The following is a 72,089-nucleotide window of genomic DNA, read 5'->3' on the forward strand; positions in this document are numbered from 1 at the left end:
AATGGGAAGCCGGGGGAATGGGAAGCCGAGGGAATGGGAAGCCGAGGGAATAGGAAGCCGAGGGAATAGGAAGCCGGGGCAGAATAGGAAGCCGGATAATAGGAAGCAGAGGGAATGGGAAGCTGGGGGAATGGGAAGCCGGGGGAATGGGAAGCCGAGGGAATAGGAAGCCGAGGGAATGGGAAGCCGGGGGAATGGGAAGCAGGGGGAATAGGAAGCAGGGGGAATAGGAAGCTGAGGGAATAGGAAGCTGGGGAATAGGAAGCTGAGGGAATAGGAAGCTGAGGGAATAGGAAGCTTAGCGAATAGAAAGCCGGGGGAATAGGAAGCTGAGGGAATGGGAAGCCGGGGGAATGGGAAGCCGGGGGAATGGGAAGCCGAGGGAATAGGAAGCCGGGGCAGAATAGGAAGCCGGATAATAGGAAGCTGAGGGAATGGGAAGCTGGGGGAATGGGAAGCCGAGGGAATAGGAAGCCGAGGGAATGGGAAGCCGGGGGAATGGGAAGCAGGGGGAATAGGAAGCTGAGGGAATAGGAAGCCGAGGGAATGGGAAGCCGGGGAATAGGAACTGAGGGCCACAGGGAGACGCACAGGGGCCCCAATTATAGAGACAGAGGCCACAGGAAGAATAGGAGGCCGGGGGATAGGAAGCGGTTGATTGCTCCAGGCTGGGCCGCTCGGTTCGCTCGGCGGTTGATTTGTTTTGGCTGGGCTCTGTGCGCTCATTGGCCGCTCGGTTCGCTCGGCGGTTGATTTGTTTTGGCTGGGATATCTGCGCGCTAATTGGCCGCTCGGTTTGCTCTGCGGTTGATTGATCCAGGCTGGGCTCTGTGCGCTCATTGGCCGCTCGGTTCGCTCGGCGGTTGATTGGTGATGTCGCTCGGGCCCTGGCTCGGTTCGGCCCGGATGCCGTGAGATGGCCGCCGCCGGTCCAACGGAAACCTGGAGCCTGAGGAGGAGAGGGGGGACCCAGGAGAGACTGACACTGCCCGAGGGGGAGGAGGTGAGAGAGCTGGGCCCCCAGGAGCCACAGGGAGAGAGACAGGGGGCCACAGGGAGAGAGGCAGGGGGCCACAGGGAGAGAGGCAGGGGGCCACAGGGAGAGAGGCAGGGGGCCACAGGGAGAGAGGCAGGGGGCCACAGGGAGAGAGGCAGGGGGCCACAGGGAGAGAGACAGGGGGCCACAGGGAGAGAGACAGGGGGCCACAGGGAGAGAGACAGGGGGCCACAGGGAGAGAGATAGGGGGCCACAGGGAGACAGGCAGGGGGCCACAGGGAGACAGGCAGGGGGCCACAGGGAGACAGGCAGGGGGCCACAGGGAGAGAGGCAGGGGGCCACAGGGAGAGAGGCAGGGTGCCACAGGGAGAGAGACAGGGGGCCACAGGGAGAGAGACAGGGGGGGGGGGCACAGGGAGAGAGATAGGGGGCCACAGGGAGACAGGCAGGGGGCCACAGGGAGACAGGCAGGGGGCCACAGGGAGACAGGCAGGGGGCCACAGGGAGACAGGCAGGGGGCCACAGGGAGACAGGCAGGGGGCCACAGGGAGACAGGCAGGGGGCCACAGGGAGACAGGCAGGGGGCCACAGGGAGACAGGCAGGGGGCCACAGGGAGACAGGCAGGGGGCCACAGGGAGACAGGCAGGGGGCCACAGGGAGACAGGCAGGGGGCCACAGGGAGACAGGCAGGGGGCCACAGGGAGACAGGCAGGGGGCCACAGGGAGACAGGCAGGGGGCCACAGGGAGACAGGCAGGGGGCCACAGGGAGACAGGCAGGGGGCCACAGGGAGACAGGCAGGGGGCCACAGGGAGACAGGCAGGGGGCCACAGGGAGACAGGCAGGGGGCCACAGGGAGACAGGCAGGGGGCCACAGGGAGACAGGCAGGGGGCCACAGGGAGACAGGCAGGGGGCCACAGGCAGACAGGCAGGGGGCCACAGGCAGACAGGCAGGGGGCCACAGGCAGACAGGCAGGGGGCCACAGGCAGACAGGCAGGGGGCCACAGGCAGACAGGCAGGGGGCCACAGGCAGACAGGCAGGGGGCCACAGGCAGACAGGCAGGGGGCCACAGGCAGACAGGGGGCCACAGGCAGACAGGGGTCCACAGGCAGACAGGGGTCCACAGGCAGACAGGGGGCCACAGGCAGACAGGGGGCCACAGGCAGACAGGGGGCCACAGGGAGAGAGACAGACAGACAGACAGGGGGGCCACAGGGAGACAGACAGGGGGGCCACAGGGAGACAGACAGGGGGGCCACAGGGAGACAGACAGGCAGGGGGGCCACAGGGAGACAGACAGGCAGGGGGGCCACAGGGAGACAGACAGGCAGGGGGGCCACAGGGAGACAGACAGGCAGGGGGGCCACAGGGAGACAGACAGGCAGGGGGGCCACAGGGAGACAGACAGGCAGGGGGGCCACAGGGAGACAGACAGGCAGGGGGGCCACAGGGAGACAGACAGGCAGGGGGGCCACAGGGAGACAGACAGGCAGGGGGGCCACAGGGAGACAGACAGGCAGGGGGGCCACAGGGAGACAGACAGGCAGGGGGGCCACAGGGAGACAGACAGGCAGGGGGGCCACAGGGAGACAGACAGGCAGGGGGGCCACAGGGAGACAGACAGGCAGGGGGGCCACAGGGAGACAGACAGGCAGGGGCCCTAAATATAGAGACAGGGGCCACAGGGAGAGAGACAGGCAGGGGCCCTAAATATAGAGACAGGGGCCCTAAATATAGAGACAGGGGCCACAGGGAGACAGGCAGGGGCCCTAATTATAAAGACAGGGGCCACAGGGAGACAGGCAGGAGCCACAGGGAGACAGGCAGGAGCCACAGGGAGACAGGCAGGGGCCACAGTGAGACAGACAGGGACCCTAATTATAGATACTATGGCCACAGTCAGACAGACAGGGACCCTAATTATAGAGACATGTAGAGAGATATGACTGACTGACAGAGGGATAGAGCGAGAGAATGTCGACTGACACACGGAGAGAGAGAGAGAATGATGACACGGAGAGAGAGAGAGAATGATGACACGGAGAGAGAGAGAGAATGATGACACGGAGAGAGAGGGAGAATGATGACACGGAGAGAGAGAGAGAATGATGACACGGAGAGAGAGAGAGAATGATGACACGGAGAGAGAGAGAGAATGATGACACGGAGAGAGAGAGAGAATGATGACACGGAGAGAGAGAGAGAATGATGACTGACAGAGAGAGAGAGAGAATGATGACTGACAGAGAGAGGATGATATGTGGGTCTAGGTAGAGAGGGGATTAGGGGTTTGTGCAGGGGGCATAGAGGCTGAGAAAAGTGCAAAGAATTTGTGTTGTGAGGAGGTAGGGGTTGTATGGGGTTTCTCCTGGGGAAAATAGTGCAGGGAGTGGAATAAGAGGATTGAGGATCTTGGCATAAGAGTAGTGGGGGGGCTTGTCTGGGGTGGGATTGTTATGGTTGGATGAGTCGCTCATTACGGGTGTTTCCTTGATAATGGTCAACCCAGCCTGGGTAGGACTAGTCAGAATTCAGTTTGTGAGTGCATTTGATCGCTGTCTGGAATTGTCTGATTTGCTTTGAGTTCTTGCTAAACGTTCCTGCGCCTTCAATTTTTGCAGCCCTAGAGCATTGTTTTTATTTTTTTCAGGTCACCATAGGCCGAGGCCTAGGCGTCAACTACCAGCTGACCTCCACCGTCTGCCCACTTATGATTTCACGAGTACACTGCATTTTGAAACAGAATGCGGATGGTCTGTGGACCATCACTGACAACAGGGTAACGTCTAAATAATTCTACTTTAATAACTTTTATTGTTAGGTTAGAGCATAGCGAGTCTGACAGAAATACTATTCAGTGTTAGTTTGGTGATATTGCCTGGATTATACAGAATTTTTCTATGACATTTCTTGTGAGCCTGAGCGTGTAATCCGTAAAGGAACATTCAGGAAACATTTGCTAAATGTGTTGTGTTAGACGTTCTCCACCCTCAGAGCCTCTAATCGCCTGAACACACGATAGAAACATATGCATGGTCAATAAGATACAGTCCCCATTAACATGTCACAGCTGGTAAGCCAATATGTTGATTTCTTAGTCAATATCTGATCACTATATCTGCGTTCTACTGTCATCCTGTGTATTCCTGCACCAAGACACTGTTCTGGCGTATCAACAATCTTTAAGTGTTAACCATTATCTCTGAAAGTTACCGACTCCTGATAAAGTAACACTCCGAGCACTATAACCACTACAGCCCACTGAGCTAAGCAGAGCTGTGCAGGTCTGCTCTCATTGGCTAAGACCATCTGCTCTGTGCTCTCAGCCAATGAGCGGGGTCCTGTATCAAGGTGTGCTTAACTCAGGAAGACACAGTTTAACTACTGGCACTACTTATCTATTCTACTTCATTGTATTTGTTCAAAATTAGATTTTGCCACTTTTTTTTCTGTTTATCAAATGCAAAATATAGTCTTTTTTACCACCAGATTTTTTAAGACTTGCAATCTGAGTACAATTACATTATTCTAAAGAGTTCTTTTCCAATGAGATTCAGAAAACATTATAGAAACCATGTATCTCTGTGTTCATTTAAGCAAACATTCTTTCTACTTTACCTAATTTATTTATTTTTCACTTAAACAATATTTAATTTAATTTAATTTAATAAATGTATATTGTCAGAATGCTGGTAAATATTCATCAAGTGACTGTTAAATAGCATACTGTTTTGACATACAAGAGTATTTCTTAAAGTGATCTAAAAAGCGATGGTTTTCTGAAACGTAATTTTTGCAAAGAAATGGAAGTGAAACAGAACACTTTTCTAGCAGAAAAATGTATGAATCTGTTGCGTCTACGATAAAATGGTGCATATTATAAAATGATATTTAGAGCACAAAAAAAACCAGGTTAAAACAAGTCATATTTTAGAAATTGCGCCAAAACTCCAGTGAAAATTAGACGCAAAGACATTAGACCCATCCGATAATCTGGGGTTCATATATGTTATTCTGTGGGTCGTCCCAGCCATTTTACTTCTACCAGGTTACAGTATTAACAGAGGCTTTAAATTAGAAAATTATTTCTTTGTTTCTGTGTAGGTATTTTACAAGTGTAACAATACTTAGACTGCAAAACTTGTTATTTTTTTAGTTTGTTGAATTATTATGTAACAAAACATGGAGTCAGGTCTGCTATGCCCTACATATTTGACATCGGCTAGCTGTTCCATCATTCTCTATTTGCTGTGGGGGTTAGAAACTGTAATTCCCACCTTAAATTTCTGTATGCTCCAGGGACTCTATGCCAGTCAGATATGTATTATTGCACCGAAAATAAAACTATTTTGCAGAGGTTTACGTTCTAATGAAATATAGTACGTGTGTGTTTACATATTTTTTTTCCGTATGTTTTAACATTACCACATTTTTTAACACCCAACCTTGTTTTTCTCTCTGTTTAATTGCATTTCGCTTTAGTTTACATGTTTAAATCTTTTAATCCCTATTTTAGAGGGTAACTTTTCAGAGAGTGACCTAATGAAGGGTCATTCTAAACACAAAACACTTCATTTTAATAAGGTGGTGCTGCATAGATGCTCTCCTTTTTGCCTGTCCCTCTAACATTGACATTTCAGAGAAAACGTGTTTACGTCTTGCCTGAATCATGTCTCTATTGGCTATCAGACCGACACTGGCCACTAGAGGCGCTTTCTCATAGAAGACTTTCCTTTTTCAAAGGTCTTCATGCTGAATGTGTCCAATACTTCCCATAGAGGAGGATTGAATGTCATGCTTCTCTGTGAGAGGCACTGGATTGGCAGAGTGTGGCGATTGCCTCTCAGGCACCAGATGCTTTTCTGTGAGAAACAATGTTTTGGTCAATAGTCCTCAAACAGGTGACTTTACTGGAAGCTGGGCGGTGTTTCATGAATAAATTCCATTGTTCAACATGTTATGTAGAAACAGAAAAATACCAAAACATATGTACATTGTAGCGATTTCAAAACTGAATTGTGAGATTTAGACAGTTTTTTAGCTATTTAAGCCACTTTCACTTCAGAAATGTGATGTTTAAGAAAGGGAAGTGTTAATGCTAACAAGTTAATCGGCAACTTTTCAAATTCCAGTAAGTCTGTACAGAGGGACCCCAGGTTACTATCTTCCAATTAAAGTGACAGGATATAAATAATCTGCTGCGTTGTGTAATCGATAAATAATCCACAAAAGATTGGAATCTGAAGCAGTGTCAGTAACTAGTTTAAAAGATAAATTCCATTCTGTTACTTTCATTACAAAGCCTCAATGTCTTTGTTCCATTTGATGATGATACAATAATATGTGACTGTCTATCTTTCCGTAGAGTTTGAATGGGGTATGGCTGAATAAGACCAAGCTGGAACCGCGTAAAGCATATGTATTGAGTGAGGGGACCTGCGTCCAGTTAGGGGTTCCACTGCCAAACACAAATAACATTGAATTTGAATATGATGTGGTTAAGGAATCGCTGGGACAGGCATGCTCAGACCTGGAAATCCCAGGAAAGTCCATGGGACCACGGGTAAAGCGGAAATTTAATCCTGAGGAATCCGAGGACCCTGGAACTGAAGGTTCATCAAATCCTTTTAAAGTGAAGATTTACCGGATCAGTAGGGGTGTTGGTGAGTCAGAAATATCACCCTGTAGGATGGACCTGGCCAGACAGTGTACTGGGAAAGTTGGGGCCATGGAGCAACCTGATATAGAAGATCTCTCCCCCACTCAGCAGCAGTGTCGCAGCACCTTACAGCTCAGCAAAGTGAGGCAAACCATGGAGGAGATACGGAGACTCAATGTGCAAATGCAGGTGAAGCAGCAGGAGATGCAGGAAAAGATGAATGCCCCCGGGCACAGCAAACGGGCAGATTCCAAGGATCTTCTCCTGGTACAGAAAGAACTTCACGATCTCCAGAACCAGCTGAGTAATGAAAGAGTGGAACATCTCCACCGGGTGCAGGAACTGAAACAGATTTTTGCGGAACAGCAGCAGAAGCAGGTGAGCAGAGAATGCCAGGCCTGTAGTCCGTGTGGATTTGCCCACTTGCTCCCCAAGTCTCCCGTCCACATGGCAAGGTAAATTTGAAAGAACAGGGCTAGTGACTTGTCCCTTTTCCTCTGTCTGTTTTTGTCTGTAAATTCTGAAGCCTGTCCTGTTCTCTTATCATTGCTGAGTGCATACAGCTGGGCTTATACTGATACACACAGCTCCCCTGATTCTTGTGCTGTAATAATGTAGACTGTCAGGTATGATGTCACACATCCCTGCAGCATGAGCCTCTGGGAAGCTGGCTCTGTGTAAGAGAGAGACAAACCGTGTGAGGAGCATCTGTCACAGTGCTACATGCGAAATTACTCAATGTGTAGTGTGCAGCGAATGCTTAGTATTGTGGGGGCAGCAGCCATGTTCAGTGGTGCCTATTGGTACATAACTAACCGAACACACACTCTCTTTACAGACTGTCTGCTACAACATGTTGAGTAATATATACATTGCGTCTGTTTAGTGTACTTCACACATGAGGTTTATCAATGATTTGCAGGTGATTTTGTTTTCATAGGGAGAACGGAAGCAGGCTGAAGAGGAACAATTAAAGGAACAACTGGCCCAAGCGCTACAAGAGGTATTACAGTTTGGTACAAACCTTGAGGGGAAGGGGACAATTACTACAGGAGGTACTGTAGGACATTCTGTGTGTGTGGAGGAGGGGTCATTGCTACAGGATGTATTGTAGTTTGTTACATTCTGTGTGTGGGGGTCATTGCTATAGGAGGTATTGTAGGACATTCTGTGTGGGGGGGGTCATTGCTACAGGAGGTATTGTAGGACATTCTGTGTGGGGGGTCATTGCTACAGGAGGTATTGTAGTACATTCTGTGTGTGGGGGGTCATTGCTACAGGAGGTATTGTAGGACATTCTGTGTGGGGGGTCATTGCTATAGGAGGTATTGTAGGACATTCTGTGTGGGGGTCATTGCTACAGAAGGTATTGTAGTACATTCTGTGTGGGGGGGTCATTGCTATAGGAGGTATTGTAGGACATTATGTGTGGGGGGTCATTGCTACAGGAGGTATTGTAGTACATTCTGTGTGGGGGGGGGGGTCATTGCTATAGGAGGTATTGTAGTACATTCTGTGTGGGGGGGGGGTCATTGCTATAGGAGGTATTGTAGTACATTCTGTGTGTGGGGGTCATTGCTATAGGAGGTATTGTAGGACATTCTGTGGGGGGGGGTCATTGCTACAGGAGGTATTGTAGTACATTCTGTGTGGGGGGTCATTGCTACAGGAGGTATTGTAGGACATTCTGTGTGGGGGGGTCATTGCTATAGGAGGTATTGTAGTACATTCTGTGTGGGGGGGTCATTGCTACAGGAGGTATTGTAGTACATTCTGTGTGGGGGGTCATTGCTACAGGAGGATTGTAGTACATTCTGTGTGGGGGGAGTCATTGCTATAGGAGGTATTGTAGGACATTCTGTGTGCGGGGGGTCATTGCTATAGGAGGTATTGTAGTACATTCTGTGTGGGGGGGTCATTGCTATACGAGGTATTGTAGGACATTCTGTGTGGGGGGGTCATTGCTATAGGAGGTATTGTAGTACATTCTGTGTGGGGGGGTCATTGCTATAGGAGGTATTGTAGGACATTCTGTGTGGGGAGGTCATTGCTATAGGAGGTATTGTAGTACATTCTGTGTGGGGGGGGTCATTGCTACAGGAGGTATTGTAGTACATTCTCTGTGTGGAGGGGGGGTCATTGCTACAAGAGGTATTGTGGTACATTCTGTGTGGGGTGTGGGGGGGTCATTGCTACAGGAGGTATTGTAGGACATTCTGTGTGGGGGGGTCATTGCTACAGGAGGTATTGTAGGACATTCTGTGTGGGGGCAGTAATTGCTACAGGAGGTATTGTAGTACATTCTGTGTGGGGGGGTCATTGCTATAGGAGGTATTGTAGGACATTCTGTGTGGGGGCAGTAATTGCTACAGGAGGTATTGTAGTACATTCTGTGTGGGGGGGTCATTGCTATAGGAGGTATTGTAGTACATTCTGTGTGGGGGGGTCATTGCTATAGGAGGTATTGTAGGACATTCTGTGTGGGGGCAGTAATTGCTATAGGAGGTATTGTAGTACATTCTGTGTGGGGGGGGGGGTCATTGCTATAGGAGGTATTGTAGTACATTCTGTGTGTGGGGGTCATTGCTATAGGAGGTATTGTAGGACATTCTGTGGGGGGGGGGTCATTGCTACAGGAGGTATTGTAGTACATTCTGTGTGGGGGGTCATTGCTACAGGAGGTATTGTAGGACATTCTGTGTGGGGGGGTCATTGCTATAGGAGGTATTGTAGTACATTCTGTGTGGGGGGGTCATTGCTACAGGAGGTATTGTAGTACATTCTGTGTGGGGGGTCATTGCTACAGGAGGATTGTAGTACATTCTGTGTGGGGGGAGTCATTGCTATAGGAGGTATTGTAGGACATTCTGTGTGCGGGGGGTCATTGCTATAGGAGGTATTGTAGTACATTCTGTGTGGGGGGGTCATTGCTATACGAGGTATTGTAGGACATTCTGTGTGGGGGGGTCATTGCTATAGGAGGTATTGTAGTACATTCTGTGTGGGGGGGTCATTGCTATAGGAGGTATTGTAGGACATTCTGTGTGGGGAGGTCATTGCTATAGGAGGTATTGTAGTACATTCTGTGTGGGGGGGGTCATTGCTACAGGAGGTATTGTAGTACATTCTCTGTGTGGAGGGGGGGTCATTGCTACAAGAGGTATTGTGGTACATTCTGTGTGGGGTGTGGGGGGGTCATTGCTACAGGAGGTATTGTAGGACATTCTGTGTGGGGGGGTCATTGCTACAGGAGGTATTGTAGGACATTCTGTGTGGGGGGTCATTGCTATAGGAGGTATTGTAGGACATTCTGTGTGGGGGCAGTAATTGCTACAGGAGGTATTGTAGTACATTCTGTGTGGGGGGGTCATTGCTATAGGAGGTATTGTAGTACATTCTGTGTGGGGGGGTCATTGCTATAGGAGGTATTGTAGGACATTCTGTGTGGGGGCAGTAATTGCTACAGGAGGTATTGTAGTACATTCTGTGTGGGGGGTCATTGCTACAGGAGGTATTGTAGGACATTCTGTGTGGGGGGGTCATTGCTATAGGAGGTATTGTAGTACATTCTGTGTGGGGGGGTCATTGCTACAGGAGGTATTGTAGTACATTCTGTGTGGGGGGTCATTGCTATAGGAGGTATTGCAGGACATTCTGTGTGGGGGCAGTAATTGCTACAGGAGGTATTGTAGTACATTATGTGTGGGGGGGTCATTGCTATAGGAGGTATTGTAGTACATTCTGTGTGGGGGGGTCATTGCTATAGGAGGTATTGTAGGACATTCTGTGTGGGGGCAGTAATTGCTACAGGAGGTATTGTAGTACATTCTGTGTGGGGGGTCATTGCTACAGGAGGTATTGTAGGACATTCTGTGTGGGGGGGTCATTGCTATAGGAGGTATTGTAGTACATTCTGTGTGGGGGGGGTCATTGCTACAGGAGGTATTGTAGTACATTCTCTGTGTGGAGGGGGGGTCATTGCTACAAGAGGTATTGTGGTACATTCTGTGTGGGGTGTGGGGGGGTCATTGCTACAGGAGGTATTGTAGGACATTCTGTGTGGGGGGGTCATTGCTACAGGAGGTATTGTAGGACATTCTGTGTGGGGGCAGTAATTGCTACAGGAGGTATTGTAGTACATTCTGTGTGGGGGGGTCATTGCTATAGGAGGTATTGTAGGACATTCTGTGTGGGGGCAGTAATTGCTACAGGAGGTATTGTAGTACATTCTGTGTGGGGGGGTCATTGCTATAGGAGGTATTGTAGTACATTCTGTGTGGGGGGGTCATTGCTATAGGAGGTATTGTAGGACATTCTGTGTGGGGGCAGTAATTGCTACAGGAGGTATTGTAGTACATTCTGTGTGGGGGGTCATTGCTACAGGAGGTATTGTAGGACATTCTGTGTGGGGGGGTCATTGCTATAGGAGGTATTGTAGTACATTCTGTGTGGGGGGGTCATTGCTACAGGAGGTATTGTAGTACATTCTGTGTGGGGGGTCATTGCTACAGGAGGATTGTAGTACATTCTGTGTGGGGGGAGTCATTGCTATAGGAGGTATTGTAGGACATTCTGTGTGGGGGGGGTCATTGCTATAGGAGGTATTGTAGTACATTCTGTGTGGGGGGGTCATTGCTATAGGAGGTATTGTAGGACATTCTGTGTGGGGGGGTCATTGCTATAGGAGGTATTGTAGTACATTCTGTGTGGGGGGGTCATTGCTATAGGAGGTATTGTAGGACATTCTGTGTGGGGAGGTCATTGCTATAGGAGGTATTGTAGTACATTCTGTGTGGGGGGGTCATTGCTACAGGAGGTATTGTAGTACATTCTCTGTGTGGAGGGGGGGTCATTGCTACAAGAGGTATTGTAGTACATTCTGTGTGGGGTGTGGGGGGGTCATTGCTACAGGAGGTATTGTAGGACATTCTGTGTGGGGGGGTCATTGCTACAGGAGGTATTGTAGGACATTCTGTGTGGGGGCAGTAATTGCTACAGGAGGTATTGTAGTACATTCTGTGTGGGGGGGTCATTGCTATAGGAGGTATTGTAGTACATTCTGTGTGGGGGGGTCATTGCTATAGGAGGTATTGTAGGACATTCTGTGTGGGGGCAGTAATTGCTACAGGAGGTATTGTAGTACATTCTGTGTGGGGGGGTCATTGCTACAGGAGGTATTGTAGTACTTTCTGTGTGGGGGGGGTCATTGCTACAGGAGGTATTGTAGGACATTCTGCGTGGGGGAGGTCATTGCTACAAGAGGTATTGTAGTACATTCTGTGTGGGGTGGGGGGGGGGTTATTGCTACAGGAGGTATTGTAGGACATTCTGTGTGGGGGGGGTCATTGCTATAGGAGGTATTGTAGGACATTCGGTGTGGGGGGGGTCATTGCTATAGGAGGTATTGTAGTACATTCTGTGTGGGGGGTCATTGCTACAGGATGTATTGTAGTACATTCTGTGTGGGGGAGTCATTGCTATAGGAGGTATTGTAGTACATTCTGTGTGGGGGGAGTCATTGCTATAGGAGGTATTGTAGTACATTCTGTGTGGGTTTCATTGCTACAGGATGTATTGTAGTACATTCTGTGTGGGGGGAGTCATTGCTATAGGAGGTATTGTAGTACATTCTGTGTGGGGGGAGTCATTGCTATAGGAGGTATTGTAGTACATTCTGTGTGGGGGGGTCATTGCTATAGGAGGTATTGTAGTACATTCTGTGTGGGGGGGGTCATTGCTATAGGATGTATTGTAGTACATTCTGTGTGGGGGGGTCATTGCTATAGGAGGTATTGTAGTACATTCTGTGTGTGGGGGTCATTGCTACAGGAGGTATTGTAGTACATTCTGTGTGGGGGGGTCATTGCTACAGGAGGTATTGTAGGACATTCTGTGTGGGGGGTCATTGCTACAGGAGGTATTGTAGGACATTCTGTGTGGGGGGGTCATTGCTACAGGAGGTATTGTAGTACATTCTGTGTGTGGGGGGTCATTGCTACAGGAGGTATTGTAGTACATTCTGTGTGGGGGGTCATTGCTATAGGAGGTATTGTAGGACATTCTGTGTGGGGGGGGTCATTGCTACAGGAGGTATTGTAGGACATTCTGCGTGGGGGAGGTCATTGCTACAAGAGGTATTGTAGTACATTCTGTGTAGGGTGGGGGGGGTCATTGCTACAGGAGGTATTGTAGGACATTCTGTGTGGGGGGGTCATTGCTATAGGAGGTATTGTAGGACATTCTGTGTGGGGGGGGTCATTGCTATAGGAGGTATTGTAGTACATTCTGTGTGGGGGGTCATTGCTATAGGAGGTATTGTAGGACATTCTGTGTGGGGGGGGTCATTGCTATAGGAGGTATTGTAGTACATTCTGTGTGGGGGGTCATTGCTATAGGAGGTATTGTAGGACATTCTGTGTGGGGGGGTCATTGCTACAGGAGGTATTGTAGTACATTCTGTGTGGGGGGGGTCATTGCTACAGGAGGTATTGTAGTACATTCTCTGTGTGGAGGGGGGGTCATTGCTACAAGAGGTATTGTAGTACATTCTGTGTGGGGTGGGGGGGGTCATTGCTACAGGAGGTATTGTAGTACATTCTGTGTGGGGGGGGGTCATTGCTACAGGAGGTATTGTAGTACATTCTGTGTGGGGGTCATTGCTACAGGAGGTATTGTAGTACATTCTGTGTGGGGTGGGGGGTGTCATTGCTACAGGAGGTATTGTAGTACATTCTGTGTGGGGTGGGGGGGTCATTGCTACAGGAGGTATTGTAGTACATTCTGTGTGTGGGGGGGTCATTGCTACAGGAGGTATTGTAGTACATTCTGTGTGGGAAGTCATTGCTACAGGAGGTATTGTAGTACATTCTGTGTGGGTGGGTCATTGCTACAGGAGGTATTGTAGTACATTCTGTGTGGGGGGGTCATTGCTACAGGAGGTATTGTAGTACATTCTGTGTGGGGGGGTCATTGCTACAGGAGGTATTGTAGTACATTCTGTGTGGGGGGGTCATTGCTACAGGAGGTATTGTAGTACATTCTGTGTGGGGGGGTCATTGCTACAGGAGGTATTGTAGTACATTCTGTGTGGGGGGGTCATTGCTACAGGAGGTATTGTAGTACATTCTGTGTGGGGGGGTCATTGCTACAGGAGGTATTGTAGTACATTCTGTGTGGGGGGGTCATTGCTACAGGAGGTATTGTAGTACATTCTGTGTGGGGGGGTCATTGCTACAGGAGGTATTGTAGTACATTCTGCGTGGGGGGATCATTGCTACAGAAGGTATTGTAGGACATTCTGTGTGGGGGGGGTCATTGCTACAGGAGGTATTGTAGTACATTCTGTGTGGGGGGTGGGTCATTGCTACAGGAGGTATTGTAGTACATTCTGTGTGGGGGGGTCATTGCTACAGGAGGTATTGTAGGACATTCTGTGTGGGGGGGGGGGTCATTGCTACAGGAGGTATTGTAGTACATTCTGTGTGGGGGGTGGGTCATTGCTACAGGAGGTATTGTAGTACATTCTGTGTGGGGGGGTCATTGCTACAGGAGGTATTGTAGGACATTCTGTGTGGGGGGTCATTGCTACAGGAGGTATTGTAGTTTGTTACATTCTGTGTGGGGGGGGTCATTGCTATAGGAGGTATTGTAGGACATTCTGTGTGGGGGGGTCATTGCTATAGGAGGTATTGTAGTACATTCTGTGTGGGGGGGGGTCATTGCTACAGGAGGTATTGTAGTACATTCTGTGTGGGGGGGGGGTCATTCCTACAGGAGGTATTGTAGTACATTCTGTGTGGGGGGGGGGTCTTTGCTACAGGAGGTATTGTAGGACATTCTGTGTGGGGGGGGGTCATTGCTACAGGAGGTATTGTAGTACATTCTGTGTGGGGGTCATTGCTACAGGAGGTATTGTAGTACATTCTGTGTGGGGTGGGGGGTGTCATTGCTACAGGAGGTATTGTAGTACATTCTGTGTGGGGTGGGGGGGGTCATTGCTACAGGAGGTATTGTAGTACATTCTGTGTGTGGGGGGGTCATTGCTACAGGAGGTATTGTAGTACATTCTGTGTGGGAAGTCATTGCTACAGGAGGTATTGTAGTACATTCTGTGTGGGTGGGTCATTGCTACAGGAGGTATTGTAGTACATTCTGTGTGGGGGGGTCATTGCTACAGGAGGTATTGTAGTACATTCTGTGTGGGGGGGTCATTGCTACAGGAGGTATTGTAGTACATTCTGTGTGGGGGGGTCATTGCTACAGGAGGTATTGTAGTACATTCTGTGTGGGGGGGTCATTGCTACAGGAGGTATTGTAGTACATTCTGTGTGGGGGGGTCATTGCTACAGGAGGTATTGTAGTACATTCTGTGTGGGGGGGTCATTGCTACAGGAGGTATTGTAGTACATTCTGTGTGGGGGGGTCATTGCTACAGGAGGTATTGTAGTACATTCTGTGTGGGGGGGTCATTGCTACAGGAGGTATTGTAGTACATTCTGCGTGGGGGGGTCATTGCTACAGGAGGTATTGTAGGACATTCTGTGTGGGGGGGGTCATTGCTACAGGAGGTATTGTAGTACATTCTGTGTGGGGGGTGGGTCATTGCTACAGGAGGTATTGTAGTACATTCTGTGTGGGGGGGTCATTGCTACAGGAGGTATTGTAGGACATTCTGTGTGGGGGGGGGGTCATTGCTACAGGAGGTATTGTAGTACATTCTGTGTGGGGGGTGGGTCATTGCTACAGGAGGTATTGTAGTACATTCTGTGTGGGGGGGTCATTGCTACAGGAGGTATTGTAGGACATTCTGTGTGGGGGGTCATTGCTACAGGAGGTATTGTAGTTTGTTACATTCTGTGTGGGGGGGGTCATTGCTATAGGAGGTATTGTAGGACATTCTGTGTGGGGGGGTCATTGCTATAGGAGGTATTGTAGTACATTCTGTGTGGGGGGGGTCATTGCTACAGGAGGTATTGTAGTACATTCTGTGTGGGGGGGTCATTGCTATAGGAGGTATTGTAGGACATTCTGTGTGGGGAGGTCATTGCTATAGGAGGTATTGTAGTACATTCTGTGTGGGGGGGTCATTGCTACAGGAGGTATTGTAGTACATTCTGTGTGGGGGGGTCATTGCTATAGGAGGTATTGTAGGACATTCTGTGTGGGGAGGTCATTGCTATAGGAGGTATTGTAGTACATTCTGTGTGGGTGGGTCATTGCTATAGGAGGTATTGTAGTACATTCTGTGTGGGGGGGTCATTGCTATAGGAGGTATTGTAGGACATTCTGTGTGGGGAGGTCATTGCTATAGGAGGTATTGTAGTACATTCTGTGTGGGGGGGTCATTGCTACAGGAGGTATTGTAGTACATTCTCTGTGTGGAGGGGGGGTCATTGCTACAAGAGGTATTGTAGTACATTCTGTGTGGGGTGTGGGGGGGTCATTGCTACAGGAGGTATTGTAGGACATTCTGTGTGGGGGGGTCATTGCTACAGGAGGTATTGTAGGACATTCTGTGTGGGGGCAGTAATTGCTACAGGAGGTATTGTAGTACATTCTGTGTGGGGGGGTCATTGCTATAGGAGGTATTGTAGTACATTCTGTGTGGGGGGGTCATTGCTATAGGAGGTATTGTAGGACATTCTGTGTGGGGGCAGTAATTGCTACAGGAGGTATTGTAGTACATTCTGTGTGGGGGGGTCATTGCTACAGGAGGTATTGTAGTACTTTCTGTGTGGGGGGGGTCATTGCTACAGGAGGTATTGTAGGACATTCTGCGTGGGGGAGGTCATTGCTACAAGAGGTATTGTAGTACATTCTGTGTGGGGTGGGGGGGGGGTTATTGCTACAGGAGGTATTGTAGGACATTCTGTGTGGGGGGGGTCATTGCTACAGGAGGTATTGTTTTACATTCTGTGTTGGGGGGGTCATTGCTATAGGAGGTATTGTAGGACATTCGGTGTGGGGGGGGTCATTGCTATAGGAGGTATTGTAGTACATTCTGTGTGGGGGGTCATTGCTACAGGATGTATTGTAGTACATTCTGTGTGGGGGAGTCATTGCTATAGGAGGTATTGTAGTACATTCTGTGTGGGGGGAGTCATTGCTATAGGAGGTATTGTAGTACATTCTGTGTGGGTTTCATTGCTACAGGATGTATTGTAGTACATTCTGTGTGGGGGGAGTCATTGCTATAGGAGGTATTGTAGTACATTCTGTGTGGGGGGAGTCATTGCTATAGGAGGTATTGTAGTACATTCTGTGTGGGGGGGTCATTGCTATAGGAGGTATTGTAGTACATTCTGTGTGGGGGGGGTCATTGCTATAGGATGTATTGTAGTACATTCTGTGTGGGGGGGTCATTGCTATAGGAGGTATTGTAGTACATTCTGTGTGTGGGGGTCATTGCTACAGGAGGTATTGTAGTACATTCTGTGTGGGGGGGTCATTGCTACAGGAGGTATTGTAGGACATTCTGTGTGGGGGGTCATTGCTACAGGAGGTATTGTAGGACATTCTGTGTGGGGGGGTCATTGCTACAGGAGGTATTGTAGTACATTCTGTGTGTGGGGGGTCATTGCTACAGGAGGTATTGTAGTACATTCTGTGTGGGGGGTCATTGCTATAGGAGGTATTGTAGGACATTCTGTGTGGGGGGGGTCATTGCTACAGGAGGTATTGTAGGACATTCTGCGTGGGGGAGGTCATTGCTACAAGAGGTATTGTAGTACATTCTGTGTAGGGTGGGGGGGGTCATTGCTACAGGAGGTATTGTAGGACATTCTGTGTGGGGGGGTCATTGCTATAGGAGGTATTGTAGGACATTCTGTGTGGGGGGGGTCATTGCTATAGGAGGTATTGTAGTACATTCTGTGTGGGGGGTCATTGCTATAGGAGGTATTGTAGGACATTCTGTGTGGGGGGGTCATTGCTATAGGAGGTATTGTAGTACATTCTGTGTGGGGGGTCATTGCTATAGGAGGTATTGTAGGACATTCTGTGTGGGGGGGTCATTGCTACAGGAGGTATTGTAGTACATTCTGTGTGGGGGGGGTCATTGCTACAGGAGGTATTGTAGTACATTCTCTGTGTGGAGGGGGGGTCATTGCTACAGGAGGTATTGTAGTACATTCTGTGTGGGGGTCATTGCTACAGGAGGTATTGTAGTACATTCTGTGTGGGGTGGGGGGTGTCATTGCTACAGGAGGTATTGTAGTACATTCTGTGTGGGGTGGGGGGGTCATTGCTACAGGAGGTATTGTAGTACATTCTGTGTGTGGGGGGGTCATTGCTACAGGAGGTATTGTAGTACATTCTGTGTGGGAAGTCATTGCTACAGGAGGTATTGTAGTACATTCTGTGTGGGTGGGTCATTGCTACAGGAGGTATTGTAGTACATTCTGTGTGGGGGGGTCATTGCTACAGGAGGTATTGTAGTACATTCTGTGTGGGGGGGTCATTGCTACAGGAGGTATTGTAGTACATTCTGTGTGGGGGGGTCATTGCTACAGGAGGTATTGTAGTACATTCTGTGTGGGGGGGTCATTGCTACAGGAGGTATTGTAGTACATTCTGTGTGGGGGGGTCATTGCTACAGGAGGTATTGTAGTACATTCTGTGTGGGGGGGTCATTGCTACAGGAGGTATTGTAGTACATTCTGTGTGGGGGGGTCATTGCTACAGGAGGTATTGTAGTACATTCTGTGTGGGGGGGTCATTGCTACAGGAGGTATTGTAGTACATTCTGCGTGGGGGGATCATTGCTACAGAAGGTATTGTAGGACATTCTGTGTGGGGGGGGTCATTGCTACAGGAGGTATTGTAGTACATTCTGTGTGGGGGGTGGGTCATTGCTACAGGAGGTATTGTAGTACATTCTGTGTGGGGGGGTCATTGCTACAGGAGGTATTGTAGGACATTCTGTGTGGGGGGGGGGTCATTGCTACAGGAGGTATTGTAGTACATTCTGTGTGGGGGGTGGGTCATTGCTACAGGAGGTATTGTAGTACATTCTGTGTGGGGGGGTCATTGCTACAGGAGGTATTGTAGGACATTCTGTGTGGGGGGTCATTGCTACAGGAGGTATTGTAGTTTGTTACATTCTGTGTGGGGGGGGTCATTGCTATAGGAGGTATTGTAGGACATTCTGTGTGGGGGGGTCATTGCTATAGGAGGTATTGTAGTACATTCTGTGTGGGGGGGGGTCATTGCTACAGGAGGTATTGTAGTACATTCTGTGTGGGGGGGGGGTCATTCCTACAGGAGGTATTGTAGTACATTCTGTGTGGGGGGGGGGTCTTTGCTACAGGAGGTATTGTAGGACATTCTGTGTGGGGGGGGGTCATTGCTACAGGAGGTATTGTAGTACATTCTGTGTGGGGGTCATTGCTACAGGAGGTATTGTAGTACATTCTGTGTGGGGTGGGGGGTGTCATTGCTACAGGAGGTATTGTAGTACATTCTGTGTGGGGTGGGGGGGGTCATTGCTACAGGAGGTATTGTAGTACATTCTGTGTGTGGGGGGGTCATTGCTACAGGAGGTATTGTAGTACATTCTGTGTGGGAAGTCATTGCTACAGGAGGTATTGTAGTACATTCTGTGTGGGTGGGTCATTGCTACAGGAGGTATTGTAGTACATTCTGTGTGGGGGGGTCATTGCTACAGGAGGTATTGTAGTACATTCTGTGTGGGGGGGTCATTGCTACAGGAGGTATTGTAGTACATTCTGTGTGGGGGGGTCATTGCTACAGGAGGTATTGTAGTACATTCTGTGTGGGGGGGTCATTGCTACAGGAGGTATTGTAGTACATTCTGTGTGGGGGGGTCATTGCTACAGGAGGTATTGTAGTACATTCTGTGTGGGGGGGTCATTGCTACAGGAGGTATTGTAGTACATTCTGTGTGGGGGGGTCATTGCTACAGGAGGTATTGTAGTACATTCTGTGTGGGGGGGTCATTGCTACAGGAGGTATTGTAGTACATTCTGCGTGGGGGGGTCATTGCTACAGGAGGTATTGTAGGACATTCTGTGTGGGGGGGGTCATTGCTACAGGAGGTATTGTAGTACATTCTGTGTGGGGGGTGGGTCATTGCTACAGGAGGTATTGTAGTACATTCTGTGTGGGGGGGTCATTGCTACAGGAGGTATTGTAGGACATTCTGTGTGGGGGGGGGGTCATTGCTACAGGAGGTATTGTAGTACATTCTGTGTGGGGGGTGGGTCATTGCTACAGGAGGTATTGTAGTACATTCTGTGTGGGGGGGTCATTGCTACAGGAGGTATTGTAGGACATTCTGTGTGGGGGGTCATTGCTACAGGAGGTATTGTAGTTTGTTACATTCTGTGTGGGGGGGGTCATTGCTATAGGAGGTATTGTAGGACATTCTGTGTGGGGGGGTCATTGCTATAGGAGGTATTGTAGTACATTCTGTGTGGGGGGGGTCATTGCTACAGGAGGTATTGTAGTACATTCTGTGTGGGGGGGGGTTATTGCTACAGGAGGTATTGTAGTACATTCTGTGTGGGGGAGGGGTCTTTGCTACAGGAGGTATTGTAGGACATTCTGTGTGGGGGGGGTCATTGCTACAGGAGGTATTGTAGTACATTCTGTGTGGGGGGCAGTAATTGCTACAGGAGGTATTGTAGGACATTCTGTGTGGGGGGGGTCCATTGCTACAGGAGGTATTGTAGGACATTCTGCGTGGGGGGGGGCAGTAATTACTACCGGAGGTATTGTAGGACATTCTGTGTAGGGGGGTCATTACTACAGGAGGTATTGTAGTACATTCTGTGTGGGGGGGTCATTGCTACAGGAGGTATTGTAGGACATTCTGCGTGGGGGGGCAGTAATTACTACAGGAGGTATTGTAGGACATTCTGTGTAGGGGGGTCATTACTACAGGAGGTATTGTAGGACATTCTGTGTGGGGGGTCATTGCTACAGGAGGTATTGTAGGACATTCTGTGTGGGGGGGGTCATTGCTAAAGGAGGTATTGTAGGACATTCTGTGTGGGGGGGGGTCATTGCTATAGGAGGTATTGTAGTACATTCTGTGTGGGGGGGGGTCATTACTACAGGAGGTATTGTAGGACATTCTGTGTGGGGGGAGTCATTGCTATAGGAGGTATTGTAGGACATTCTGTGTGGGGGGGTCATTGCTATAGGAGGTATTGTAGGACATTCTGTGTGGGGGGGTCATTGCTACAGGAGGTATTGTAGTACATTCTGTGTGGGGGGGTCATTGCTATAGGAGGTATTGTAGGACATTCTGTGTGGGGGGGTCATTGCTACAGGAGGTATTGTAGGACATTCTGTTTGGGGGGGGTCATTACAACAGGAGGTATTGTAGTACATTCTGTGTGGGGGGTCATTACTACAGGAGGTATTGTAGGACATTCTGTGTGGGGGGTGTCATTGCTATAGGAGGTATTGTAGTACATTCTGTGTGGGGGGGTCATTGCTATAGGAGGTATTGTAGGACATTCTGTGTGGGGGGGTCATTGCTACAGGAGGTATTGTAGGACATTCTGTTAGGGGGGGGTCATTACAACAGGAGGTATTGTAGTACATTCTGTGTGGGGGGGTCATTACTACAGGAGGTATTGTAGTACATTCTGTGTGGGGGGGTCATTGCTATAGGAGGTATTGTAGGACATTCTGTGGGGGGGGGTCATTGCTATAGGAGGTATTGTAGTACATTCTGTTTGGGGGGGGTCATTACAACAGGAGGTATTGTAGGACATTCTGTGTGGGGGGGTCATTGCTACAGGAGGTATTGTAGGACATTCTGTTTGGGGGGGGTCATTACAACAGGAGGTATTGTAGTACATTCTGTGTGGGGGGGTCATTGCTACAGGAGGTATTGTAGGACATTCTGTTTGGGGGGGATCATTACAACAGGAGGTATTGTAGTACATTCTGTGTGGGGGGGTCATTACTACAGGAGGTATTGTAGTACATTCTGTGTGGGGGGGTCATTGCTATAGGAGGTATTGTAGGACATTCTGTGTGGGGGGGTCATTGCTACAGGAGGTATTGTTTTATAATACATTTTGTTCTTTGCTTGTGAAATTGCTCTGTAATGGAATGCATGTTGGAACATTATAGGTAAAGGTAATATTTGTAATTACAGTTCTAAACACTAGCTAGTTATCCAATGTACATCGAATCTGGTGCAGTCTGTCTGTCTAACTCAGACTGGATTGGGAAAGTCTGCTCTGCAGAAGATTACGGTTATATTAATCAGTAGGTTATTACCCTGTAAATATCAGTAATTACCCATGCCTCCTTTCTAGTTGAAGTTACACATTGACATTGTTTAACTCTAGTTTTGCTGGTTTTAAATTCTTCGCAGCATACGTTACTCATGGAGGAATTGAAAAGCAATAAGAATAATTTTGAGCAAATTATTCAAGCTAAGAATAAAGAGCTTGAAGAAACCAAGGTACTGAAATGAATGATAATTATTGAGCAGTATGCGTGTGTTAAAATACCCTCTGCAATGCTTGACCGTGCAATGACAGTTTGGATCCATAATAAAAAGCCAGTCATGGAAAACCCAGAGAGACCAAAGCTATCTGCAACTGCTGTTAACCTATGTGAACCATACCCACAGTGTTCCTCACCCAGGTGTGGTGGGTAAGGAGTTAGAAACACGGCATACAGCCACGCTTCTCACCTATATCCCAATAGTACCCACAGTGTTCCTCACCCAGGTGTGGTGGGTAAGGAGTTAGAAACACGGCATACAGCCACGCTTCCCACCTATATCCCAATAGTACCCACAGTGTTCCTCACCCATGTGTGGTGGCTAAGGAGTTAGAAACACGGCATACAGCCACGCTTCCCACCTATATCCCAACAGTACCCACAGTGTTCCTCACCCATGTGTGGTGGCTAAGGAGTTAGAAACACGGCATACAGCCACGCTTCCCACCTATATCCCAACAGTACCCACAGTGTTCCTCACCCATGTGTGGTGGCTAAGGAGTTAGAAACATTGGCATACAGCCACGCTTCCCACCTATATCCCAATAGTACCCACAGTGTTCCTCACCCATGTGTGGTGAGTAAGGAGTTAGAAACACGGCATACAGCCACGCTTCCCACCTATATCCCAACAGTACCCACAATGTTCCTCACCCAGGTGTGGTGGTTAAGGAGTTAGAAACATTGGCATACAGCCACGCTTCCCACCTAGATCCCAACAGTACCCACAGTGTTCCTCACCCATGTGTGGTAGGTAGGGAGTTAGAAACATTGGCATACAGCCACGCTTCCCACCTAGATCCCAACAGTACCCACAATGTTCCTCACCCAGGTGTGGTGGGTAAGGAGTTAGAAACATTGGCATACAGCCACGCTTCCCACCTATATCCCAATAGTACCCACAGTGTTCCTCACCCATGTGTTGTATGTAAGGAGTTAGAAACACGGTATACAGCCACACTTCCCACCTATATCCCAATAGTACCCACAGTGTTCCTCACCCATGTGTGGTAGGTAGGGAGTTAGAAACATACAGCCCATACACCTATATCCCAACAGTACCCACAGTGTTCCTCACAAATATATGGTGGTAGGTAAGGAGTTCAAAACCCTGTATACAGCCACGCTTCCCAGCAATAGTCATATTGGCAGATAATTAAAATTTTCTGACCTCCCCACTACCCATAAATACCTAAATCTAGGTGGGCGTAGATGGGTGTCTTTCCTGGCCTTTACCTGGATAATAACAAAATATATATATATATACATACATATATGCTGTAAAGTAAAAATGTATTCAATAATAGTTTTGTTAATCCTCTATTTTTATCAATTAACAAAATGCTAAATATGTTAAGGGGCGACCATTGTATAGGGGAGACCATTCACCCTGGGCTAGGGGTGCGAGTAGGGCCAGTCACAGAGTTCGCACTTGGCAATCATTTGTAGCAGTTGGCTCGGATTGAGCTCTTTCGTTAGCGGACCTAGCACAGGAATATGCCTCACCTAGGACTGGGAAGGATTAATCGGGACGTTGGACTCAGACCTGTCTTCCCCGTAAGCAATAGAACCTTTTTCAATTGGGTCTCAACACTGCAGCGCTGTACCTTAGCAAGGCTAGTTTGATATTTCTTGTTCTTTGTTTTCCTTCATTTAGCCTATACTCACTCTCCGCTTATTATACCGTTAGACCTAGCATGGGTTTGACTTGTTTTAATCTACAAGCCATTCACACCAGGCTCTCCGTTATCTAATATTCTACTTTTAAAGATTGTGGAGTAATTCAGACATGCATAATGCTTTCTTGGTGACATTCTCCAATACTACCCTGTCTTATGTCTTTGATATAATGTGATATTTGGCAGTGGTACCTACCTACTCTGTTTATAAACCCTCACCCGACACCAGTTAAATGGCCAGTTTGCAGATAGAAATTTTGTTCATCAGGCAATTCCTTCTTTGCTTTTCATGCAGTGATTTCGTTTTACATTTTGTATCATACCGTGATTTGTGTGCACTCCGATCAACTCAAACAAACTCTTGCAATGTTTTTGCTGCAAATGTACAACTCATCCCAGTATTCTTTGTTTTGTTTTTGTTTGTTTTAAATTATTAACACCCACTCCAAATTGCCAACAAAAAAGTTGTTCTGTTGCTCCATTTTCCCTACATTGTGCAGGAATTATCTTGCACCAGCAGGTGGCAGTACAAACCTTTCTCTTTGAGTTCACTGTCCAGTAGTGTACCAACCATTCAGTTTCCACTTTTTACTCTGTATACTGCCCTTTCTATCTTCAATCTGTTTCTTTTTGTTTGTTTGTTTTACTTAGAGAAAACAAACAAACAAAGTAGTTGTGTCTCTCTATGACAAACCTCAAAAAGAAAGAATATGTTGAACAGTAACCTTTGTTACATACTTAATAAATGTGTGCAAATGTTGTATTATTAATCACCTACTGAAATAATGCAGGATAATTCCTCAAGCTTTATATAAATTAGAGTAGCTGTAGTAATGACCGAATTCTCTTTTCCAAAAATACTCTGTTAGTGTAGGGATATTATCTGATTGTGGGGACTGAGAAATCCCACTGCTATGTGTCTAGTTACAACAAGGAACACATTAAGGTGGAATGAAAGACCAAAGATGTGTGTATAATAATAGTGCCAATACCGTACTTAGAATGCAATCTGTGTATTAACATATAATAACCCCGGCTACTTTAATGTATATAAAGTTAATTTGGTGACCCGATCACGACTAATAATCAGCAGTTTGCGCACACGTTTATGATGTATGTAATAAGCTACTGTTACACATATTGCTTTCTTTTTGAGTTCTATATTGTAACGTTGTGTGGCTCACTGAGACAAACCTGGGATATAACACAGCTTTACTCTGATTTTCAGGAACTCGGTTATTTTGAGCTAGGTTTTAGAAGCTATTACATGACCCTAATTAAAAACCCCGCTCTATATATCTATATATATCTATATATATATATATATATATGTGCTTGCCTAGGTGTTGCTCTGGCCGATAACAAATGAAGAGAGCGCTCAGGACGAATTTCAGGTGCCTCTTGATAAAAGTTCACTATAGCACTGAAACGTTGGACTTGTTGCTGTGACACTGAATCTGCTTCAATAAAGGCAGTTATATTCACTTGAAATTTGTTCTGTGGTTGCTCTCTTTATGTGTGTGTGTGTGGGTATATTACATATATAAGTATGAATGTATGTTGCCCATTTAAAGGGATGTGCACCACTTATCAATTATTATTATTTTTTTTAAAAAACTGCAAGCAAACATTTTTAAACAAATGTTCAAACCAGAATATTACATACTTTTCAAAGGTTTTGCCCTAAACCTTAACAAACTTACATTAAACTTGGTCAGATTGCATTGTTGGAAACGTCTCTTAGTGAGGGGAGTTTCTTCAGCCTCTTCTCTCTAACCCACCAGTCTCTGTTCCAGACTATTGCACTAATTAGAGAAACAGGGTATCATTGTCCAGCAGCAGAAAGTTCCTCATTCTCTGTGCACTAACTAACACCGCAGGGAGAGAGAACCCCGATATTGGAGACTGCTCTGCATGATCACACAGACTCCCTTTGTTCTCCCTCTGTCAGGATGTTGCAAGGTGCAGAGATCTTCCAGCTGCAAATGTGTAAATCTGTCAGACGTGCCCAATACACTTTTACAACATTCCTAGGGATAGGACACTAATTGGTAAGAGCAGTGCCTTCCCTGAAGTGAATCTGGAAAGCATATTTACCTGCTTTTTCCAGCTTGCAAAGTGAAAACAATGTGAGGCTAAAGCTTTTGAATGAGACGGTTGTCTCAAAGTGATGCATGTCTGTATAAATGCATAGTACGTTTAGTAAGGTAGATTAAATACTTCAGGTTAATGGCAGCAACACACATATTGTCATCTTGTAAGAGCTGAATGAAATCCAGCTTGCGCTAACTGCTGCTTAGAAGACTGGGAAAGGCTTGTCAATGGGAAATTCTAGTAAAGGGCTGTTTAAACCATAAATCGTATATTTTGCGTTGTTTGTATGCTTTGCACATGTCATGTGTCTTTATGAGCTTTATCATACAAATGCTTTATCGACAGCAAGAGAAGGAGAAAGTTCGAGCGCAGAAGGAGGAGGTTCTGAATCACATGAATGACGTACTCGATAATGAGTTGCAGTGTATCATCTGCTCCGAACATTTCATTGAGGTAATGGCCGTGTTACACCACGGCACGCTCATGGCAGCCATGATGTTTCATACATTTAGTGTGAGCGTGCAAAGACAGGAACTAGATTTAGCATTATTTGTGCCGTTTGTCCTGTATTATTTCATCTTATTACCACTGTACTGCAAGAGCAGAATCCCTCCCATCTAGTCTGCATGCAGAGCCTTTATCCTGAATGTTGGTTAACAAAAATTGGAACACATTCCAGTGGGGCCAGAACCAGCATGGAGAGCTGCCATATTAACATTTAGTGGTGGAATATGTACAACAGAACAAACTGTGGTCTGCTTACTCTTTTTACTGCAGCTATCTTGCTTCTTGCAGACGTTGTAGCTGCGAAGATATATCACCCACTGATAGAGCCATATTATTGACAAAAGTACAGTTTGCTTACTTTCCATTATTGTGAGATTGAGGGGTCACTGTCATGCAGAGCTCCGCAGGGAGAGGCTTTCATTTCTTGTTTTGCTTTGGTTTCCCGTTAGGCTGTAACTCTGAGCTGCGCACACAGCTTCTGTTCCTACTGCATCGCACAGTGGAGGAAACGGAAGGACGAGTGTCCCATCTGTAGACAGGACATCTGCTCCCAGACCCGATCACTTGTGCTGGACAACTGCATTGACCGCATGGTGGATAAGCTCAGCCCGGAGATGAAGGACCGCAGAACTTCTCTTATCATTGAACGTAAAGGTGAGAGGTGGGTGCTACCTGCATGACACCCTGCTGTGTCACTGATCTAGTGAGTCAGTAGGACTTTATCAGTGTACATTCACAACCCGCAAAACTGGAATAATGCATTCTCAGAGTATCCCTCGTGTCTGGCAAATGTTTATTTTATATAGTACCAACATGCTTTTTTTTTTTTTTTTATTATTATTATTATTATTATTATTATTATTGAGGGGGAAAAAGTACCAGGAAAATTAAATGTTTTCTTATTATTTGGGACTGTTAACCCCTTAAGGACACATGACATGTGTGACATGTCATGATTCCCTTTTATTCCAGAGGTTTGGTCCTTAAGGGGTTAAAAACCATTAAAAGTCCTCCTCAAATTCAGTGTCCCCAATTACACTTCAAACTTGCGTCAAGAAGCCCATAAAGTCTGACTAGATTTACCTGAATAAGGTAAAGATGATAGGGATTTAGATACAGTATGTTATCATACATAGCATGAGTTTTTAACAGATCATACTCTAACTCTATATGAGATTAACCCACTTATATGCCTCCTCTCACATCAAGCAACACTCCTATGGATTTTTTTTTTTTATTATTAATAATTTTGTAGATATATCCCCCAATGAAAACATAAATGCATTTAATTATATATTTTTTAATTGGAGATATATCTATAAACAGCTAGTAAAAGTTGCAGCCTTGGCAAACCCTCCCCTTCTAACCCCGCCCAGACTTTGTCTGTCCAATCACAGGCATCCCAATGCAGCTCAATGAGAAGTCTTTGCAAGGCAGGTGCTCTGGGCAAATGCTGCCTCTTGAGTTTATCTCCACTGAGCTAAACAACCAGGAAGTAACAGGACCGGTAGTCTGATTGACAGCCGGGGGTGTAACAAGATTCATTTATAAAAGTGTCAATTTCTATTGAAATCTGCACTTTTTGTAAAATGAAAAAGAGGACACTCTGCACACACAGAGCACTTCAAGCTGAAGTGTTTTAGGTGTTTGGAGTGTTACTTTAAATATGGGATGTATTTGAGTCTGTAACTTTCCATGTTAAATACTTAGGAGTCCTCATTCATGGTAACATTAGCACACGTAATCCTTTAAACATTTCTCAGATTTCAGTATACATGGAACGCAATATAAACAGGCCCGTTAATATATGTTTTAGGGTGAGCCAGCCTACTGAGATCCCCAACTTTCACACTTCCCAACTTACCCACTACAAATGCACCTCCTCCTATTATGCAAGTCTGACAAAAATAAGAATGAATAGTGTGTTCAGCGTCTTTTTGTAGTAGATGATTTAAAAAAAAAAAAAAAAAAGCCTTTCATTGTCAATATCCTAAATGTTTGACACTGTACTTTGGCAGCCAGATAGCTGAATGCATTTAGACTGCATAACAGAACTTCCAGCCAACCAGTTAGACTAATTGTTCCTTCTGGTCCAGCTCCTATATACAACGTTCCTTCAGTTCCCAGAGGAAGGCTTGGAAAGTAGTCTGAATGGCAACACTCTGTATATGTCCCCTTCTTACCTAATCCCACGTTTCAGAGGGAGACCTTGTATGATTGGAAAGTGGCCAGACTAACTTGTACTAGATACTGTCTGCATATAAACACTTTCTCACCTTTGTGCATAGTTTTAAACATGTCATCCTATACCTAGATAAGGAGATGCAGTTCTGTATTTTCCTACAGGATTCCTATTCCCCACATAAACAGTATTAACTGCAACTTGGACATACCTAGCTGTCCAAAATGTAACAAGGGAAACAGCTCTGTTCCAGAGTCTATGGGTCTGTCCTGACATCCATCAGTTCTGGAGAGATGTATCAAATTACCTAGGTTTTACTTCATACCAGCTTGCAGATACCCTGGGAGCTGCTTTAACATTACTTAAAATTCATAAAAATAACATTTGCAACAGCCAGAAAATCAATACGTAACTGAAATCATACAAAACCAACAATCTCCTTGCTGCTATCCAGATTATTATATCTGGGATCTGTATCCCAGAAAACATTTTCACAAACCTTTAGTTAGGGGGTGTTTAATCAGGAATTACATTTAAATTGCCATACATTGGAGTAGACTTCTAGGTTCTCAGGTCAGTTAGCGACCGGACAGGAAGCACCCATGGATTGGCATGGTCTGTGATTGGTGGGAGAGGGGGCAGTTATATTGATGTATTGCTTGCTGTGTTTTTACTTTGAATGTGATGCTCACTTATTGCACTTGGAGATCAATATATGTCATATGTTTCTGCATGTAGGTGTCAATAAAACCATTTTTTTTTATTAATAGTTCCTGTAATGAGGTATGTGTGACAGGGAGAGCTGGCTGACAGGTTCCAACCCATTTGTATGTATGGGGCGGCTGAACATGCATAGTTCTTAATGCAACTGCATAACCAATGAATACAATATGTTGAATTCAGTATTTTACTGCCAGCTCGCTTTAAAACCTATAAACACCCTTGAATCAAACATTTAACAGTCTTCTGGAACTTGTGGTAATGGGACACTATTTCACTTATATAGAAATCTATAATCTTTGCAACTATAGTTCTGGTTGTTTAATAAGTTCTGCGTTCGCTCTGGTACTTGGACCACAAGACAATGTTTAAACAAAGCCAAACAACGTGCAGAGTTTTCAGTGAGTTGTGTACATACAACATTCAATGTACGTAAGGAATGGAAACCGGCATCTAACACATCTACAGGAACCAGTCATCTTTGTAAACACTGGGCATCTGTTTGCACGTTCCATTCCTTTCATTTCTCTCTATTTTATAGAAAAGATTGTTGTCAATGGTTCTTGTACTATTGGGTTTGTTGAAGTCCAAAAATACAATGCATACGAACATTAATTTCTAAATGAACCTCACAGTATGAACATAGTAATATTTTATACAAACAATGTAACTTGATTCCTGTCGCGCAGTGCACCTTAACGCGCCACAAACCAAACAATGTGACAACTTTCATTATTCTCCTTTTCAGCCTTCAGCTAAGTGAATCTTATAGACCCAACTATCCTGTTAAACCAGGAAGGCAGCCTTGCACCCCACCTAGCCAGTCACTGTCTTCTTTTTTAATTTGTCCACGTAGCACCACTATACAAACAATGAGAGGACAGTGATTGGCTGGAAATGGCAGAGTCGATTCAGCAGCTACACTGCCTACCTTCCAATGGGAGCATTTTGTGATAAGGGGAGGCATGGCTAAGAGGCTGGCCCTATACTGTAGAAAGCTGAACAGGAAAATAAGGGATATGTGTATGATGCCAAAACCTTGCTTGCTACAATTCAATTGCAGCAGCAGCAGCAAGTTAGGTTGAGCAGCACTTGGACAGATGATGGTACAGTCTGACCCAACATGTTCGCTCAGCCAGATTTAAAAGTGGCATTTTCTCAAAAAAAAAATCAGTATGCATCATTTAAAAATGTCATGAAGTCTAATTAAATATAAGAAACTTTTTCTTTTTTTTTTTTTTTTTAAACGTGAAGAGAAGATTTGATGACAATTGTCTTTTAAATACATTTGATATTGCCCAGAATGTCCATTTCCGCTTAATTTCGATGTTATGAGTTAGAATGCCGTAGATTGATCTTGTCCTCCCGTCTTTGGATTGTTTCCTCACTGATGCGCTTGTTAAATTTAGATATTTTTGTGTGTGTGTTGCAGCGCTGAATCCCATGAAAGAAGTGATCCCCATCTTAACAGACAGCGACAGCAACAGCTTGGACCCTTTCTCCAGCAGCGATGAGTTGGACGATGAGTTTGAAGGGGATTTTGATGATGTCCCTTCAGGGTCTGATGACGAGGATGATGACTTTTTATTCCTATGATAAGCGCTATGATGTCAGCTTTGATTGAAGATGCTCCGGGCAAATATCAGTGCTTGAGTAAACCTAATAAACTTTGGGAAGACCAGTGCCATGTTTGTGCTGTTTCCAAAATTTGAGAACATTTGATTTTCTTTTCCGCTGTATTTATCTTCTTTGCATCATGCTGCAGACCCATTGGCGATGAGGCCCTCTTCTCTGCGAGAAAGGGTGGACGTTCAGATTTTTTTTAATGTCTGCAATTCTGCCATAAAAATGCCATTGTTCATGGTGGGGGCCAGGGCGATGGCAGTGACCATACCTCACAGGTTCACGGGGAAGCGAGGGTTTGTCTTTTTCTTTGTATGTTTTATTTTTTTATGTTTCATATTTCTTGTATTTTTTTTCTTTAAATCTTGTCATGAAATTTACTTGTAGATTTTGTAATCACTTTCTGTGGTTGGCATAACAATGGTATTATGGAATCAATTTGAATGCCCCTTTTTATTAAAATAATAGAGAAAACTAGGACTGGGCTTTCTGTAATGGTAATAGGCTGCTTGATGTCACGGATGCTTAGTACAGGAGTATCCACCTCAGCCAGCCATTGTCTCTGTTATACCATGACAGATGCCACTTATGTGCTGTAAGCATTTGTTTTGTAGTAACTGTCAGGAAGTAATTGTAATGTAAATCCTCATTTGTGCGGAGTACTGGCATATAGGAAGCCATGCATGCCCAGGACACCCTCCGGGGGGCATGAAGAAGAGCTTCCAGCTCCTAAACCAAAGGTATCTTATTTATTTTTTCCCAGACCTAGCCAGCTCATCTGGTATTAGCGGCTTCTTACACACGTGATGCAGCCGTGTAGGTGGGTAAGCTGGAAATCCCCATCGCTGCCAGTACTGGGGCTCCTAGAGACAGGTTGTGGGTTCCAGGACAGAACGTTCCTTGGAGCAGATACTGGGTCACAATAGGCTAGGGGGTGTCTCTCTTCCTTACTTTCAGAGCAGGATTTAAAAGACTGGAAAGGGTTAAATAGAATCGTTCCAAATCCTTTATACCAGACATTGTATTGTGGCATTAAAATGATATTGTAATGAAATGTCTAGCACAATGTTTATTTCAACAGAGCCTTAAACTGGTCATCTTAGTGCAATGATACGCATGAGCTTGTCTAGTATTATAATGTAACCCTACACTGTCTCAGTGATTGATTCGTCCTGTCACACAGAGCATTAGCGAAGAGCTAATTAACAAAGTTCATTTTAGAATTTAAAAAAAAAACACACCCTTTCCCTTCCCCTTCTTCAGTTCTGCTCTTCACCCAAGCCAGATATTTATTTTGCCAGAGCTACTAATATTAAAACCTAATATAGAAAACGTAGATTCACCTCCTAGTGGATAGAACACACTCTAGTGGGTAATAGTGGACAGCAAATACAGTTACCCTTGAACTAAATGTACAGCAGATAAGGACTCCTCCAGGTCCTCAATAGATATGGAAAAAACAATGGATCTACAATACAATAATAACAGGAACAAACATAGCATAATACTGTAAACTTATAAAGGAGAGTGGAAGTGTATATAGTAATTCACACTCACAAACCAAAGTTGATTGTAGGCATATCTTATAGAACGATGAATGTCTCAGGATAAGTAAGCCATCATATGGTACATATAAGGGAATAAGAAAGCAAAATAGTGCAGAGTATCTTGGTAAAAAAATTATACTTTAATAATAAGGCACACTTACAGTGTTGTAGTGGCAAATAGGCATATAAAATCAACCGGTCTCAGGATCACAGGATAGCTTGCAGGATCAACTTTAACCCAGTCGAAATGATAAAAATAAAATAAAAACAGCCTAATATAGACAATGAAAAACTCTAACACTATTAATAAGCCCTACGCGTTTCGTTCAAACGTCCTTGAACTTCCTCAGGGGCAAAGGCGTCCTTCTATGTGTAGATACAATCTTCCATATGATGCTGGTTGCTCTTTTCAATCCGTCCGGTTTGGCGCGCCCGGAATGTCCTCCAATCATTAGCTCACTTCCGGGTTCGTCCGTCCATAGTACTTCCGGGTGCGAGCCAATGACGCAACCGGATATGCGTCTCACCTCTCTCTTCCGAAATTTTTATGCGTTCCACCGCTCGAGCGGAGAATAGCCACAAATAAAAAGATAATTTAACACATATGCGTGACATAATGATATTTTCTAGGGGATAAATCCCTCACAACTATTGGTAAACCCTTAGTAACAATACACAGTATGGTATACAAATGAAGAAAATATATCATTTTCTTCAGAAATTATGTATCACATGATTAAGACCCATATTTATCATTAAAACTAAAAGTAAAGAGAAAAGTGCAACAAAAGTGCAAAAAAAAGTGTATAGGGGAGGTATTTGTTAAAGGAAACAGACCAAATCGAAATCGACGTTAAGTCCCCTAGGTTGCATGGTTTGTAGGGTATGTATCCAGTATCCCTCTCTTTTTCTTAATAATAACATCAAATCACCCCCTCTATCATCTAAGTTTATTTGTTCAATAATGATGTATTTGAGTTTATTAAAACTGAAGACTGGACATTTGTTACAGTGCACTGGCACTGAGTGAGTCAACAAATGATTTTTAATGTTGTGTCTGTGTTCCTGAAACCTGACTTTGGCTTTTCTTCCCGTTCTTCCCACATATTGCATACCACACCCACATGTGAGCAGGTACACAACATGTGTTGAAAAACAGGATAGATTGCCTTTGATTTTAAACCTTTTCTTATTAACTGTACTTTCAAAACTCGTGATACTATAGAATCTGTGATTACAGCTAACACCATTTCCACAATTTCCATTTTGTTTTGCTCTTTCCAGATCTAAAGGTACTTGGTGCCAAAATTTGTTTTAAATTAACCCCTCTTCTAAAGATGACTTTAGGAAAATGGGGATTCTGTTGATTAAGATATTCATCCTCCATCAACAGCCCCCAGTGTCTTTTGATGGTCCTTTGAATATCATAAGCCTTGGAACTATATTGTGTGTTAAAAGAGAAATCAAATTTAGAATTCCTAAGGGCATCTTTTCTTTTATCTATAAGGAGATCGTTACGGGCAATTTCTCCCACCTTATTGATTTCTGCCTCCAAATACTCTGAGTTATAGCCTTTCTCTACAAAGCGACTTTTTAGGACCTCAGCTTGAGTAAAGAATGCGTCTAAATCGCTACAATTTCTCCGCATCCTAATAAACTGGCTTTTGGGAACCCCCTTTAGCCAGTTAGGATGGTGCCCACTATTGATATCTATAAAACTATTGATATCAGTGTCCTTGAAGAAAGTTTTGGTTTTTTAATGGCTCCATTTTCAATATAAATAGACAGATCTAAAAAGTCTATATTCAAGATACCTATCTTAGGAGTAAAGGTCAAAGATAAGGGATTGCTGTTGACATAGGAGAAAAAAATCCCTAAGTTCTTCTGGAGGGCCACGCCAGATGGCGAGAACGTCATCTATATAGCGTCTCCGGAGCACCAAGTTTGCACCAAAAGGGTTATTGGACCAGATAGATGTTTGTTCCCAATGGTCCATCAACACGTTGGCATAACTTGGTGCAAACTTGGTGCCCATTGCCGTGCCCTTTATTTGCAAGAAGAATTCCTCATTGAAGCTAAAAAAAATTGTGAGTAAGAATGAATCGTATGGCCTCTTCTAGAAAGGAACAAAAAGGAGGTTCGAGATCGGAGTCCCTCTCCAAGTTCCTTCTGACTGCTTCTATACCGAGATCGTGATCGATCACGGTATACAAAGAAGTCACGTCCAAAGTGGCCCATACGTAACTCTCATTCCATTCGATCGATTCTAATTCTTGGATGAGATGTTTCGTATCTTTAATATATGACAAGGCCCCCTGAGCATATTTCTGAAGATGGAAGTCTATAAACTCTGAGAGCCTAGATGTTAGGGAATCAATCCCACTAATAATGGGTCTTCCTGGGGGTCTTTCTTTGCACTTATGGATCTTAGGGAGGAAATAAAAAGTAGGGACTCTCGGGAACTCTGAATAAACAAAAGAATAAGCAGCTTCATCTAAAGTACCAAGTGTTTTGGCATTATTTAGAAAAACTTTTAGTTCTTGGTTGATGTCACGTTTAAACATTTGTTATGAAGGAACACAACTGCAGATTTCTTATAGTTTGAATATCTATTATAAAAAGTAGAAGATATTGTGACGTTAAGTCCAATTTACAGGTACTGTAGCTTTAATTAGTAAACGATAACTGAAGTCCACAATTTCAGGCACTGTAGCTTTAAGTAGTAAACGATAACTGAAGTCCACAATTAGAGGCACTGTAGCTTTAAGTAGTAAACGATAACTGAAGTCCACAATTACAGGCACTGTAGCTTTAAGTAGTAAACGATAACTGAAGTCCACAATTACAGGCACTGTAGGTTTAAGTAGTAAACGATAACTGAAGTCCACAATTACAGGCACTGTAGCTTTAAGTAGTAAACGGTAGTAATTAGCAGACACTGAATCAGAAAGAGTCTCTTAGTAGTATTAACGAATTAGGTGATAAGAAGTTACAATAGCTGTTCCATAGCATTTAACTGAAGCAAGACAGATGCAGCTAACTTGTATAGTAAATGAGTTAAAGATAGCTGTAACTGGGTTGTTTTATAGAAGGACTTTGGAGACAGGAAATAACGGCTTTGAGATGTAACGCTTATCACAGAGGTTTTACTTAGCTTCCGGCACATAGAACACTGGTTCCCGAGATCTCCTCTGAGGCGGTTATCATAAGTGAAGAGAGTTCAGCTTTAGTCGTGGATGAGGAGAGGTGAAGGGAACTTGAAGTGTCTTCCAGTCCGGTCTGGTAACAGAAGGCTTTCACAACGAAGTTGTAGCCGGTTCGTGAGTACGGAACGTAGTTCAATAATCCAGCGTCGATCAGCTGGTGCGGTCGGATTAAATAAGGAGACCGTGTCATAAAGGGGTGTGGCTAGGCTCCGTGGAACCAGGAAGTAAGAGGATACCATAGTTAAGGCATGACAGTACCCTCTCCTTAATGAGCAACCTCTGGGTGCTATTGATTTGGTTTAGAAGGGTAACGCTTGTGAAATTTGGAAATCAATTTGTCAGCATGAACGACAGAGGAGTTTTCCCATGTATCTTCATCAATTCCATATCCTTTCCATCTGATGAGGTATTGTAAAGAGCCACGATGAATCCTTGAATCCAGTATACTTTGAATTTCGTATTCTTCTTCACCCTGGACCAATATGGGATCAGGAGAATTAGTGACATTTCTATGGAAAGGGTCAGGAGGATGAGGTTTTAGCAAGGACACATGAAAAACAGGATGTAGTTTCTGTAAGGATTTTCAAAGTAGGTGGAAGCTTCAATTTAACAACATTACGGTTGATAACCGATATTATCGGAAAAGGACCAAGAAAAAGGGAACTTAACTTCTTTGATGGACGGTTTGTAGAGATGTTCTTTGAGGAAAGCCAGACAAGATCACCGATTTCATAAGAGGGAGGAGGTTGTTCCACCAAGAAGTCCATAGAATTGGATTGCCAAGGCCGTTCAGGAATCGGTAAATTCAATAATTGACCGAATGGTTGATGATGGACATGTTTGGATCTTTGGCATATAGAACAAGATTTGACATAAGATTCAATAGTTTGGTCTTGACGAGGCCACCAATAGTATCTCTTAGACAATTCAAGGGTCTTTTTTATACCTGGATGACCTGCCAGAGGAGAATCATGAATAAATTCAAGTACTTTCATTCTGAAAGAGGGAGGTACATAAATCCGGTCTTTAAAATAGTAGAGACCGTTTTTCTTGGATAATTTAATTGATTTAGGAAGTTCAAGAGCATCTTCACTGAGATCTTTAATGTCGTCAATAAGAGAAGATAAGATTCCAATGACTGTAGGAGGAGGAAACTCCAGTTCGGTGTCAGAACAACATGAGGTTTTAGCTGGTTCTTTAGTAGACTGAAGAATTGGAATACGTTGCAAGCATGTTTTCTTGCAATAATCGGAATTAAAGGCAAGAGAGAAGGGAAACCATGAGATTTGAGGGTTGTGGTTCCTTAACCAGTTGATCCCTAATATAATAGGAAAAAATGGTGATGAGATAACATCAAATATAAGACTTTCAGTATGAGTATGATTGATGGTTACTTTTAGAGGGATGGATTCATGAAGTATTGGTCCCGATGAAATGAGGGACCCGTCAATCACTTTAACAGGCACAGAAGTTCTTTTACGAACACAAGGAATTTTATTCTTTGTTACAAAGGCTGAGTCGATGAATACTCCATTTGCACCGGAATCGATAACAGCCTTGGTTATAATTCTTTTATTGTCCCACTGTAATACAAGAATGATAGGGGACATTTGAGTATTTGCTGTAGAGGGAAGTACACTTAGGATGGAAGAGGCATGAGACTGCCTACTGCCTTTTATCCGTTTCAATAAAGGACAATCAGAGACTAAATGAACTTGAGAGGCACAATGCATGCAGAGGTTTAATATACGTCTTCGATTTTTCTCTTCAGGAGTGAGGGGACTTCTTATTATCCCTATTTCCATAGGTTCGATTGGTTCGGATGGGTTGTCAGGAGGCTTTGGAGGATGAAATTATTTTTTCCCAGCCTTTTCGGCCTTTCTTTCTCTAAGCCTTCTGTCAATGCTGATCGATAGATGAATCAGAGCATTCAAAGTAGTAGGGAGTTCTATTCTGGATAGTTCATCTTTTACAGCTTCAGATAAGCCGATTCGAAACTGGTTGCGCAATGCGATGTCATTCCATTGCGTTTCTACTGCCCATCTTTTAAATTCAGCAATATAATCTTCAACGGGTCTATGGTTTTGTAGCAAGGTTCTAATTGTTAATTCAGCAGTATTTTGTTTGTATGGATCTTCATAGAGAAGAGACATGGCTTTAAGGAATTCCTCCAGTGAATCTAAGATGGGGTCATCATTGTCCAAAAAGGAATGGGCCCAGGACATAGGTTCACCTCTCAGAAATGAGATAACTGAATAAACCTTAGATCTTTCTGTGGGATAAGATCTAGGTTTTAACCCCTTAAGGACCAAACTTCTGGAATAAAAGGGAATCATGACATGTCACACATGTCATGTGTCCTTAAGGGGTTAAAGCAATCAATAATTTGCAGGAATAAAAAAACTCCTTATATTTGGAACGATCACCATAGAATTTTTCAGGGTTACATACAGCAGGATCGCTAAGTGAGTGCAGAACAGTATGAGGAGGATGTGTCTGTAAGTCTTTGACATAAGTGAGAATTCTTTCATTAGTAACTTGAAGGTCTTGCAAACCATGGGCTAGTGTATTAACTCTTTGATTCAGCGTAGTTATCGTAGAATCGAAATCTGCTGGATCCATTACAAGGGCTGGATTATTCTGTCACGTTTAAACATTTGTTATGAAGGAACACAACTGCAGATTTCTTATAGTTTGAATATTTATTATAAAAAGTAGAAGATATTGTGACGTTAAGTCCAATTTACAGGTACTGTAGCTTTAATTAGTAAACGATAACTGAAGTCCACAATTACAGGCACTGTAGCTTTAAGTAGTAAACGATAACTGAAGTCCACAATTAGAGGCACTGTAGCTTTAAGTAGTAAACGATAACTGAAGTCCACAATTACAGGCACTGTAGCTTTAAGTAGTAAACGATAACTGAAGTCCACAATTACAGGCACTGTAGGTTTAAGTAGTAAACGATAACTGAAGTCCACAATTACAGGCACTGTAGGTTTAAGTAGTAAACGATAACTGAAGTCCACAATTACAGGCACTGTAGCTTTAAGTAGTAAACGATAACTGAAGTCCACAATTACAGGCACTGTAGCTTTAAGTAGTAAACGGTAGTAATTAGCAGACACTGAATCAGAAAGAGTCTCTTAGTAGTATTAACGAATTAGGTGATAAGAAGTTACAATAGCTGTTCCATAGCATTTAACTGAAGCAAGACAGATGCAGCTAACTTGTATAGTGAATGAGTTAAAGTTAGCTGTAACTGGGTTGTTTTATAGAAGGACTTTGGAGACAGGAAATAACAGCTTTGAGATGCAACGCTTATCACAGAGGTTTTACTTAGCTTCCGGCACATAGAACACTGGTTCCCGAGATCTCCTCAAAGGCGGTTATCATAAGTGAAGAGAGTTCAGCTTTAGTCGTGGATGAGGAGAGGTGAAGGGAACTTGAAGTCTTCCAGTCCGGTCCGGTAACAGAAGGCTTTCACAACGAAGTTGTAGCCGGTTCGTGAGTACGGAACGTAGTTCAATAATCCAGCGTCGATCAGCTGGTGCGGTCGGATTAAATAGGCAGACCGTGTCATAAAGGGGTGTGGCTAAGCTCCGTGGAACCAGGAAGTAAGAGGATACCATAGTTAAGGCATGACAGTTGAACTTCAGATTAGGGTTGTATGTTTTTTATAGGTGAGGTGGTCATCAAGTAGTCTATATGCCTCTGTTATATAGTACTTAGTAGACATGACGACCACACCACCTCCCTTGTCTGCACTTTTTATAGTCAGTTCCTTTCTATCCTTTAGTCTAGTTAAAATGTTGTTCTCTGAATCAGTGAGGTTCTTACGTTTAGTGTCTCTACGTAAATTATTCCCCATTTTTTCAAAATCTCTCAAAATCATTTTATTAAAGGCTTCTATCTGACTGCCTTTTTCATTTGGACAAAATTTTGATTTTGGTTTAAACCTCTGTATTGGTCTTATTGTATTAGCTGATTCATTTATCTGACCTTCAGTACTTTTTTTGATAAAAAAAATCTCTTAATTGACATCTTTCTCACAAATTTCTGGGTGTCAATGAAGAGTTGAAAGAGGTTGGGAGGTTCCTCTGGGACAAATTTTAAACCTTTACTTAAAAGATGAATCTCTTGAGATGTTATAGAGAATCCAGAAATGTTGAACACACCCAGACTTTCTTCTTGTAATCTAGTGAGCGCTAGACACGAATTGTTTCTCCGCTTGTTCTCCTCCTTTTCCCTGGGGTATTTTTTTCCCTTAGGGGTATAAATCGATTTGTCGATTTGGCGCGCCAAACCGGACGGATTGAAAAGAGCAACCAGCATCATATGGAAGATTGTATCTACACATAGAAGGACGCCTTTGCCCCTGAGGAAGTTCAAGGACGTTTGAACGAAATGCGTAGGGCTTATTAATAGTGTTAGAGTTTTTCATTGTCTATATTAGGCTGTTTTTATTTTAATTTTTATCATTTCGACTGGGTTAAAGTTGATCCTGCAAGCTATCCTGTGATCCTGAGACCGGTTGATTTTATATGCCTATTTGCCACTACAACACTGTAAGTGTGCCTTATTATTAAAGTATAAATTTTTTACCAAGATACTCTGCACTATTTTGCTTTCTTATTCCCTTATATGTACCATATGATGGCTTACTTATCCTGAGACATTCATCGTTCTATAAGATATGCCTACAATCAACTTTGGTTTGTGAGTGTGTAATATTAAAACCTATCTCCCCCACTTCTTATACTTGGCTACAAACCTCCAAATAGTACAGATGCCTGGTTTTAATCTGCTAATTATATTAATTATAGGGTAATTGTAAATCCGAATTAGCAGTATTACTGTTCGTTATTTATCATGTGTGTATATATAAGAACTCTACACCAAAACTGCTTCATTAAGTTAAAGTTGCTTAGGTGACTATGGTGTCCCTTTAAATACCGTCTGCACTAGAGGACTGGTTCATATACTAAACTGTGAACGGAAGAGTGAAATTAGGTTTTCTGTTTGCAGTTCACTGCCTGTGTGTATATAATATGTGTGTGTGTGTGTATATACACACACACACACACACCATATGTTATATATATATATATATATATATATATATATATACACACACACACACACACCATATGTTTTATTTAAAGGTAGGTTATAGTATTTGGCTTTGGTTTTTACGTAAATCACATGCAGACAATTCTTTCACTGCCCTGCAGTAATTGGTGACATCCAGCTTGGTTTCTGAGTGAGTGGAGTGATTTCATTTAGATCTAGACCCAAAAATGGCTGTTACAAACACTGCTCTTTTTATCCCTTTGGTCCGCACATTGATAAGCTAAGTGATTGGGGATTGCTGAAGGTGGTGCTGTGCATGCATCCTGGTGATGTCATACAGTGTGTGCATGACATCACAGCTGGAGTCTGCTGGTCTTTTTTAGCTGTGTGCTAAAGAGGAGTTTTTAAAGATTTTGAATATTTCAGAGGAGGTAAAATGGAATTCTCACTTCAGTGAATAGCCCTATAAATGTGACTTAAAGGGATTCTATAGTGCCAGGAAAACAAACCCGTTTTCCTGGCACTATAGGTTTAATAGGTCCCCCCTCCCCCCCCCACCTGAATCCAGTGCCAATGTCGCTCAGTGCTGGGTCAGGCTTTGCCCACGCTCCTCCCCCGCCAACGTCAGCCGGAAGGGGAGACCTCCCCATAGGAAAGCATTATTCAGGTCCGTGAGGACGTCCAGCGTCAGATAACCGACCTAAGGTCGGTTTGGATTCCGGAAGCGCCCCCAGTGGCTGTCTGTTAGACAGCCACAGAGGGCAGACTTAGAGCTGCAATGTTTTTCAATTAGCTGAAGTGGTCTGGGTGCCTACAGTGTCCCTTTAAGCTTACCCCTGTAACAAAAATAAAACATTTTCCAGTAAATTAACTGGATTAGGTTTTTGTGAACTGAAGGGAAACTATTATCCATGAGAAATATCCTCCTGTGATGATACAGGGAGTGCAGAATTATTAGGCAAGTTGTATTTTTGAGGATTAATTTTATTATTGAACAACAACCATGTTCTCAATGAACCCAAAAAACTCATTAATATCAAAGCTGAATATTTTTGGAAGTAGTTTTTAGTTTGTTTTTAGTTTGAGCTATTTTAGGGGGATATCTGTGTGTGCAGGTGACTATTACTGTGCATAATTATTAGGCAACTTAACAAAAAACAAATATATACCCATTTCAATTATTTATTTTTACCAGTGAAACCAATATAACATCTCAACATTCACAAATATACATTTCTGACATTCAAAAACAAAAACAAATCAGTGACCAATATAGCCACCTTTCTTTGCAAGGACACTCAAAAGCCTGCCATCCATGGATTCTGTCAGTGTTTTGATCTGTTCACCATCAACATTGCGTGCAGAAGCAACCACAGCCTCCCAGACACTGTTCAGAGAGGTGTACTGTTTTCCCTCCTTGTAAATCTCACATTTGATGATGGACCACAGGTTCTCAATGGGGTTCAGATCAGGTGAACAAGGAGGCCATGTCATTAGATTTTCTTCTTTTATACCCTTTCTTGCCAGCCACGCTGTGGAGTACTTGGACGCGTGTGATGGAGCATTGTCCTGCATGAAAATCATGTTTTTCTTGAAGGATGCAGACTTCTTCCTGTACCACTGCTTGAAGAAGGTGTCTTCCAGAAACTGGCAGTAGGACTGGGAGTTGAGCTTGACTCCATCCTCAACCCGAAAAGGCCCCACAAGCTCATCTTTGATGATACCAGCCCAAACCAGTACTCCACCTCCACCTTGCTGGCGTCTGAGTCGGACTGGAGCTCTCTGCCCTTTACCAATCCATCCATCTGGCCCATCAAGACTCACTCTCATTTCATCAGTCCATAAAACCTTAGAAAAATCAGTCTTGAGATATTTCTTGGCCCAGTCTTGACGTTTCAGCTTGTGTGTCTTGTTCAGTGGTGGTCGTCTTTCAGCCTTTCTTACCTTGGCCATGTCTCTGAGTATTGCACACCTTGTGCTTTTGGGCACTCCAGTGATGTTGCAGCTCTGAAATATGGGCAAACTGGTGGCAAGTGGCATCTTGGCAGCTGCACGCTTGACTTTTCTCAGTTCATGGGCAGTTATTTTGTGCCTTGGTTTTTCCACGCGCTTCTTGCGACCCTGTTGACTATTTTGAATGAAACGCTTGATTGTTCGATGATCACGCTTCAGAAGCTTTGCAATTTTAAGAGTGCTGCATCCCTCTGCAAGATATCTCACTATTTTTGACTTTTCTGAGCCTGTCAAGTCCTTCTTTTGACCCATTTTGCCAAAGGAAAGGAAGTTGCCTAATAATTATGCACACCTGATATAGGGTGTTGATGTCATTAGACCACACCCCTTCTCATTACAGAGATGCACATCACCTAATATGCTTAGTTGGTAGTAGGCTTTCGAGCCTATACAGCTTGGAGTAAGACAACATGCATAAAGAGGATGATGTGGTCAAAATACTCATTTGCCTAATAATTCTGCACTCCCTGTAGATGATTTGTACAATAGTACGATCCCCCATCGCCTCTCCCATCAAACAGAGCTCATTGCTTCCTTTAATTTGGATGACTGAATTAAAGCAATACGTTTTGGTGATAAACTGACAGTAATTTAGATTCAGAATAGGTGTGAATGTATCATTTTCTACACTAGGGAAAATCTGGAATTAAAGGAAGTTCCTTCTTCCACACAAAGAATATTTCCACAAATCGCAGTATTTTGTATTTTGTGTGATTTCTGAGACAATTCCAATGTTAGCATCTGAAATCAACAGTGTCATCAGGCAGTGGAGGTCGTTCTAGACAAGTGTTCCCACCCATTCCTCGAGATTCACCACCTTCCCACTACCAGATACTGACAAAACCAAAAATGTTGGTGTCCCTGGAGGAATTGGTTGGAGACCACTGTTCTAGATCATTCATAACCATCTATTCTGTCACAGAGACATACAAAATATCTATAATATGATTGGGGCTATGAGCTGTGGAAAGGTTTATACGCGAATCGGCCGTGCAATTTTGGGCTCCAGTTTTAAATATTATGAAACGCAAATGAGATTCCATGGCAACAAGAAAGCCCCCTCTGTACAGCAGGGACTAATAAGGAAGTTATTTATATTGTGTTATTTATATAATAAATGATTTTTGGTTAGATATTTGTACCACTATCATTTTTTGCACACTATTATTACTATTTTATTTTATTTTTTCCTGGCATTTTATACTACATATCCTGAAGTGGGGATTATACCACTAACGCTATTTCTAAAGTGCAGTGTGACCTGCACTTTACTTGTGAGTATATTTTATCTTATTTTATTCACCACCTTAAAATATCATCAGAGAGCACTATCTGCTGTTTTTATCTCCTTCTTCTCCTGAGAGTTGGACAAACCCCTTGGAGGACAAGCACCAATATATCCTGTAAGCGGGGATTATACCGCTATATGCCTACAAACCCTGAGCTGGCTATAGCTCACCCAAATGTGAGTGCAACATATATATTTTTAATACTGTCACATTAAGTGTATACACTCCGCACGATTGGTCCTTTCTCCTTGTGTTTTCCATGTCACGAGACGTGGGAACTACTACAACAAGAGAACCTACCCCCACTCATTGGAACTTACCTATTATTTTGTATTTTATCTTATTTATATTGATATTTTTTCATATTTTTTATTTTATTTTTATTTATTTTATTTTTGGCGCAACCTTTCTCTCTCTTTACTGTGTATCTTTTATATAGAGGGTTAGAGGGTTACCCTCTAAAAGGTCGCTGCCTGTTCATTATATTATTAGCGCTAACCTTACCTTTTTTATACTAATAAGGAAGTATTAGCCCAAGCGGCAATGGGCAGCTGTGATTGGTTGAAAGTGTCGGCTGACCACTCTCAACCTATCTACCTGTCAATTGGCTTTGCTCACCTTTGCTCGGGACCAAAGTGGGCAGGGAAGAGAGCAGGTTGCACAGAGCAGTATACAGTGGTGGTATCGCCCATCAAAGGGGCAAAGCTCCCTGTCAAAGAGCAGTTCTGCCCCTACCGACAGTGGCCAGGCTGACTGACAGCCTACCGCTAGAAGCACATCATGCATGAAACGAAGGTGTATCACTATGTGCCCAGTCTCGTTATGAAGTCTCCCTGTAGACTTCAAAATGGAGGTCAGGTCCCAATAACCTATTTTTGCTCAGACAATATTTATTAATTTATTACTGGCATTTCTAAAACTCCAACAAATCCCACAGTGCTGTACCATCAGCACTGTCCTTGTAAATTTGGGACTGTTGGCACCTATGCGATAGGGGCCAGGCGGTGGGTTATTCATCTTCAAGCAATAAAATCACTTCAAAATCACTTATCACTTATAGTGCCTTTACCAATGGCCCCTGACTTTTAGAAAGAAGTCGACAAAAAGGGAACTAGGGGACACCCGAAACATGTATTTCGTGGGATTGGTGTTACCATAGTGACCAAAATGTAATCTTAATACAGATTAAGGAACAGTGCTCACAGAAAAATACAGTTTTACATTTTGTAAGGCTACGTAACACCACCCATCTCAGCTAACAAATATGGGGATTCATTTTTTTTATTGCGTTTATCACATTAATTTTGCATTATATATATTCACAATGCTCTTACAACATATTATTCAAATACGCTTTAGTCTATTTAGCACTCGCACTATTTAATTTGTTTTCCATGATGCAATTAGTGTTGAACCCACGATATTGGGGTACTGTGATGTAATTAGTGTTGGACCCACCTATATTGGGGTACTGTGATGTAATTAGTGTTGGATCCACCGATATTGGGGTACTGTGACGTAATTAGTGTTGGACCCACCAATATTGGAGTACTGTGATGTAATTAGTGTTGGACCCACCGATATTGGGGTACTGTGATGTAATTAGTGTTGGATCCACCGATATTGGGGTACTGTGACGTAATTAGTGTAGGACCCACCGATATTGGCGTACTGTGACGTAATTAGTGTTGGACCCACCGATATTGGAGTACTGTGACGTAATTAGTGTTGGACCCACCGATATTGGGGTACTGTGACGTAATTAGTGTTGGACCCACCGATATTGGGGTACTGTGACGTAATTAGTGTTGGACCCACCGATATTGGAGTACTGTGATGTAATTAGTGTTGGACCCACCGATATTGGGGTACTGTGACGTAATTAGTGTTGGACCCACCGATATTGGAGTACTGTGATGTAATTTAGTGTAGGATCCACCTATATTGGAGTACTGTGACGTAATTAGTGTTGGACCCACCAATATTGGAGTACTGTGATGTAATTAGTGTTGAACCCACCGATATTGGAGTACTGTGATGTAATTAGTGTAGGACCCACCGATATTTGGGTACTGTGACGTAATTAGTGTAGGATCCACCGATATTTGGGTACTGTGACGTAATTAGTGTTGGACCCACCGATATTGGAGTACTGTGATGTAATTAGTGTTGGACCCACCGATATTGGAGTACTGTGATGTAATTAGTGTAGGACCCACAATATTGGGGTACTGTGATGTAATTAGTGTTGGACCCACCGATATTGGAGTACTGTGATGTAATTAGTGTAGGACCCACGATATTGGGGTACTGTGATGTAATTAGTGTTGGACCCACCGATATTGGAGTACTGTGATGTAATTAGTGTTGGACCCACCGATATTGGGGTACTGTGATGTAATTAGTGTTGGACCCACGATATTGGGGTACTGTGACGTAATTAGTGTTGGACCCACCGATATTTGGGTACTGTGATGTAATTTAGTGTAGGATCCACCGATATTGGGGTACTGTGATGTAATTAGTGTTGGACCCACCGATTATTGGAGTACTGTGATGTAATTAGTGTAGGACCCACCGATATTGGGGTACTGTGACGTAATTAGTGTTGGACCCACCGATATTGGGGTACTGTGATGTAATTTAGTGTAGGATCCACCGATATTGGGGTACTGTGATGTAATTAGTGTTGGACCCACCGATATTGGGGGATACTGTGACGAAATTAGTGTTGGACTCACCGATATTGGGGTACTGTGATGTAATTTAGTGTAGGATCCACCGATATTGGGGTACTGTGACGTAATTAGTGTTGGACCCACCGATATTGGGGTACTGTGACGTAATTAGTGTTGGACCCACCGATATTGGGGTACTGTAACGTAATTAGTGTAGGACCCACCGATATTGGGGTACTGTGATGTAATTTAGTGTAGGATCCACCGATATTGGGGTACTGTGACGTAATTAGTGTAGGACCCACCGATATTGGGGTACTGTGAAGTAGTGGTGGGCTTAACACAATATGGCCGCATAGTGTAACTGAATCCCCATATTTGTTCACTGAGATTGGTGATTTTATATAGCCTCAGTAAATTTAGTGCTCTGTTTCTTTACAGAAAGAAGGCTGCCTGTCACTAGGCACACAGAGAGTGTTGGCACTGTATCATGAATAGATAAACGACTTAACTTTACTGCAGAGACTCCCTTGGGAAGATGTCGACCCAGGACCCTAAATATTCTTGAATAATCTATGATTTTATAATGACTGGACTCACTAGACTCTGTTATTTGGAAATTATGTTTTAAAAGAGTTTCCATGGAATTGACTTAAGGAATAATAATTCAAAACATACTTCACCCTGGGCGTACTCCCACGCTTTGTCTAATAAAGGGAAAGTGTCTTTTTATCCTTTGAATGTTGATGCTCTCTAGAGCAGATTTATCACCCGGTCATAGGCTGACTTGTACTCTGACCTCAGATATGGTCGCCTGATGTCCAGTCCAGCTTCAGTCCGAGACTGGTGAGCACACCCATGTTTTTGTATTACATATTATTTGGAACCCTTTAGAGCATTCTAGAGCAGTCAGCCGTAATTACAAGTGGGTAGTTTCACTTTCCACCAATGACATTCTTACTGTGAAAAACAAACTACTAAAAGAAATACAATAGTGTCAGGAATACAAAGGTGTATTACTGACACTATAGGTGGGAAAACCCCATTTAGGTGTCCAGCCAGGAAAACATTGGGAGGCTAATGCCGTGCTGCGTCAATCAGCATCTCCTTATAAAGATGCTCTGAATCAAAGTATTTCTATGAGGAACGTTCTGCACTTTATGCAGAGTGTGGAGACGCTGACCCAGGAAGCACATCTAGTGGCCTTATGAGTGACGCAGTAATGTAAACACTGTCTTTTCTCCCAAAATGTCCTGCAGGGACTGATTGTGGTCAACAGAACAGCTACATTAAGCTTCAGTTCTTCTGGTTACTATAGTGTCCCTTTAAGCTTTTTCCAATTCCTTTATATAAAGAGATGCATTGATGGATTGCATTACATGCCTACGTAGCTCCTGACTAACAACATCGACTAAATCTGAAGGACTCCTCTAAAGGACAGAAATATTGGGAGGTGGAAGCCGATTTATCTCATTATTTTTGGAAGTGTTCTTGGATAAGAGAATTCTGGAAATAAATCCAAACCTTTATAGGCTCCCTCTTGCATTCTCACTACCTCTGTCCCTGGAGCTGTCCATTTGTATTTCATTATCTTGCTTATATAAATTGGACAATATCAAGAGGGGTGGGCTTCTCTGGGGTTTTTTAATATTAGGAGCCCTATGTTCAGTGTCACGATCCCCAACAAAAGGCCCGTATCTATGGAACCTTTTATCACGTGGTATTCTTTGCCGATCCTTTGCAGGATGCCTCCACTTTCACCTGTTTGACTTGCATTCTTTTTGGAACCAACCATGATGTTTCTGGAATGCATATTGTTTTATTTGTTTATTATTAAACTTGCTAGAGGGCTCGATAATGTAACCTCGGCACCCCATTATCTTTTATTCAAAACAATATTTTAAAAACTGGGTTTATTTTTAAAATTTAAAAACGGCAGATCTGTTTATATCAAACACAATGAAACGCTGTTCAAACGGTTTTATTAAAGTTATTTGTAATGATTGAGCAACTGTATTGAATGCTTGCAGTGATCTGAACAATCGGGCCACTGTGTGTTTTAAATGAGATTTAACAATTATCTAATTAATTAGGACCTGTGTTGTTGCAGTAATTATGGAAACGTTAAGTGTTTTGGCTTCTAAACACATTGCGGTAAGCACAGGCTGACTCCTCTAATTAATAGTTAATTGGTCTGTGAGATAAAAACTGCTTAAAATAACACTCTGGGGGGGGGAAATTAGAACACCTGTCTGCACGGAAGGCAACTCTTTGTTAACTCCTCCTCAGATAGGTCACAGATTATTTGCCACTATTGTAACAATATGAAGGAAGCAGCGGAGTAGTGAATGTTGGATCTTAAAGTGTGCAAAGAACCAGTTGGTGAATTTCCAATAATAGGCCTACTGATCTATTTACTTAGTCACCTCCTGATGGAAATAGATCTGAGATCGGATAGGAAGAATAAGAGGGCAAGTAACAGGAGATGAGTACTAGCCAGAGTTTAGTTGGAGATGGACAGGGAGAGTACAGGGGGAGGTAATGAGGGGAAAATAAATGTGTAGTGGGAGAGAAGGCATTGTGTGTAGTGTAAGATAATAGTGTCTTGCAGGAGATAATTAGGGAGTAGAAGGATTTGCTAACGAAGATAACATATGTGTTACTGTTGCTTTGTTTCTTTAAGTCCTTTTAGCCTTCTGGCACCTGAGACCCCTATCATTAGTTTCTTCACATTTTCTTGGTAATACTGTTCTGCAGCTCCTGTTCTGGTTCCCACTGTACAGATACCTCGTATCACAGTATAAGGTAAAAAATATGTTTGTTTACTACGGGGAAAAAAAATGCCTCAGAGGGAAAATGGAAAGATTGTACAAACACACATGGAGGACAAGTGCAGACAGGTCTCTTGTAACCTGTTCATTTATAGGACTGTACAGAGTACAAGAGGTCAGCCACTGAGACTTGAGGAAAGGAGATTTTGCCTAAAAGAAAGGTTGGTTCTTTAGTGTAACATTAATTATATGGAATTCAGTTCCCAGAGGTTTGGACGCAACAAAATATACACTTGTTTAAACCATTCATTGTCTGATTGTGCAACACTATACGAAGTTATGTCACATGACTCTGTGGCCTATATTAAAGGGACACTATAGGCACCCGTACCTCTTCATCTCAATGACGTGGTCTGGGTTCCAAGTTCCTGTCATTTTAATCCTGCAACTGAAAATATTGCTGTTTTGCAGGAACTCAATGTTTACACTACAGAGTTAAATACATAATTAAAAATGAGTTGGAATGTAACCGCTTTAGATGTCTGTGTCCATTACGTGGATGGTTACAGGGGCATGAGAGCAATTCATAAATCTAAAGGAGGGCCAAACATCGCCTGTAAGGTTCAAATGGGCACGTTCCAAATTTCATACAAATAGGTTCTTGACCTCACATCTGGGATCCATCAGCCACACTTTGCCTTGTTTCTGGGCAATATTAAAAATAGATTATAATTCCCAGCACAGACAGAGGGTATATAGCTATATATATATATATGTATAATAGCCAGCAGTTGGAGCAATATGATGGGAGTTGTCTTGCTAAATCATGGTCTGAAGTTAGTTACTATATTGCAGAAGTATTCTGATGACTCACGATCTCGGGGACTTGTTTGAAAATGAGAGAAATCGCAACATATTCTTTCAGATAAAATATTTCCTAAATAAATAATGGACTCAGTATGGGGAGGGGATGTCGCTTGACAGGGTTCAGGCCTACTGATAATGTCAAGCGCAGAGAGCGCAACTTCTCCTAACATACAGAACAGATGGGACCTCTTGCACAATTATTTTCTAAAGAACTTGTTGTTTGAGCCAAACTCACTTTTTAAGGGTAGAAGGTTTAACCCCTGAAATGCTAATATCAATTGCATCATGTTTCCAAATATTTCTCATGACCTATGGGAGGCAAGCTCAGTTTAGACAGCATGGCCAGGGGCTGGGCTATATGGGTCATTTGATGGGTTTTCATACCCTATTGATTAATATTTTTTGAACTGAAAATGTCAATTAGAAAAACAATGTATCCTATTTCTACAGACAGATTTCTAAACAGATTTATGTCTGGGGCAGTCCAGAACACAGAGACAGATTTTGCCTCCAAACAAAAAAAAAAGATTATGAAGTTGACAATGTTTTCTTTTCAGATCACTAACAATTTACAAATACACACAGTCTCCCTTAAAAACATATATGGCCACATACACATCCGCTTCCATCGAGTTACATAGTTCAATAGTAATCTAAGTTGAACAAAGACTAAAGTCCATTCACCCATTATGCTGTTGATCCAAAAGTAGGCAAAAAAAACAACTCAAGAACAATTGCAGAAGTTCCCAGTTACGTCCCAAAAATGAAAAAAAATTCATTCTTGACTCCGTAATAGCAATCAGATTTCTCCTTGATTAACACCCTGTTCACATACATAATTATATCCTTAAAAAAAAAAAGCCTTTAAAAAAAATATCTAGGTAATCTGATAACACAACCTCTGTACACAGAGAATTCCACATCTTTATTGCTCTTACAGTAAATAACCCATTAATTACTCTGCTTTAAGCAAGATTTCCTTCATTCCAGTCTCAATAGGTGACCTCTTGTCTGTTGTATATTCCTGCTAATGAACAGGTTAGCAGATAGCAGTTTGCCCTGACCATGTGTATATTTGTATAGTTCTATCATATCCCATTTTAGGCATTTTTTTCTTTTTTTTTATTTTTTTTTTTTTTTTTTTTTTTTTTTTTTTCTTTTCTTTTATTTCAGACAGTACCTGCCGGTAATTTTCTGTTGCCATTCATATAGTTCGGGCTATGGTACTAAGTCATCATTAATATTTCGCATTATCAATAACAAAAGAAAAAAAAAAAACATAAAGACAATACGCAACTAACATACAGATGGTGATTACGATCCTCAGTAATGTTCCCATAATAATAATTAGAGTAACTAGCTAATTATCTTAGCATATATTTCTTTTATAGGTTAAAATGCACACAACTTATTTAGCCATTTATCTATTTCCACCTTTTTTTTTTTTTTTAGGTTTACATTTAAGCCGCTTTCCATTTTTAGCTGAAATGTTAACTGATTTTTTATGGTTTCCCAGTTTGGTATATTATTAGTTCTCCATCTTCTGGCTATAGAGATCTTTGTCGCTATTAACGCATGCGTAAGAAAGTATTGAAGGTCCATATTATATTGGCTAAGATTTAAGTGTAATATGAGTAATTCTGGAGACAGAGGTATTTTAGAGTCGGTTATTTCTTGAATTTTGTCTATAAACATTTCCCATAATTCTATTATCAAGGGGCAGCTCCACCAAATGTGTAGCATGTCTCCCACCGCACTATCACACCGCCAGCAAGTCGCTGATATGTTATGATCCATTTTATTCAAGCGGCTTGGGACCAGGTATAGTCTATTTATAATCTTGAAGTGTAACTCAGCTAAATTTAAGCATTTAATATGTTTAGCCACAGACACCCAAGCTTTTTCCCAATCACTTTTTTCCAGTTTTTTCTTTATTTTCAAATCTTTCTCCCATTTCTCAATGGCCGGAAAAATAATATCTTCTTCCTTGAGTCTTAGTATCGAGTTACACTTTTTTAATACATTTTTCGTGTCATTCGCTTTCAGCAGCTGACATAACTTACATTTAACTTCTGAATGTTCTTTGTCTAGTGCTTTACTTAAGTAACTATTGATCCTTATAAAGTTATATTTTTCTTTTCCTGGCAGAGCAAATTCTGTATTTAATTGTTCAAATGATTTAAGATTTGGTCCAATCATTAGATCTTCTATGTTTTGAATACCTACTTTGTCCCAATTTTTTAGATTTAGATCTTCTATATTATTTTCCAAAATTGAAATTGGTAAAGTATTGATGATACGGTTATTAAGACCCATATTTTTTCTTATTTTGTTCCAAGCTTCTACAATATTTTGTAACACTATACTTTCAGAACATGGTTGGCAGTTGTCTTTCTTTTTTTGCGTCGGCCAAAAAAGGGTAGACAGATCTTTATTATTTGACATTTTTTTTTCTATTGCATACCATCTCTCATGTTTAGTCTCTGTATGTTGTGAAATAATGCAATGAGATAGAATGCTCGCTTGATAGTATTGTTGGATCAGCGCAAGTCCCACTCCTCCATTTGCTTGTTTAATCGCCAAGAATTTTCTTGCCAGCCTCGGTTTCTTTGATTGCCATATAAATTTAGAAAAAGATTGTTGAATAAGTGATAGCCAGCTGTCAGGTACCTTCAAAGGGAGCATTCTGAATAGGTATAGCCACTTTGGTAAAACATAGGATTTAACTATATTTATACGGCCCCACCATGAAAATTCCAGATTTTTCCAATCTTTTAGTAGCTTGTTCATTTTTAGGAGTAGTGGGAGGAAGTTAATCTCAACAATTTTGCTTGGATCTGTACAAATATTAATTCCCAGATAATTAAACGATTTTTCAATCCAGGTAAAATCGAACTTCTTTTTTATCTCTTTTTTTTCTTCCATATTTACATTACTCGCCAAAATGGTTGATTTATCTGTATTTAATCTGTAACCAGAGACCTGCGAAAACTTTTCTATAATTGTCATGAGCTGTGTTATTGATTGTAACGGATTTTCTAAAGTTATAATCACATCATCTGCATAAAGGTTTATTTTTATATTTTCTTTCTTATGGTCAAAACCCGAGATGTTTTCTTCTTGTCTGATGGCAGATGCCAAAGGTTCTAATGAGATTATATAGAGTAAAGGGGATAGCGGACATCCCTGTCGTGTTCCGTTAGATAATGGAAACCACTCTGAGCTAAAGCCGTTCCCCTTTATTCTTGCTGTTGGACCAGTATATAGGGCGCAAATGTTCTCAAGAAGTCTTCCCTCCAATCCGAATCGCTGAAGTGTTTGTCTCATGAACTCCCAGTTGACCCTGTCAAATGCTTTCTCAGCATCTAAGGACAGGGTCAACATGGGAGTTCCGGTGGTCCAAGCGGAATCCAATATGTCAATCAATCTTCTGATATTATGGGTTGAGGACCTCCCTGGGACAAACCCGACTTGGTCTCTGTTTATTATTTCTGATATGATTTTTTTTAAACGTTCTGCTATCATAGCAGAATATATTTTGATGTCGGTATTCAACAATGAGATTGGACGATAATTCTTTATCTTCTCTGCATCCTTTTCTTGTTTAAGGATAGGCACTATATTTGCTTGTAACAGTTCTGCCGGTATGCTATTAGGTGTAACAAAGGAATTGTAAACTTCGCTTAAATCCGTTTTAATATTATTTCCTAACAGTTTGTAGAAAAGGTTATCAAATCCATCTGGACCAGGTGATTTATTCTTTTTTAATTTGTTGATACAGAAGATCAGTTCTTCTTCTTGAAAAGTTTTATTAAGCTCCTGCAGTTGTGTTTGTGAGATTTTTGGACTCTTTATGTTCTCAAGAAATGCGCTAATGTTCTCCGTTTTGATAGGGTCTTTAGTATTGTATAGATCTTGGTAGTAATTTTTGAAGGCTTCTGCTATTTTTTCAGGTCTCAAGATAGTCTCTCCATTATCAATAATTTTGGTGATGATTCTTTTCGATTTTTCTTTTTTTATTCTGTTCGTCATTAGTTTTTCTGCTCTGTTTCCGGTGTAGTACCATTTTTGTTTTAAGTAATGTAACGCATTCTTTGCCTTTGTCATAAGATGTTCATTAATTAATTTTTCAATGTCTATAATTTCGTTAGTAATACTCCGAGATGGTTTCTTTTTATTTTGTTCAAGTAAATTATCTAGTTTTATGTACAATTCAGCTAAATTTGCCTTTTTTTTATTTAGTTTATTATCTCTTGCTGTTAAGCTTATAAAAAGGCCCCTTATTACTGATTTGTAAGCACACCAAGTCATTGCTGGAGAGACATCTTTATTTCTGTTTTCTTTGAAAAAATAATCTGTTGTGTCTTTAATTTGTTTAAGGTTATCTTCATTTTTAAGTAACCAGTCTTTCATTTTCCAGTCAGCTCTTGTTCTTTGATATTGTTCTTTTATATCTAGGATGACCGGATTATGGTCTGACCATGTAGTAGCTGTTATAAAAACCTTTTTGATTTGGCTCGCTAAGTTTCTGTCTCCCAAAAAGAGATCAATTCTAGAGTATGAGCAGAAAGCTTTTGAGAAACAGGAAAAATCCTTCTCCTTCGTATGAAATATCCTCCAATAATCTAAGAGTTGTGCTTGTTTAATTAATTCAGAAAATGTTTTAGCAGTCATCTTCATATTTCCATAGTTACTAGTTTTTGTTTTAGAGCTCCGGTCCATCTCAATATCGGGTACACAGTTAAAATCTCCCATAACAATAACTCGACCCATTTTCACGCGTTCCATTTTATTCAGCACTTTTTTAATAAAAGCAATTTGTGATTGATTTGGTGCGTATATGTTCACTAACGTATATTTTTGATTGTTAATTTCTGCTACTAATATAATGTATCTACCTTCCAAATCAATTTCTTGATGTATAATTTTTAATGATATATTCCTTGAAAATATAAAGGCTACCCCTCTTTTCTTTTTTTGACTCATAGAAGCACTGATTATAGTAGGAAAAAATTTAGATTTAAGATTATTTTTATCTTGTGTTCTCCAGTGGGTTTCCTGTAGGGCTGCAATCTGGATTTGTTCTTTTTTGAGAAACTCAAGGATTGTATATCTTTTAAACTGTGAGTTTATCCCCTGTGCATTAATCGTCGCTAGTCTCATTTTATTTTATATATCCTATTTCTTTTCCTTCGAGGACTGGTAAATTCACCATCTGTACTAACAAACATATAAAACACAACATAAAACGTACAATGTCTGCCTTTTACTAGGCAGAAAGCAATGTATCTATTTCCTCCCTTGTGTTCCTCCCTACCTAGGCCTCCCGTAGCCTTCAGGGGGAAGTCCTGCCAAAAACACAGGGAGAGAAAACAACAGTCCCAAAACGGCACCGATTCTCTAATCAGTGACGTCGCAAAAATCCCCATTCTCTATACTCGCAGAAAAAATGTCGAGATCTGCGAGCTAGAGTTTCTCCTTGGCCGGACGGGTGTAGTGGATCAAATAATACCAGAAGGGGGAAAAAAAAAAAAAAAAAAAAAAAAAAAAAAATTATTTTTTCTTTATTTTTTATTTATTTCATATTTTACCCAAATAGCACCTACATTCAATCTTAGTGTAGATTCGTTTGTTTTGTATCAAAATATTTCTATAAAGTGACACCCAGTTTTTCTTCCTTTCTCTTTCTTTCTTCCTTTATTTGATCTAAATAGCCTTTTAGTTAAACCCAAAAAAAATTGTTTTTAGTGTATTTAGTGTATTTTCTATTTTAATATGTCTTTAAATCCAGGATTTTACTTCTATTTTATATCATGATCTTTCTATCAAATTACCTCTTACTATATCATGTATTTTCTTATTATTATTGTGGTTATTATAAACACCCCTTTCCTTCTCTTTTTCCTCCCCTATTTTTTTTTCTCCCTCTATTCCCTTCTCTTTTCTTCTCTTTATCCCTTCTTTCCCCCATTTTCATAGTTTTCAGGAGAGATTTAAATTAATAATGGAGACACACGGTGGGGGGATGACGTAGGACGTGGCACGTGGCACGCCGCGTCTCGCGGGTTTTTTTTTTCCTTGGCCGGAAGATGGGAGGTGGGAGACACCGAGCAGAGCCGGACGTTGTGAGGGAAGACGCCTGACTTGCTTTTTTTGCTGCGGTTGGAGGTACGGGGCGATGCAGTGTTGCTGAGCGGATGCTGAGTGGAGAGAGAGGACAGAGGACGGATCCCAAGCGCCTACTTTTCTAGGTGGAAAACCGATCTCTGTTCGTCCGGTACTGCAAAGGGGGAGTGACGGGCGTGATGGGAGTGAGAAGAGTGACCCCTCAGGACGCTTAACCGAAGAAGCGGATAAGTGGATAAGTATACCGGCTGGTTTACTATAGATATATGACATATGTTACATGTATACATGTATACTAGATCTACGTATTAGTTAACAGAGCTTAGATACTACTTAGTCACTCAGTACCTAAGTGTACATTAAGGTCCATATATAGGTTTTATACCCTATTATATGTAGTACTATTTACTATTATCGCACTATTATCGCAGTAATTGCTACCCCTATCTCCCTTTAATCATTTATTAATCATTTATTAAGAATTATTAAGAACTACTAAGACTCAAAGGAAACTTCACTGAAAAAAAATATAGGAACATAAAAAAATATTTATATATTAATGATAAAAAAAAAATATATATAAATAAAAAGAAAAAAGGGAAAAGAGATATATAAAAAAACAAAGAAATAGAACGCTAATAGAAAGAGAAAGTGAAAAAGAAGGGAAAGATAGGAGGAGGAAATGGCCTCAAAAAAAAACCCAGAAGGCAAACAGAATGTTAAAAAAACTGCTAAAAAACAAGAACCAGCCACAGAAAGGAGGACTTCAGGTTTTTTTTCTCCCCAATTAAATAAGGGGAGTAGTACTAAATCTATACAAGAAGAATCAATACCTATATTGGACTCTAAAGAGACTGAGATAGACAAAACCTTGTCAGATAGCTCTTGGGAAGAAAATGTATCTATTACTGCCGGTTACTTATCCAAATGCTTGGAGATACAATTTGAGAAAATAAAAGAAGAAATAAACCTGCAATCGAGAGAAATAAAAAATGAGATCATAAATATAGGAAGAAGAGTGGTAATGCTAGAAGAGAAGACGGACCAAATAAAGATACAACAAAAAAACAATACGGATAATATAAATAAACTGGATGAAAATCTAGAGAGCCTGAAAAAGAAGATTGTGGATTTAGAAGATAGATCCAGAAGACAAAACCTCCGAATTAGGGGGGTCCCGGAGACTGTTGCAAAGGCAAATTTAGAAAAGTATTGTGTAGAGTTTTTTCTGTTTCTGGGGGTTAATTCAGATAATGGCACAAGCGGCATTGAAAGATGTCATAGACTACGTAAACCTGATAATATACCAGAACAAGCCCCGAGAGACATAATTATTTGCCTACAATCATTCCGTTTTAAGATACAAATTATGAAGGCAATGACAATAAAAGACCTGAAGGGGTCAATCTTCCATCAAATTAAGATTTTTCAGGATCTCTCATACCAGACCAGACTTCAAAGGAAACTTTTTATTAACCAGACAGAGGTCCTTAGAAAAAATGCAATTAAATATGCCTGGGGATTCCCGACACGCATAAATTTAACATATAATAACCAAAGACTGACTTTTGATAAACCGCAGAAATTAGAACAATGGCTACTAGAAGGGAATTTAACATAAGACATGGCATGAGATAATTTTTTTTTTTTTTTTTTTTTTTTTTTCTCGCACATATAAGACACTAAATAAAAAAATAAATTAGGATTAAAGCTACACTAGAGACCACAGAAATGTAATAGGCATTTTTTTCTTAAGAAAACAAATCCAGTTTTTCTAGCCTTTCTTAATGTTTTCCATCCCCCTTACTAATTTTGTAGCTCGCCTCTACACTTTTGTTAGTTCTGCTAAATCCTTCTTTAAAACCGGAGCCAAAAATGCACGGCATATTCAAGGTGAGGTCTTACCACTGATTTGTAAAGAGGCAAAATTATATTTGGATCACATGAATCAAACCCCCTTTTTATACATGAAACACCTTGCTAGGTTTTGTAATAGTAGACCAGCATTGCATACTGTTCCCTAGTCTGTGATCTATAATTGTTTCCAAGTACTTTTTTTTTTTTTTTTTTTTTAATTCTTTATTTTTTCGTGCAAGAGTTAATATTACAAGCTTTCATGCTTTGCCACAACAGCAGTAGCATGTACCAGATTAAAACAAGATTTTACAATTGTGGCACAGGATATGGTTGCACATTTTTTGTTTTTTAAGCTAGTCAAGAAGAAATAAACGTTAGGGAAAGGTAGGAGTAGATAAACATGTTAAGACATCGCTTTATAGATTTGAGTCGAGGACAAATGATTCAGTGCTTAGTGTGTTGAGACACAGTAAGAAGGAAACAGAACAGGTCTGATATATTACCAATAGTTAATACACAGGATAGGAGCAGTAATTAAACTAATGGCGTGCTTAAACGACATCGCTTACATGTTAATGCTACTGCAAGTTTACCTGCTTAATGTGTGCTTTTCATAATGGTCATGTTAAAACTTAAACAGAAAATGCAAGAAAAACAAAACATAACATTTGTGCATCTGACCACTCTGCACCGCCAGGGCCACTTCTAGGAATCAGTAGTGTCTTAGTCCTGATAGTAGACCCCCTCAATTTATCACGGCAAGCAGGGTTGTGATGTTCGCGGTCCGTGCCGGCTGCTATCCCGCTCCGTTTCGAGGCTGGGTTGAGTCTGACGCTGATCGGGAAAGAAGTCGGCAAAATAGCTGTGTCGGGTGAGCCCCTGTTTCTCCGTTGTGCTGGAGCGTTTTGCGGGCTGATAGGAGCTCTGTCGCTGATCGGTTGTCTGCCTGTTGTTCGGCTTCTTCATTGCCGGTCGTAGTATGGTGTTTCGCCCGATAAGTGCAGGATGCAGCAGTATGCAGCTGGGCTTCCCTGTCGGGTGGTAGTCGGTGGAAGCTGTGGGTTTTGCTTGTGCCCAGTTGCTTTGCCAGGGATTGTGGGCGTCCGGGCACTGCATCTTCTCATGTTTGTGTTGATGCACGTGGCGTCCGCCATTTTAGGTAGGGTGCCCAGGCCTCGGATCAGGCTGTAGAAGCTGCTGGGCTCAGACTGCCTTTCTGCCCTCGCGGTCACAGGGTGGGGGCCGGGATCACCCCCGCCGGCCCAAAGGGGGGAGGACAGGGCCAGGACCTCGCCGGTTCGGTCCTCCGGCCGGGCACTGTCGGGCAGGATAGCGGGGCAGCGTCCGTCCGCCCCGCTCACCGCCGAAGAAGGCTCCATCTGGAGCGTTAATTTCTCCCCCAGGGGACTGGAACTCGGAGAGTCAGCCTCTCCCTGGACCCAGTCAGCCCAGCACACGGAGGGTCGGTGCTGTCGGCTCGTCATCTCCTCTTAAATCGTAATTTGAAGGCTTAGATCGGTAGAAGGTGCAGGAGCTGAAGGGACTTGCGACCGTCCAGCTCGGCGGTCCGGCCCCGCCCCCCCTTCCAAGTACTTTTAATGTAATGTTATCCCTAATTCAACCATAGGCGTGCGCACGGGGTGTGCCGGGTGTGCCTAGGCACACCCTAATTCCCGTGGCCGGCATGGATCCCTGGGACAACACCCTGCTGGGGAAACAATGAGACAGGAAAAAGGGGGGAAGGGGAGATGAACAGACCAACAATACATTCAACATACCCTGCACAAATAATAGGCACACTGTGACAAAACACTAAAAGAAATTTGGGAGCCCACCCATAGTGTCTGTCTTCCATCCCCGGTGATGGTGACTACCGTCACAATAGTAATATGTAGTCTGCAAAGGCACAACTTTAATTTCTCTTTTACACAAATCAATTCCTTTAATTTCAGGATGTGCTCTAATTGCTTTTATCAGCGGTTCCAAAGCCAGAACATAGAGCAGTGGGCACCCTTGGCGTGTACCATTGGTGATAGTAAACTCCGAAGAGAAGAAACCTGCCTGGAGGACTTGGGCTTTTGGGTCACTGTATAATGCAAAAACCTGCATTAAGAATTGAGGAGGGAATCCATATGAGAACAATGTTTGTTTTAAAAATGGCCATCCGAGGTGGTCAAACGCTTTTCTGCGTCCGATGCTAGTAGTAGACCGCCTTTTCTGGTGCTTCTCAAATGCTCCATAATCAGTGTCAGTTTTCTAGTATTGTCAAGTCCCTGTCAGCCAGCTACAAATCCTGTCTGATTTTATGTGGGGTAGAGAGAGACACAGGGAAAGGGGGAGAAAGAGACAGAGGGGACGAGAGACACAGGGAGAAAGGAGAGAAACACACACAAGGCGAGGGGGAGAAAGAGACAGAGGGGGTATAGAGACTGGGAAGGAGAGGGGAGACATGGACACAGAGGAGCAGTGAGGGGGAGAAAGAAACATACAGAGGGACTGGGGGAGACAAAAAGGCACACAGAGGGGCTGTATAGATCATTGGTGGATCCCCCCCGGCCGATCTCTCTCTCCCCGGTCTGCAGACACCGTGCAGGCAGCCGGCAGGGGAGGGAGGAAGAGAGGACCCGGGAGCTTAGCCTGCAGCTCCTCTGGGTCCTTCTCACGTGAGCACAGAGCGTTGCCGCGGTTACCATGGCAATGCCTCCGGCTCTCACGAGAGTGAACTCTAGCCCTGGAGCTACGGGCTAGAGTTCACTCTCAACACTGCGACCACCAGGGATTCCTGGTGGTCGCAGTAGTGAGAGTGAACTCTAGCCCCATACACACACATCATACACATTCACTCACTGCCCCCACACACACCATACACATTCACACACTGCCCCCCCCCCACACACACTGCCCCCCATACACACCATACACATTGCCTCACACACACACTGCCCACCCATACACCACCAAACCCCCCATACACAGCCCCCATACTAACATTGCCAAACACACCCTACAAATTCACACACTACACCCCCACACACACACACACACTGAACCTTTCACACACACTGCACCCCTCGCACATTGCACCACTGCTCCTATACCCTACTACAGCCCCATATCCCAACAAACCCCAGGTAAGTTTTCAAACTGTTCTTAAACGGTTTGACTACTTACTCTGGGAGGGGTCCCGGCCCTCCTGGCACCATAACCACTACACAGAGCAGCAGTGGTTATTGTGCATGGACTATTTCTTTAAATAATCTACACGTGCTCCTGTAGCCAGCCAGCCAGACCACAGGCCAGCCAGGCCAGTAGCCAGCCAGCCCACAGGCCACCAGTTAGCCAGCCCACAGGCCAGCCAGGCCAGCAGCCAGCAACAGTAATTAAGGTAAGAGGAGCCAACTTGGCCTAGGTATCAGCAAGCTATTTTGTGTTGCTATATTGTAAATAGGAACCAGAGTGTTGGAGAGAACCCCCTCCAGGCCCCCATTAGACTCCATTGTAGTCTCTAATGGGGCCTGGAGTAGATTATTTCTAACACTCTCTAAAGGACACTGAGATAGCCTCTGCTAGAAAGACCTCCCCTCCATGGCCCATTAGCCCTCAATTGTAGTCTCTACTGGGGCCTGGAGGCGACTGTTTCCAGCAGAGGCTATCTAATGGACGCTGAGATGGCCTCTGCTAGAAAGACCCCCTTCTAAGCCTATTAGACTCCATTGTAGTCTCTAATGGGGCCTGGAGGGGATTCTTTATAACACACTCTCTAAAGGACACTGAGATAGCCTCTGCTAGAAAGACCCCCCTCCATGGCCCATTAGCCCTCAATTGTAGTCTCTACTGGGGCCTCGAGGGGATTATTGCACCTTTGTTCCTTGTGTCTAAAGATTGTGTAGGGTGTGGCTGGAGGCGGAACAAGGGTGGGGCTTGCTGCGGAGCATGGGTGGGGCCTGTAAGGGGGCCCTTGATTTATTTTGCCCGTGGGCCCTGAGGGTTCTCAGTCCGCCCCTGACTACACACACTCTATACTCCCTATAAACACACACATTACACCTCCTGCATACACACGTACAAAAGCACTACACACTCTATACCCCTATAAACACCTCACCACTGCATTCATACTATGCCCATATACACCTCCTGTGCATCCACTGTACCCCTATGCACACACTACTCCCCTATATGCACTAGACCACCTATTATTACCACACCAATACACACATGTGCACAACACCTATACGCATACACACAATGCCACCACCTGCAACTCCTAGATACACGAAATGTAGAAATAGCTGCAAGGAAGCAAGAAAGGTCAGATAAGGAAAGAAGAGACAATTATAAGAATGAATACAACAGAAAGTTTGATGACATTTATTTAAGGAAGCACATTGAACGCAGGAAGAAAAAGATGACAATAAGAAAGAATATGTAATGGAAGAAAGACAGATAGATACAACTTTCAAATAATATGACGAGATACAACTACCATGTAATAACACAAAATAATACAACTACCATAATACGACATAATATAACTACCATGTAATAACACAATATTACACAACTACCATGTAATAACACAATATGATACAACAACCATAATACGACACAATATAACTACCATGTAATAACACAATATTACACAACTACCATGTAATAACACAATATAATACAACTACCATAATACGACACAATATAACTACCATGTAATAACACAATATAACTACCATGTAATAACACAATATAATACAGCCACCATGTAATAACACAATATTACACAACTACCATGTAATAACACAATATAATACAACTACCATAATACGACACAATATAACTACCATGTAATAACACAATATTACACAACTACCATGTAATAACACAATATAATACAACAACCATAATATGACACAATATAACTACCATGTAATAACACAATATTACACAACTACCATGTAATAACACAATATAATACACCTACCATGTAATAACACAATATAATACAACTACCATGTAATAACACAATATAATACAACTACCATAATACGACACAATACAACTACCATGTAATAACACAATATAATACAGCCACCATGTAATAACACAATAAAAAATAACTACTATATTAGGACACAATATAACTACCATGTAATAACACAATATAATACAACTACCATAATATGACACAATATAACTACCATGTAATAACACAATATAATACAACTACCATGTAATAACACAATATGATACAGCCACCATGTAATAACACAATAAAAAATAACTACTATATTAGGACACAATATAACTACCATGTAATAACACAATATTATACACCTACCATGTAATAATACAATATAATACAACTACCATGTAATAACACAATATTACACAACTGCCATGTAATAACACAATATAATACAACCATCATGTAATAACACAATATTACACACCTACCATGTAATAACAATATAATACACCTACCATGTAATAACACAATATAATACAACTACCATAATATGACACACTATAACTACCATGTAATAATACAATATAATACAACTACCATGTAATAACACAATATTACACAACTGCCATGTAATAACACAATATAATACAACCATCATGTAATAGCACAATATTACACACCTACCATGCAATAACACAATATAATACACCAACCATGTAATAACACAATATAATACAACTACCATGTAATAACACAATATTACACAACTACCATGTAATAACACAATACAATACAACTACCATAATATGACACAAAATAACTACCATGTAATAACACAATATAATACAACTACCATGTAATAACACAATATGATACAGCAACCATGTAATAACACAGTAAAAAATAACTACCATATTAGGACACAATATAACTACCATGTAATAACACAATATAATACAACTACCATAATATGACACAATATTATATACCTACCATGTAATAACACAATATTATACACCTACCATGTAATAACACAATATAATACAACTACCACGTAATAACACAATATAATACACCTACCATGTAATAACACAATATAATACAACTACCATAATACGAAAAAATATATCTACCATGTAATAACACAATATTACACAACTACCATGTAATTACACAATATAATACACCTACCATGTAATAACACAATATAATACAACTGCCATGTAATAACACAATATTACACAACTACCATGTAATAACACAATATAATACAACTACCATAATATGACACAATATTATATACCTACCATAATACGAAAAAATATAACTACCATGTAATAACACAATATAATACAACTACCATGTAATAACACAATATGATACAGCCACCATGTAATAACACAATAAAAATAACTACTATATTAGGACACAATAAAACTACCATGTAATAACACAGTATAATACAACTACCATAATATGACACAATATTATATACCTACCATGTAATAACACAATATTATACACCTACCATGTAATAACACAATATAATACTACTACTATAATGTGACACAATATAACTACCATGTAATAACACAATATAATACAACTACCATGTAATAACACAATATTACACACCTACCATGTAATAACACAATATAATACACCTACCATGTAATAACACAATATAATACAACTACCATGTAATAACACAATATTACACAACTCCCATGTAATAACACAATACAATACAACTACCCTAATATGACACAATATAACTACCATGTAATAACAAAATATAATACAACTACCATGTAATAACACAATATGATATAGCCACCATGTAATAACACAATATTATACACCTACCATGTAATAACACAATATAATACACCTACCATGTAATAACACAATATAATACAACTACCATAATATGACACAATATAACTACCATGTAATAATACAATATAATACAACTACCATGTAATAACACAATATAATACAACCATCATGTAATAACACAATATTACACACCTACCATGTAATAATACAATATAATACACCTACCATGTAATAACACAATATTACACAACTCCCATGTAATAACACAATACAATACAACTACCCTAATATGACACAATATAACTACCATGTAATAACAAAATATAATACAACTACCATGCAATAACACAATATGATACAGCCACCATGTAATAACACAATATTATACACCTACCATGTAATAACACAATATAATACAACTACCATGTAATAACACAATATTATACACCTACCATAATACGAAAAAATTTATCTACCATGTTATAACACAATATTACACAACTACCATGTAATAACACAATATAATACACCTACAACGGTAATGACACAATATTAAACAACTACCATGTAATAACACAATATTATACACCTACCATAATATGACACAATATAACTACCATGTAATAACACAATATAATACAACTACCATGTAATAACACAATATTATATACCTACCATGTAATAACACAATATTATACACCTACCATAATATGACACAATATAACTACCATGTAATAAGACAATATTATACAACGATCATACAGGGAGTGCAGAATTATTAGGCAAATTAGTATTTTGACCACATCATCCTCTTTATGCATGTTGTCTTACTCCAAGCTGTATAGGCTCGAAAGCCTACTACCAATTAAGCATATTAGGTGATGTGCATCTCTGTAATGAGAAGGGGTGTGGTCTAATGACATCAACACCCTATATCAGGTGTGCATAATTATTAGGCAACTTCCTTTCCTTTGGCAAAATGGGTCAAAAGAAGGACTTGACAGGCTCAGAAAAGTCAAAAATAGTGAGATATCTTGCAGAGGGATGCAGCACTCTTAAAATTGCAAAGCTTCTGAAGCGTGATCATCGAACAATCAAGCGTTTCATTCAAAATAGTCAACAGGGTCGCAAGAAGCGTGTGGAGAAACCAAGGCGCAAAATAACTGCCCATGAACTGAGAAAAGTCAAGCGTGCAGCTGCCAAGATGCCACTTGCCACCAGTTTGGCCATATTTCAGAGCTGCAACATCACTGGAGTGCCCAAAAGCACAAGGTGTGCAATACTCAGAGACATGGCCAAGGTAAGAAAGGCTGAAAGACGACCACCACTGAACAAGACACACAAGCTGAAACGTCAAGACTGGGCCAAGAAATATCTCAAGACTGATTTTTCTAAGGTTTTATGGACTAATGAAATGAGAGTGAGTCTTGATGGGCCAGATGGATGGATTGGTAAAGGGCAGAGAGCTCCAGTCCGACTCAGACGCCAGCAAGGTGGAGTACTGGTTTGGGCTGGTATCATCAAAGATGAGCTTGTGGGGCCTTTTCGGGTTGAGGATGGAGTCAAGCTCAACTCCCAGTCCTACTGCCAGTTACTGGAAGACACCTTCTTCAAGCAGTGGTACAGGAAGAAGTCTGCATCCTTCAAGAAAAAACATGATTTTCATGCAGGACAATGCTCCATCACACGCGTCCAAGTACTCCACAGCGTGGCTGGCAGGAAAGGGTATAAAAGAAGAAAATCTAATGATATGGCCTCCTTGTTCACCTGATCTGAACCCCATTGAGAACCTGTGGTCCATCATCAAATGTGAGATTTACAAGGAGGGAAAACAGTACACCTCTCTGAACAGTGTCTGGGAGGCTGTGGTTGCTGCTGCACGCAATGTTGATGGTGAACAGATCAAAACACTGACAGAATCCATGGATGGCAGGCTTTTGAGTGTCCTTGCAAAGAAAGGTGGCTATATTGGTCACTGATTTGTTTTTGTTTTTGAATGTCAGAAATGTATATTTGTGAATGTTGAGATGTTATATTGGTTTCACTGGTAAAAATAAATAATTGTAATGGGTATATATTTGTTTTTTGTTAAGTTGCCTAATAATTATGCACAGTAATAGTCACCTGCACACACAGATATCCCCCTAAAATAGCTATAACTAAAAACAAACAAAACTACTTCCAAAAATATTCAGCTTTGATATTAATGAGTTTTTTGGGTTCATTGAGAACATGGTTGTTGTTCAATAATAAAATTAATCCTCAAAAATACAACTTGCCTAATAATTCTGCACTCCCTGTAATATGAAAGGATATAAATATAATATCTTATTATAATCACATTATATCCCATAGCAACATGTCTCCCACATCTTATTATAATCACATTATATCCTATAGCAACATGTCTCCCACATCTTATTATAATCACATTATCTCCTATAACAACTAGTGATGTCGCGAACATAAAATTTACGGTTCGCAAACGCGAACTTCCGGCGAACCGGGCGAACCGCCATAGACTTCAATGGGCAGGTGAATTTTAAAACCCACAGGGACTCTTTCTGGCCACAATAGTGATGGAAAAGTTGTTTCAAGGGGGATCCATGGCAAAACTCCCATGGAAAATTACACAGTTGATGCAGAGTCTGGTTTTAATCCATAAAGGGCATAAATCACCTAACATTCCTAAATCACAATGGATATGGATTGACACCTGACTTATGACATATTGACACCTTGAAATATGAATTGACACCTGTCCTCAGAGACCCTGATACACACTGACACAGAGCAGAATAGGGACTGTTCCCCCTACATAGGGTCACTTGGCGGATATGGATTGACACCTATCCTAAGGATCCCTGATACACACTGACACAGAGCACAATAGGGACTGTTCCCCCTACATAGGGTCACTTGGCAGATATGGATTGACACCTAGAGCAGAATAGGGACTGTTCCCCCTACATAGGGTCACTTGGCAGATATGGATTGACATCTGTCCTCAGAGACCCTGATACACACTGACACAGAGCAGAATAGGGACTGTTCCCCCTACATAGGGTCACTTGGAAGATATGGATTGACACCTGTCCTCAGGGACCCTGATACACACTGACACAGAGCAGAATAGGGACTGTTCCCCCTACATAGGATCACTTGGCAGATATGGATTGACACCTGTCCTCAGAGACCCTGATACACACTGACACAGAGCAGAATAGGGACTGTTCCCCCTACATAGGGTCACTTGGCAGATATGGATTGACACCTGTCCTCAGGGACCCTGATACACACTGACACAGAGCAGAATAGGGACTGTTCCTCCTACATAGGGTCACTTGGCAGATATGGATTGACACCTGTCCTCAGAGACCCTGATACACACTGACACAGAGCAGAATAGGGAATATTCACTAAATGCCAAACATTGTTATACAGGGGAATATTCAGTAAATAAGGATAAGGGGGGGGAGACCTACTGTCCTCCTCCCCAGCCCCCACCCCTGCGCGGTGATTGGGGGCCATAAATCACAATGGGGGGGGACCTACTGTCCTCCCGCCCGCCCCCACCCGTGAGCGGTGGGTGGGGGCCATAAAAATAATGAGGGGGGACCTACTGTATGATGTTGTATAGATCAGGTAGTGTAAGGGTTACGCCCGCTTCACAGTGACAGACCAAACTCCCCGTTTAACGCACCGCAAACAACCGCAAACAGTCCATTTGCACAACTGCAAACTCCCCATTTGCACAAGGTTGGATACCAAGTTAGCCATGTCCCGTTCCTTGTCCTCACTGATGTCATTGAAGGTTTCTTCCTCCACCCAGCCACATACAACACCAAGGGTCCCCGAAAGGGGACAACAAGTCCCCTGGGATGCCTGCTGTGTTTGGTCTTCCACCTCCTCAAAGCCACCTTCCTCCTCTGACTCCTCTTCTTCAGACTACTCTCTCTGCGTTGCCTCTCTCTGCGTTATTAAAAGGTGTGTTAAGTTGTACTATTCTTATCAGTTTAATACCTGTTACGAGTAGAGGACTATTTCCTTGTTTCGCCAAACCCCTTCAAAGATGAAAAAAGTGGTATGAGTGGAAGAAACGAGGAAATGTGGTCAGGTGGTGGTGCCAGCCCCAACGAGAGCTTGTACCCAGGTATGCTAATAAACTGAAAAAAGAAAAAATCTCCCAAGAAGGAGATCTAAAACTGGCATAGGAAAAGGTTAGACAACTATAATAAAGTGATACCTACAAATCCTAGTGAGCATAGGTGTATAATAGAGGGAGAAAGGGAAAGCAGAGTAATGCTTCCTAATACCATGGTTAGTACCCTTTGTTAAAGTAAATTGAGTAATGGACAAAAGTCTTTATTGTATAATTTATAAATAACAAAGGGATACTATACTCATTCCCCTATAGTGGCTAATTGTGTAATAATGGTAATACTACTACATATTATTAGTGATGTCGCGAACACAAAATTTTCGGTTCGTGAACGGCGAACGGGAACTTCCGCAAACGTTCGCGAACCAGCGAACCGCGCGAACCGACATTGACTTCAATCGACAGGCGAATTTTAAAACCCACAGGGCTGTTTCTGGCCACAAAAGTGATGGAAAAGTTGTTTCAAGGGGACTAACACCTTGACTGTGGCATGCCGGAGGGGGATCCATGGCAAAACTCCCATGGAAAATTACACAGTTGATGCAGAGTCTGGTTTTAATCCATAAAGGGCAGAAATCACCTAACATTCCTAAATCGCAATGAATATGGATTGACACCTGACATATGACATATTGACACCTTGACATATGGATTGACACCTGTGCTCAGAGCCCCTGATGCACACGGACATAGAGCAGAATAGGGACTGTTCCCCTTACATAGGGTCACTTGGCAGGTATGGATTAACACCTGTCCTCAAAGCCCCTGATACACACTGACACAGAGCAGAATAGAGACTGTTCTCCCTACATAGAGTCACTAGGCAGGTATGGATTGACACCTGTCCTCAAAGCCCCTGATACACCCCGTCCTCAGAGACCATGATACACACTGACACAGAGCAGAATAGAGACCGGGGGTCTAGTAGCGTGGACACCCAGCACAGGTCGTTCTCCTTCAGCCTTTCTATACGAGGATCCCTCAACAGGCACGACAACATGAAAGACCACATTTGCACAAGGTTGATTAACACCTGTCCTCAAAGCCCCTGATACACACTGACACAAAGCAGAATAGAGACTGTTCCCCCTACATAGGGTTACTTGGCAGGTATGGATTGACACCTGTCATCAAAGCCCCTGATACACACTGACACAGAGCAGAATAGAGACTGTTCCCTGTCCTCAAAGCCCCTGATACACACTGACAAAGAGCAGAATAGAGACTGTTCCCCCTACATAGGGTCACTTGGCAGATATGGATTGACACCTGTCCTCAAAGCCCCTGATACACACTGACACAGAGCAGAATAGAGACTGTTCCCCCTACATAGGGTCACTTGGCAGATATGGATTGACACCTATCCTAAGGATCCCTGAAACACACTGACACAGAGCAGAATAGAGACTGTTCCCAGGGCCGGTGCAAGGATTTTTGGCTACACAGGCGAAGATGAATTTTGCCGCCCCCCCACACACAAATAAGATGTATCTTTAGCGGTGTCTCATATCTAGCCTTTTGAAATCCCCATGTAGTGTATTGTACCCCCCTTTAGTGTGTCTTACACCCCCTTGTATGTCTCTTACAACCCCCATGTGTATCTCCTTTCCCCCCCCCCAGCCCCTTTGTGCGTCTTTCTTTCCCACAGCCCTTTTCTGTGGGTCTCTCCCCTCAGCCTGTTTTTTGTGTGTCCCTCTTCCCCTCAGGCTCCTTTGTGTAACTTTTCCCTCCCAAGCCATATAGACATAGATATATAGCTACACACACACATACAGGCACATAGTCACAGAAATATGCAGGCACACAATCAAACAAACACAGCCATACAGGCACACAGTCATACAATCAACACATACAGGTACACAGACATACAGTCATACAGACACACACACACACACACAGACATGCAGACACTGGCATATAGATAAATAAAAACACAGTTATACAAACAGACATACAGAGACATGAAGATGCAGGCATACAGAGACATAACGAACAATGCATACAGAGACATATATACACAGACAGTCACACAAAGATATACAGAACAAGGCATACAGAGACATATGGATACAGTCATACAGCGACATACAGGCATACAGGGACATTCAGAAACACACGGACACAGTCATATAGAGACATACAGACACAGACAGACAGTCATACAGAGACATGCAGACAGGTATACAGAGCAGGGGCAGATCCAGAACCTAATCTTGGGTGGGGGTGGGGGGGTGGTAGTGAGTTTTAGTGGGGTAATAGGGGCTCTAATTAAGGAGTTAAGGGCTGTAGTAGAGGGACAGGGGCTGTAGTTGAGAGTTAGGGGCTGTAATTGGGGGCTTAGGAAATGTAGTGGGGAATTGGGGCTGTAGTAGGGGGTTAGGGACTGAAGTAGGTTGATGGCTGCAAGTGGGAACAGGGGCTGTAGTGTGGGGGATATGGGCAGCAATTTGGGGGAGAGGGGCTGTAGTGGGGGTAAGGACTGTAGTAAGGGAATAGGGGCTGTACTGGAGCTATGGGGTAAAAGGGAGTGGAAGGGATGTGAAGTAAGGGAGTTAGAGGCTGTAGAAGGGAGTATAGGGGCTGTGGTGGGAGCAAAGGGGCAATGTGGTTGGAAATGGGCAGTAGAGGGGGGACACAGGGGCAGTAGAGGGGGACACAGGGGCAGTATGGTGTGGGCACACAGGCTGTAACGAGGGACACTGAGGCAATAAAGTGGTGTCACAGGGACAGTATGGTAGGGGG

General features: G+C 42.6%; 1 protein-coding gene across 2 annotated transcripts; it reads left to right on the plus strand.

The window, feature by feature from the left end:
- Positions 1–805: 805 nt before the first annotated feature.
- Positions 806–32,007, plus strand: RNF8 (ring finger protein 8). Of its 2 annotated transcripts, none has more exons than XM_063444119.1 (8): positions 806–1,003; positions 3,651–3,779; positions 6,366–7,037; positions 7,600–7,662; positions 22,015–22,104; positions 26,267–26,374; positions 26,878–27,082; positions 30,763–32,007. In XM_063444119.1, the coding sequence occupies exons 1-8, from the start codon at positions 917–919 to the stop codon at positions 30,924–30,926; spliced, it is 1,518 nt and encodes a 505-aa protein (XP_063300189.1). In that variant the 5' UTR covers positions 806–916; the 3' UTR covers positions 30,927–32,007. The 2 variants fall into 2 exon arrangements, with proteins under 2 accessions (XP_063300189.1, XP_063300190.1); XM_063444120.1 differs by having other exon boundaries at positions 26,878–27,089; positions 30,763–30,934.
- Positions 32,008–72,089: the final 40,082 nt, after the last annotated feature.

The sequence above is a fragment of the Pelobates fuscus genome, chromosome 2 (assembly GCF_036172605.1).
Source record: "Pelobates fuscus isolate aPelFus1 chromosome 2, aPelFus1.pri, whole genome shotgun sequence".
In the NCBI taxonomy this organism is placed as follows: Eukaryota; Metazoa; Chordata; class Amphibia; order Anura; family Pelobatidae; genus Pelobates; species Pelobates fuscus.

Coding starts and splice junctions, on each gene's coding strand:
- RNF8 (XM_063444119.1), top strand. CDS start 917: ATGGCCGCCGCCGGTCCAACGGAAACCTGGAGCCTGAGGAGGAGAGGG. Junction 3,780..6,365: donor GGACCATCACTGACAACAGG/GTAACGTCTAAA, acceptor ATCTTTCCGTAG/AGTTTGAATGGGGTATGGCT. Junction 22,105..26,266: donor AAGAGCTTGAAGAAACCAAG/GTACTGAAATGA, acceptor CTTTATCGACAG/CAAGAGAAGGAGAAAGTTCG.